Here is a 60,948-nt window from a genome sequence, read left to right as displayed (position 1 = left end):
GAGGTATCTGTTTACCTGTAGCCCAGCTGACGGGGACATTCACATCACATCTCCTTTCTTCTATCAGAACTTCCTCAGATGACGGCTTAGTGGGAAAAAGCAGAGGAGGGGAGGGGAGATCTCCCACGAGCCACTTCTCCTACCCCAGCAGTAAATTCTTTCAGGGTGACTGAGGAGCCAACAGTCAGGGCCCCTCACTTATCTAAAGGAGGAAGGACAGGCTCATTCATTCCCGTCAGGCGGTCCTCCTCTTCCAAGTCGCTTCAGGTGTGTTAAACACAACAAGGGATTAGCGCAAACTTCCTGCGAGCCGAAAGTGGCGGCAATGTTTTCCATTTCTTATTAACAGTGTTTTTCCTAGACCCCCCACCCCCCACCCCCCACCCAACCTCCCAGTCCCCAAACTCATCTTCACGTTATTGTTTCATAAACTGCACTAAAAGTTTTTAAAAAAGAAGGAATCTCTTGAATTATCGCTTATGGCGTAACCGAGAGGGAGGATCAAATGATATCATTCCACCTGTACAGGTCAAGATTTCACCACTCTTTCCAGTGTACAGTGGTCAATTCATGAAAGACTTGATGAAGATAAGAAGAAACAATGTCTACAAATCTGTAATTATTAACCTTGTTGGAGCCTTGGCCTTTGGAATCGAGCCAACCTATACTGCTAGCTCATTTGTGGTTGCTGCAATGGAGATGGCAGCATGATAACGATGAAGACAAGGAGTTATTGCCTTTCAAAATGATATTGTTGTAATTTACAGTTACCTCTTTTAGACATGTGGGACAAATATTGCCCCGTCAAAGATAAGGGTCTGCGGTATCACCCGTTCACTTCTCCACAGCACTCACAGAGGGGGGGGGGGGGGGAATCAAATGGGAATCAAATGGGAAAAAACACCGCCGGCAGGCAACAGGATGCACATGGCCCTGAGAAGGATGGCTGGCTGGATCCAGGAAATGGGGAGAGAAGGAGCGGAAGGAGAGATTTTGGATCACAGCTGTGGTCGAACTGTTGGGAATAAATCCTGTTTTTGAAAAACAGGGAGAGGCATTTTGTTGTTCTTTCCCCGGATCATAGAGGGGCTGAAGAACACCGTTTGCCACAGCAAGGGTGATGTGGGGTAGTGGTGGTGACTGCCGTTCCATCAGCATTTCAGCCAGCACCAGTCCCACCAGTTGTTTTCAAGCTGAGAGACCTTAAAGGTGGAACAAAAAATCAAATCGAATCAGGTTCTGTCCATAACTCATCTCGTCATAACTCAGCGCTGTGCACAACTCTGACTTTGATTTCCAGTCACTCCAGGCCAGACTTGTGAATCACGTTGTTGGAGCGCATCCGAGAAAGGCAGTCGCAATAACCTTCCTTGGAATAGTAGTGTAGAAGTGGAAGAGTAGGATAAATAAGTAATCTATCGACCATCAAATGACACACACATCACACAATGGCTGCGAAGGGGCTTGTAAACCTGGTGAGATTAAAGCTTATCAACACCAGGACCTCTGGCTGACATGTGATACTGATTCCTAACCAGTAGTTTAGTAAATCAGTATGATACAATTAGTAATTTATGATGTTCCCTGCTATTATTAGAGATCAATCCACTTCCTCAATTGTGCAATAGAGAACTGAGTTGCACTTCAATCTAAACCTTTTGTTCTTTTTCTGTAGAAGATCTTCATTCTCAGCTTCAGTATTCATCTTTTTATTTATAACTATATTATATGTATACTTTATATATCAGTTCAGTTATTAAAAGAAGAACACACACAAAAAAAGTGCCCAGCCTTCCTCCTCATCCACACTTCATCACTCCTCGCTCCACATTACCTGCCCTCCTCCTCTGTGCCTGTCATGGTAACTGCGGTTGCCACAGTGGTCTCCTAGCAATCACACAGAACTTGGAGAGCAGAAGAGCCAAGCACAGGGATACACCGTGTTGCAGTATGCATTGCGAAGAAAGTAGTAGTTCTTTTCTGTAGTGAATCTGTTGAAGTTTAAGTCTTTATAATAATGTAACAAAATTGGAAATCGGACTTTAACAGATTGGTTCTTAGAGTCTCAAAGGGCTTTTGAAAAGTTCCCCCTTCATTTTTGTGTGTTTGTTGGTGGGTTTCTCACACGTGAACATCTCTGTTCAGATGTTCACCGATGCACGGTGATGGGAAATGAGTACTTTCTATTCTCTGCAAATAGAATGTGAAATGCATATCGAAAGCAACCAGAGGTCGTGCCCAGTGTCCTCTGGGTAATTGGACCCAAAACTCATATTGTGCATCCTCAAAGAAAAGCGTTCAAAACAATTCACGACTGCGCAATTTCTTTATCCGTCTTTTGCGCACAGTACCGTGTCCTTCTTCCGTTGTGGAATTAGACTCGTGTGCGTTGGCGCTGTCTCCAAGATAAAGAAGAAGAACGAAAACGGACAATAGATGGAGTATATCCCCCATTTATGGAGGTTGTGAGCAGAGCCTATACTGGCGGACTGCTGCCTCCCTGTTCATTCACACGTCCCCGTCCTGCGTGTTAGGGTGTGTGTGTGTGTGTGTGCGCGCGCGGAGCTTTTAAAAGCGGATCTCAGCGTGGGAGTGTGGTCATTGCTCAGCTGCGCACATCTCCGCGCACATCTGCATCTGCGCCAGGCGGAGACTCTGCGCTCACCGCACTTTGGGCAACAGGACCCTTTCGATGCAGAGGATTACTTTGACCATTTTGTCCAAGGGCCGAGGACACGTACAGTGAAGTCATTCCACTTTTCTGGTCTCGGACACTATTCATTACTCACTGCCTCAAAGCCCTCGCGGGTCGTCGGCAGTGTGAGAGAAAAATGTAAGTAGCATCTTCTTGCGCCACGAGGCGCATCTGACGGTTTCGCATCCTCTTCTTTGTGTTTGAGTGGCGGACGACTTACGATCTGAGTGGAGGTCGCGTCACCTGCTTAACTTGAGAAAAGTGCTTTGAGTGATTCCTTGCAAACTGTGGGAGCAGACTGTCCAAATACCTCCAAAAAGAAAGAACAAAACGGCCGAAGGGATAACCGCAAAGAATATGCGCATTGGACTGATACGGATTTTCAGCCAAACATTCGAAATTGGTGTTGAAGTTGCAGCCACCTATTTTATTATATGTATATGTGTGTGTGTATGTGTATGTGTGTGTGTGTGTGTGTGTGTGTATATATATATATATGCTATTTCTATTAATTATTATTTATTATTAGGCTATATGAAGTTTCGAAAGCTGCTCTACCTTTGTTCTAAGATGTGTGCAGTCAATTTATCAGATTTAAGGCCTGGTTTGTGGTTATTGAGGGGGGGGGGGGTCCTTCAAAGGTAGAGGGGCCCAGCCCCCTCGCGAGTGTCTCCGGGGTTGTGAATGAAACGAGCCCTGGCATGACATGATGGAAACGTGAGAGCCTGGAGTGCAATGCAAAGGCATTTACCTCACGGTCCAAGTGCATTCCACACCTCATTCCATAAGTGACAGTGGTTAAATAAAAAGTGACAAGTGACATTTCATGGGTGAAGATATTTCTTCCCGATCTGGCTGACGTCCGTGATCTTTGTCCTCACGCAGGTTTTACAACAGAGATCGCTGGAGGGTGTACAAGAAGGCAGTTGTCGTGTTCTTCCTGGCTGCGGTGGCGCTGACCGCCGTCCAGAGAGGGAGCGTCAGTATGGGGGCTACCTTCGAACTCGAGAGGCAGGCTCGCACGGATACCTCTGAGGGAGTGGAGCCTGACGGCGCGCAGGAAGGGAAGTCTGACTCGCACCTGTCGATGAAAGGCTTCTGGAGAGATAGAAAACCCCGGCCTCAGCCCAAAGCTCGGGCCGCCAAGTACGAGCCCAGGATCCCCGAAAACAGCAGCCCCGGGACCTGGGATGTGACCAGCACCAACTGCAGCGCCAACCTCAACCTCTCCAGCCAGGACTGGTTCAGGAACATGGACGACCACTTCAAGCAGTTCATACTTTATCGACACTGCCGCTACTTCCCCATGCTCCTCAACCACCCAGAGACGTGTACGGGGGAGATCTTTTTGCTCATGGTGATTAAATCAGTGGCCACCCAGCATGACCGCAGGGAGGTCATTCGGAAGACCTGGGGCGAAGAGAAGGTGGTGGATGGCAAGAGGATAAAGACGCTCTTCCTTCTGGGTAAACCCTCCAACGAGGCAGAGAAGGCCAATCACCAGAAGCTTGTGGAGTACGAGAACTACATCTATGGGGATATCCTCCAGTGGGATTTCTTGGACAGCTTCTTCAACCTGACACTGAAAGAGACTCACTTCCTCAAGTGGTTCCACACTTACTGTCCCCGTGTGCGCTACATCTTTAAAGGGGATGATGATGTGTTTGTCAGCATGGAGAACATCGTCGAGTTCCTCGACAGCACCAGCCACGACAGGAACCTGTTTGTCGGGGACGTGATTTTCAAGGCCAGGCCCATTCGTAGAAAAGATAGCAAGTACTACGTACCCGAAAGTCTGTATAATAAGACACTGTACCCTCCGTATGCAGGGGGAGGGGGTTTTCTGATGGACGGAGACTTGGCGAGGAGGCTTAAATGGGCCGCGGACACCCTGGAGCACTTCCCGATTGATGATGTCTTCTTGGGCATGTGTCTGGAGGTGCTTCGGGTCACTCCCGTCCAACACAATGCCTTCAAGACGTTTGGCTTGGTGAGAAATAAGAACAGCAAAATGAACCACGAACCTTGCTTCTTTAAGAGCATGATTGTGGTGCACAAGCTGCTCCCACGAGACCTCATGCGCATGTGGAATCTGATTAACAGTGACCTGGTCTGTGCACAGAAAGTGAAGAACCTATAGCTGAACGGGAACACCGGGTGAAGGCAGCACTGACACCGCTGAGCTACACCTCGGTGGATCACAAACCGAAGTACAGTGCAGTGCACGAGAGTCGAAGGCAAAACCTGCCAGTAAATCCTCCATTACTGTACGTGGAGAGGGTCCAGGACAATATTTGAAGTTCCTGTGTCTGTGCCGTAATGTAATATTGGGATGTTCTTCCTCCAAAGTAAAGTAAATTATAGAGAGTTTTTGTCCCCAAGACTGACATAGAATTGTGTATTTATATTGGCATCTTGAAGAACTCTCTCTGTTGGCACGCGGATTCAGACAACTCTCCCTACCTCTGTGATTTAGTCAAATTAAATAAACCAGGGTAACATTATCTGCATTTACAGTACACATTGTAAAATATGTGTTTTAATCACTTTTTGTATCACAGAGGTCCTTGCACTCATTTGTTTTGAATGTGACTGACTTGATTTGGACTTCTACCACTCCCGTAGGAGTTTTTTAAAATTGTGTAAACTTGTTACACGTACGCTTTCCGTTGATTTGAATGTGCTGATATACTTGACATGTATTGGTTAGGGTTTTTTGCAATGACACTGTGAACTAAAACTATTGCTGGTACGCGCATATGACATGTTAATTTAATCGCCCTCAGTAAATAAGGGGGCACACGCTGGAGTTCCTCTGTTTAATTTAAGCATATTAATTGTTGTGGGTGTAGTGGGTGGTGATTATGCCTTGGTGATGTAAATATATGTAAAAAAAAAAAATCTAAATGTACATAGAATTTCATTTGTAAATAGACACGTTCACAAAAGAGTTGTCTTTGAAAATCTACCTTGGATTGGCTGTTTTTGTGTTTGGCCTTATCAGCATCGACCATCTCTATGTGAAAATCCATACCAGGTTACCCAACAATAGTGCCTATTGTTAACATATGGGTATCAGCTAACAGCAAGGAAAACATACATGTACAAGCACCATGTAATATGGTGCTCTCATAACAATAGACTGCATAACTTGTACAACAACTTAACCTTAGAGGATGGTCTGTTTTCTATACATCGGTGGTGCAATATCAATATATTGTATGTTTGAATAAAAAATACTTCAGCATTATAGCTTACAGAACATTTATGGTAAGCCAAACCTGGAAACAATCTCAAAAAGAAACAAGATACAACTTCCTCTTTTTTTTTTTTTTGGTATGGGAAATATATATATATATATATTATTTTTTATTTTTTTAAATTTAATTTAATTTATTGGTTTGACATTTCACACTGTTTATGTTAAGTGTACCTGTCAAAAAATGGGCAACTTTTCACTGGGCAGGACTGTTGAGACTGATACTACCAGGTAACAGTGAAGATATTGTTTGGAGCTTGAAGTCGGCCCAAAAAGACAAAGAGGGCATCGCAAAACAAAAACCCCATCCGTTGTTCTTCACAATCTCTTTCCGGACAAAGACAAGAAAGCCGCACAGAAACGGGATTCTTGTCGGTATTGTGTTTCATGAGGGGTGCACTCGCCAGATACAGAGGCATGGCTTAAGGAGGTTTATCTCTTTCAACAGTCGTCTTTGTTAAACACAATGTACAGTGATATGAAATCACAGCCATCATGAACATGAGCTGAATCATCCTTAGTTCTGCACACCGACCAATGTGGTTCGTGCAACGTGACCTGACGTCGAACATACACAGCACATGCGACAAACATGTCGTGCCACATGCAACAAAAAAAAGAACAAGTGAACACGGTTCTAACAGGGTTCTTCACGGTGGCCATTTGGACATCAAATAGTAGGTGAACACACGTGCGACCCACTTCAGGGGTCACGACCTTCACAGGACTCGGCCCACGAATGTGTGGTCTAGACCGAGAAGTTCCCACCTGGTCTTCAGAGGATTTCCTATTTGTTTCCCCAGCTTGTGCTGCCTTTACCGTTGCACAGTTTCTTTTGCACTCACTGCAGCTCGGCCGCCCGCATTGCCAACTTCGTCAGAGATTTGCGCAAAGCCCTTGAAATGAGACAGCCAAGTCGCAGTGCTGTGACGCCATCAGTCTTCAAATGCAGCCTCGAACCGTCAAATGTGCTAAGGAAGGTTTCTTAAATCTTGAAGTCACCCGGAAGTATTTCATCGGCAACCATGATAAGAGCTGTTCGGATTCTCTAAATGCATAGGAAAGGTGCTTCAATGCTTCCTTTCCTATCTCCTTTTTCATAGGGCACACTGGACTTTCCTAGGCGAGAGAAACGGAGAAATAAGACGCGCCCACAATTTATTTAACGTGAAGCGCCATGCACAAATACAAACGATTAAATCCAAAGTAGAAGAATATGAATACGACCCCGAAGAGACTCACGTCTTCATGTAAGTTACTGTTACACATGAATCATTTACACCTGATGTCACACGGACACGGTGGTAAAACACTCTGAAACATGCTGACAGACGCTGCGTTTTTTTGTCGTCCATCTTCGGAAATTTGTAGTTCCACCGCGGCAGACGCACGTCGATCACACCCGCCGTCGCATAATGACGTGGTATAGCGAGAGTGGAGTCGCTTTCTCTGAGCACCGCTGTCGGCTTTTTCCTCAGTCCAATAAAACCATCGTTTACACCTTTCCTTGATCGGACGTTTTCCATTGAGCTCAAGGACTGGGAAAAGACGATAGGAAGGACAACCCGAGCCCACCCCCTGTGTTGGAGCACAGTTAACAATTAAAGCTCCTCCTAAACAGAGCAGAACCATCGTTGGTGTTGTAAACCCTTTGTTTACCTACTATTTCACTTCCAAATGACTGCTGTGTAAGAAAAAAAAGGCCAATTTCCTGTTTTGTGGCTTTCAAGGGGTGGAGGTGCGACACGGAGGTGTGAATTTGGGTGACAAGTAAGTTATTGGTAGTATAGTCTTCTCCGATAGTTCTACATTCAAAGCAACAAGCCACGCGAGGATTTTCCCCGTGAGAAATAGTGTTGTATTTTGGACGCCCAGACCCTGTTGTGTACTTCAAATGTTAGTCAACAGTGAGTGCATTGCCACTGAGCTGTTGCGAAGTGCGTGGCAGAGGAAGCGGTGAGGGCGTCCAACCACAGCAGACAGGCCTTATCCGAAATCTGTTGTCGGGTAAGTCCAAAAAAAAGGAGACTTAAATTGTAAGTTCTTCAACAAATGCCCGTTCCCCACGTGAAATCATCGTGGTTCAGACTCTTATTCGGCACTTCTCAGAGGAACTACAGACTTGTAGTGGCATGAAGCTTTGTCCGTAAAGTCTCAATTTTTTTTTTAAATTGACAAGATAAAATCATGGGTACAAGATGAAATTTTAGTAATGCCAAAATGAATGACCCATCAGCCCCTGAGGTAATTTGCATTTGAACACACATTGTCATTGTGAGCACGGTATTGGTGTAACTCGTATTGCGGGGCCATAACGTCAGCCAATACATTTCAGTGTGTGTGTGTGCGTCAGTTCCTTGGAAATGTACTTTATGGTATGAAGTCATAGGTTTAATGGCCATTGCTCAAATGTGTATGTGGTGAAAAAAAGGGTAGATGCCGGTAATGTGCCATAAACGATGAAGATAAGGAATCGCAATTCATGTGCTACCTTTGCGTAACGCGATCTTTGAACACTTGGTGCTGCATTTTTCCAGTAAATGAAACACAAAAAGAGAGAGAGAGAACTGACCTATCGACCACCGGTCACACTTTACCATTATTTAGTCTAAATGTCCCACTTCGGTGATGATATTTGTATGCGAGTACACACCGAGCTTCCAAGCCTGCCCGCAGACCAGGAGCTGTGTATTTGTTGACACTAATTGGAGGAAGCTTTTGATGTCGGCCTGGTCAGTGGATCAGCTGGAAGGGACTGCAAGGTTTCACACCAGCCCTTGACTTTCTTCAAAGGTAAAGGTTAGTGTTCCATATCACACGGATGTGATATCAAATAAACACAGAGTAGTTCAATGGATGATTACCCAAGTTTGAAAAAAATCAACCTGTGTCCTCCACAGATTAACAAAAAACGTCAAAAGGACAGAAAAAAAACAACAGAAAAGTGCACGGGCACAAACACCTAGACAAAGGACCTAAATAATCGCCATAACCATCAGCAAAGACAATTTGAATGGAGGACGAAGAGAAGCGGAGATTGTTCATTACAAATGAATCAAAAACAATGGAAACAATGATCTTATCACTGCCGTCGACATAATGCATATACAAATATGATAATCAATATATTAGTCCACATAGTTTACCTCGTGATGCAAATAAAAGGGCTCAAGCGAAATTCTAATTCTCTTTTGCTATTGGATAATAATGCCAAACAATAAGGCTTATTAAAGGTCAATCTTTTGATATCAGTTCAACTCATCTGATTTGAGACTGCAAGTGGCCAGAGTCATGCCGCAGCAATGAAGAATTATGCATAAGTTGTTCTTACAGAAATGAGCCATCAAAGCACGTGTTTTATATAACTAACCTCCAGGAAAGGTAAGGGAAATTATTTGTGTACATACTCATTAGATAAAGACAGCGCAGTCCCCCAGCTCCCCCCCGGCATTTCACTGGAGAACGGACTGAGGCAATGTGACTTCATAGCACGTCCGTGCCATAGGACACCACGTACTCAACAAAGATCCATTGTGGAGAGTTTCCTGAGCATTATGCTCCTGTTTATAGAGTGGCCCTTTTAAGACCAAACCACTTCACAAATCAGAGGCCTTTGTCTTCTCCTCTTCACAATGTTCGACTGAAAAATAAAATACGAGGGGAAAAGGTTAAGCACCCTCATCTTAGCGTCTAGCATGGCTTTTTATTATTGTACTGAAGAACATATAGATTTTTCATCAAGCTTCCTTATTTGATTGTTCCGGATTAAAAGACATCTGCTGGTCACCGGTTGCATCTGGATTTCGTTCAGCTATAAGCTCTGTCTTCTGCTTCCCCATATGGATATGACCGTTTGAAAAAAGGTCATATCGAAAGATAAAAACATGAAGCAGAACACAGACGAAAGGAGAAGCACGCGGGCCATTCTAGAAGGCTGACAGAACGCCTAAGAGAAAATCAAGCATGACCTCGGTCACTGCAGCACATCTCTAAATAGAGGTATTCAGTGGGTGCCATCGTCAGTGCCTCCCACCCAGGCACCTTCAGGGACAAAGGTCCCTGTTGAGAAAGCAGAGCCACGGGATAACAGCGCTCTGCTGTCCGTGTGTGTGGTGGTGTCACCGACATGGGACACCTGCTCAGCAGCTCAGGCCCAGTTAGAAATCAGTGTGTTCAAGTACAGCTACAGCTACTGGACACAGGTCAAGTTTCTTCAATGTTCAAGCACAACAATTCTGAAAACATTTTTTTTTTTATTGACTAGTGGGTGGGCCAGTTGCACAGCCTGTTATTGTTTCACGAGGTTAAATTTGGCAGTCGACTACTTTTGGAGACAATAGCTGAAGCACTGGGAGTACTTTCTGTATCAAGCAGCAAAAAAAGTTTCTAAAGGTTTGATATTTACTTTTGGTTTCGCCACAAGGTCCATGTCACGCTCAACTACATGATTTTCATTAGAATTAAGACCTTGTATACGCTTGCTGATTTCATCGTGGCACAAATTTACATTTTAGGACGCCATCGTCTGCACACACTCGCACTCCATGGCTATGACACTGGAACTGGCAGAGTTCCACCAACTGCCCATAAACCACGTGAGTAGCTTCAGCCTTTAGAGCGAAAAAAGGTGCAACTTTGTCAAAGTAATATGACAAAAATTGGCCCAGGTCCAAGGGGTAGCACACAAAAAGCCTACCAGATAGACACTGCCACCTAGTGGAGAAAGTTCACCATCCATCTGTTAATCCTGTGACAGTGATGCAACAAATTAACGAATCACAGAGGTTAGCTATGGCTTCATTTCGCTCCCCGTTACTTGTGGACCAATTTATTTGCTTAGGTTTATATCCCATTCCAGTCTTCTCGTCAAGTTGGACACCATTATAAACTACCATAACAATTTATATGGCATCATTAATTAAACCTCCAGATGTGTTTGTGCCGACTCAACAGACCATAGGCACAAATTGATTTCAAGGATGATGTATTCCATGGCAGATACACAATGGCTGATTGATGAGTGCAATGACATTTAAAAATCACCACCTACAAGGTTTTATTCAATAACATGAAAATCTTCAGATTCTCAGATGGGAAAAATTAGTCAACGCACTACAAATATTTTATGTTACATAGATACGGTAATTTTTCCGCTGACTCAGACACTGGTTGTGCCCCACCAAACAAACATGAACATCTTTGCCATTTTCTTTAAACACCCATGTCTCAAAACTATCAAAATATGCTTTGCACATTACAGTAAAACGTAGCGTCTAAAGCAAACTAAAATGAATAAGAAATAAAAACAAAACATATTGATACAGGTGTATGGTTGTTGTTTTTTTTTTTACAAAAGGTAAAATTAAATCATACAAACTGTTTAAATTTACACAATGTATCTGACAAAGACGCACATTTTCACAGCAAACTCATTTGCCAGACCCATTCCATTTTACTCCTTCGGTAAAGTAAGCTAGTAAGGGCGAGAGCTGCAGTTTGCAATTGGGACATTCAGTACTCGCAAGCAGTACTCGAGTTGAAAAGGTCAGAAGTACCATTCTGGCACACAAGGGTGGGGAAGGTTGAAGGATCTAAATAAAGGGCTAAAATGCCCATTAAACAGTTAAATATTTATCAATGACGCTTTCTGGAATGTCCAAAAGCTCTGAAAATAGATGAAACCAGAGTCCATTCAAAAAGTAAAATAGACTAATGACTTAGTCATCAAACTTGATTTTCTTCCCCTGGGGTTTGGCTCCGAATCCACCACCACCTCTTCCACCTAAAACATAAACAAAGACCACTCCGTTAAACAGATAGAAACAGTGCATGTAAGTTATATCTAAGTCTGATGCCATGAAAATACTGTGACATTAGTTCCCATCAGCCCCTGAGGTATTGATGGTTACTCTGATCATTTATTTTCTAATACAACATTGGAGTTAACATATTGCCTACAGATCCAACCTGGAATTTGGGCAACACTGCTTTGCAGTCAAATCAAATCTGTGCTCTTTCCTCCCTCAAATCCAACAATTTCCTTTACCTCCAAAGCCGCCGCGTCCTCCTCTTCCACCACCGCCGCGGCCACCGAATCCACCACGACCTCTGCCCCCACCGCGGCCTCCGAATCCACCGCCGAATCCGCCACGACCTCTGCCGCCACCGCGACCTCCAAATCCTCCGCCGCCGAATCCACCGCCACCTCTGCCTCCGCGGAAGCCACCTTCACCCTTGGGCTTGGCATAGTCCAAAGTCACCTTGGTGCCATCAATCTCTCCATTGTCCATGGCCTCCTTGGCGGCCTTGCAGTCGTCCTCGTTGTCGAAATCTACAAAGCCAAAGCTGCGGGGGAAAGACAGATGGCGTGTTACTATCTACATCAGACATGGACAACTTCCACTTGGGTAGCTGCCTGTTTTAGCTGCGAGTTGGCTCTACTTCTCACGCGAATCCATTCCCCGTGACTCGTGTACAGAGTGGCGCTCACGAGAAGCTCGAGGATTCGGAGGGAATGTTTACGCCTCTTCAGACTTACCCTTTAGATGATCCAGTGTCTCTGTCTGTGACTATCCTGGCAGCGTGAGCGCCCTCAAATGCATCTTTAAGGGTCTGATCTGTCGTGTCCTCAGAGAGACCTTTGACGAAGAGGGTTTTTGTTGGACCTGGACACAAAAAGCAATAATTTAATCTACAGCTTTTTTGGCTCAATATGATTCTATCCAACGCAAAAAAAATTTGACAAATACAAATGCTTCAAATAGATTCTGTTGAATGTACAGACCAGGTCAGGACTTGACAATCTTTGAATCATCAGAGAGTTTCAGGATGTCAAGCACTAATCACATCTGGCCAAGTCAGTTTGGGATAATATCCCAACATGAAGGTCCAGTTTGAAGACCTACCAGAGTTTCCTCTTCCCCCGTCTCTGCCACCACTGTTCTGGCTGTACTCCAGTCTGATGGTCCGGCCTTCAATTTCTGAGTTGTTGAGGTTTTCCAGGGCGTCCTTGGCATCATCTGCGCTCTCAAACTCTACAAATGCAAAACTAAAATAATGGAAGTATGTATTAGCTAAGAGTGAACATCTTTTATCCATCAAAAACCAGTGCAATGTGCCTAACTGAATTTTATTGTCAAATATTTCATCAATTATACATTTCTAGTTGTAGCACAGCAAACATACGCAACAGCCACTTGGGACTGTGGCTAGTCTGTTCTAACTGTGCAGTGGCTCTGCTTCTCGTGCGAATCCATGCAGAATCATGAGTTAGATTAAGAGGAGCTCATGAGAAGGTTTAGACTGAATGCCAGACACAAGGATGGAAATCCAATACATTTCTAAACCCCATAGGATGATTCGTGTACATTTGACCAGATCCTTACCCTTTGGGTCTGCCATCTCTCTGTGGAATCCTTATGGACACAGCCTTCTCAAATGTGGATTGTAAGACTTCCTCTGTGGCACTGAAGGAAAGATTGTTCACTACCAGCGTTTTACTGGCTCCTCCTCCTCCTCCTGTCACTGAGGACGCAAGACGCAACCGGTGAGACAAAGATGAAGAACAAGCTCCCTCTCTCATCCCATTTTAAACCAATGAACCTTGCATAGCTGTGCAAAATGTCTAGAGGCTTTACCTGCCACCTTTGCCCCCTTCTGACTCTTTTCTCCGACATAGTCAACCATGATGGACCTTCCCTGGACGTCAGCTCCCTGGGCCTCCTCCAGCATTTTCTCTGCTTCGGCCTCAGATTTAAACTCAACGTAGGCAATGCTGTCAATGGAGAAGAGAAGATCACTCATCTAGACACCACACATTGACATAGTAAACTTGAAGTGCAAGACTTCATCTTAGAGAACATTTTTCAAAAGTAAGACCTCTTTAGATCCCATCAAAGGCCACAACAGGCAAAAATGTCACAGCGATTGAGGATAGAACCGGCAGACGATAACACACACCGGTACCGAAGACATAGCACTGCATTCACTGTTCCTCCGTACATTCCACACATGAGTACTTAACAACCACATGTATGCCAAGAAATGGAGGTTATGTGGACATTGGTATTGGGACGAACTACCTGCGACTTATCTTTTTAAACTAAACTAACTGGTGGAGTTTTCTTGTATTTCATTGTAAACCTTCCTAGTGGTGTGATCTGGACCAAAAAGGTTAATTAGAAGTTATATGCTGGCTTCTTCTTACCCCCTGTTTGAACCGTTCTGGCCTTGGGGTAACCTGACATCAACGGCATCTTCAAAGATTTCCTTCAGGTCATCGGGCGTCGCAGAGAAAGGAAGGTTTTTTATAAACAGAGTCCGTGCATCCCTCTCTGTGGAACACAAATGTCGATGTCAGCATTCTGACTCATCTAGATATACACATTGAAATTGTAAACTTAAAGTGCAAGACATCATCGTATAGAAAACATTTCAGAAGTAAAACCTCTTTAGACCCCACCAAAGGCCACAACAGGCAAAAATGTCACAGCGATTGAGGATAGAACCGGCAGACGATAACACACACCGGTACCGAAGACATAGCACTGCATTCACTATTCCTCCGAACATTACACACATGAGTACTTAATAACCACATGTATGCCAAGAAATGGAGGGTGTGGACATTGGTATTGGGAGGAATTACCTTAGCTAACCATATGTGCAAAAACACTGATGGGTCATTTACCTTTCTTTCCCTCCTGTGAGGTGTCTTTGCTCCGGGCCCTGTCCAACTTCAGCTCCTGGCCCATGAGCTTTTTGCCATTGAGCTCCATTGCCTTCTGCATGTCCTCCTCAGATTCAAACTCGACATAGCCAAATTTCCTGTTGAGGCAAGTCATGAACAATTAAGCATTTTTGCTTGAAAAGTAAAACTTTTTTAAAATAAAATATTTAAAAAGATTTGAACATCTAAACTAGATGACTGGATTTCCGCCCATAGATGTATGTTCACAGTAAAGCTTAAATATAGGTGCTATTTATCGATTACTTACTTGGATCCTCCCAACCGGACATCGGCAACCTCAAGGCTGTTCTTGGAGAAGAACTTCCGCAGGGATGATTTGATCTCATCAAAGTCTTTGTTGGAGTTCAAGTTTCCAACAAACAGACAGAAACCTGGCGAATGGAAGATTGAAGTTCCGTTGAGTTTTATCCGTGTCTAAAATTACATCAATTTAATCAATTGTGCGAGATTCAGAATGATAAGGTGACATCACACATCAGTATTAAGTCCCTTGTTGATCATCATTATGTCAACATTTGATTGATAGGTCCATGTGTTTATTCTTACCTTCGCCTTCTGCCTTTGCCTTTTTGGCAGGCGGTGTGTCCTTTTTGGAGTCTGCCTTCCGCTTTCCAGGGGTCACTGGGGTTTCTGTCAAGACACGAGGGTTGCATAATTGAAATATTGACGGAGTTAAAACTGTGGGAGACCTTCATGATTGTGGTCCATGTGTCAGGCATCATTAATATGACTTTAGAACGCAACGTCTAACATATGCACACATGCTGAAGACAGATAACAAATTAGAAGGAAACATGAAAAATTAGTGGAAAAAAGAAATATGTCATGTCTAGGAAATGAATTCAATGGTTAGCTTAATTTAGAATTTAATGGGAGGTGACCCAGAATTATTTTTCCATTATCGAAACTTACCATCATCGTCATCTTCCTCCTCCTCCTCATCATCTTCATCATCATCCTCCTCCTCCTCTTCTGACTCCTCCTTGGCCTTGACCATGCCTGCCTTCTTTGCCTTGGAGGCGGGTTGAGCAGGAGTGGTGTCCATGTCCTCTTCAGAGTCTGAGAAGCAGCAGACACGATGTTAAAATATCTTTCAGATCGCTCGTTTTAACAAATTCAAACCCATGACAGACGGAATCAGACAAATAACGAGGTGACATCACACATTATCAGTATTAAGTCCCTTGTTGATCATCATATAGGGTTGACTGGTTTCCAGGCCAGCAGTTTCACACCAACTTAGCATCACTTATATAGATGCTCGACCTATTTTCATTTCATTATTAAAAATACAAGAAATTAAAGCCTTGGCGCTGACCATCTTCCCCGTCGTCGTCTTCATCATCGTCGTCATCTTTAGCAGGCTTGGCCTTTGCGGCCTTGGCAGCCGGTTTAGCTGGAGTAGCCTTCTTGGGAGGTGGGGCCTCTTCTTCTGAATCATCGTCTTCGTCATCTTCATCGTCAGAGGGCTCCTTTGCCGGTTTGGCCTTCACTGGGGGCTTTGCAGCACCTTTGGCAGGCTTGGCTGCTTTTTTGGGTGGTGGGGCCTCTTCTTCTGACTCTTCGTCTAGACAACACACGTTGAAATTGTTGACTTAAAGCATAAAGTGCAAGATATCATATGAGAGAAATATTTTCAGACGTAAAACCCCCTGGACTCAACCAAAAGCCACCAGAGGCAAGAATGTCACAGCGATTGAGGATAGAACCGGCAGACGATAACACACACCGGTACCGAAGACATAGCACTGCATTCATTATTCCTCCAAACATACACACACGAGTACTTAACAACCACATGCATGCCAAGAAATGGAGGTTACGTGGACTAATATCAAGAAATGCTGTATACAGAACCAGTTTTGTAAAAAGATAATTCACTGGTCAAAACTATCCTGCAGCACTTACCATCCTCATCGTCGTCGTCATCTGACTCCTCAGCCTTGGCGGGGGCTGGTGCGGGTTTAGCTGGTGTTGATTTTGCAGGGGTCTTCTTTGGTGGAGGGGCCTCCTCTTCGGACTCCTCTGTGGGATGAATGACAATGGACAAGACTTAGTCGCCTGATTTTATAGTCAAGATGATGGCATGAAATAAATCCACACTTAATGTATGGGATTTATCACCTGTCACAGAATATATCAAAATAGCATATAAGTATATGTAAAAAATTAGCATGCTAGCTGCATTGGTGGATTATATCTAGAGAGTGCATATTTAACTCACAGGACTTAATATTGCATTTACATTCAAATATGGAATGTAAAAAAACTGTATATCATGTGCATCAATGTCTAACCAACACATGAATTACACGATATAAAATAATTTGCCACTGACGGCATGCAGCTGGGCAGACACTCAATTTGACAAAACTATACAGATGTTCAACTCAGACAGATCCCCCCTATGCAATAGACGAAGGGAATTGAATTTCATTTCTCACCAGAATCGTCATCTTCACTTTCTGCCTTTTTGGCAGCAGTACCATTTTTAACTGCTTTGGCGGGCGTAGCTTTCTTCACCGCTTTAGCTGGAGGAGCCTAATTGAAGAAAAAAAAGGGAAAAAACACATGCACCGTTGATTATAAGTTACATTAGCAGAAACCCCCACAATTTAAAACTGCCAGACTCTACTACGATGTACCTCTTCCTCCTCACTGCTCTCCTCTTCGCTGGATTCCTCCTCCACTTCCTTGGGGGGCGGAGGGGCCTTTTTCTTCTGAGCTGATTGCTTGCTCGCTGCCTGCAAAAAAAAAAATTGGCAAAATGTACAAAAAATGAACAGAAAATCAAAGAATTATGCTTCCACGGGTTTTGCTATCCAGTAAAGATCCAGGGGTGATGCACTCCAGGTGAGCGGCTTCCGCGTGTTTGCACACATGGGGGTGGAGAGTACACCATGTGGCACTTCAAAGATAACACCGCGACCACCCACTTCGATGATTAAAAAAAAAATTGAGATGTTAATAATATATATATTTGTTCTTTATTGATTGTACGTGCTGTGAATGGACCGCGTTGAGCAGGGGCTGTACACATGGAGGGCGGCGGGGGTTTGCTTCTTCGCCTCGTGTGTCACTCGGAGCAGGCGCACAACCCACGTGGAGGCTCAGGAGGTGGAGATGCTAACACGCTGGGCCAATTCTGCGATTAGCGGACGAGCCTCGACGCGCACGACGGCGACCCACCAAAAAAAAAAAAAGGCTCCACTTCCCACATTAGTGTCGACGATTTAAAAAAAAAAAAAGGGGAGACGCCGTGAAACAATCTGCATGACGACACGTCGACGGAGATGAGCGTGTAGCTCCGCGTTGGGAGCGTTGACCGGAAGAAAAAAAATGCTAATGCTAACATCGTATCAACAACGTGTTGAGCTAATTCTCTGAACCTCAAAGGCCCCGCGGTGATCGCGCTGCCTTACTGGATGATATCCATCCGCTAGATTCATTCTCTATTCTCCGCATCTGAAAGCCCGCGGTGATTAAGTCGAGAGCGCGCATTTGAATGCCGTCGTGTGTCGAGGGTTAGCAGGCCGGAGAACCGCCGTCTGCACGGCACCAAACATGGCTGCTCACGGCCGAGAGCGAGCGATCGAGCAGGACGGTGCAATCCCCCCCGTTCGGCGTTCACAAAAGAAAATTCTGCCGGCCGAGGAGTGAGTTCATTAAAAACAGAAAATACACGCTGCAAAGACACGAGGGGGCACATCTTTCCCCCTACCGACGTTTGTTTCGTTTTCCTGCAACACGCAGTAACTTCTCCATCGAGGCCTCGCGCGGAAACACGGGGGGCCACATTTCTATCGCGGACACACGCTGCTACGATTGTAAAAAGAGACAAAAGACGACATCTCCCTCTTACCTTTGCTAACTTCACCATGGTGTTGTCGTGTGTTTCCGCGAAAACACGAGGAACTGGACGTCTGTAGACAAGTAACGGAGCGGCTGACGCATGCACGTGGTTCGACCGACTCACTGGTACATGGGGCAGGAAAGACAGACCAGGCGGAGGCGCGCTGCTTACTCTCCTACCCTGCGCGCTCACGCCGACCCGCCCACATGACCGCGGTGTCCAATCACAGGCCGGAACGATTTTTGCAAGCGTGCCCGCGCCTCGCCTACTCAGACATGCGACATGGGGTTTTTATTACTGCACACAAACAAACGAGTTGTGTTCATCTAAGATTACAAATAAAATATAAAAAAAATAAAGACAGATATGTATATACATAAATTTGAAAAATGAAGTAATTCATCAATGTAAAAAAAAAAACCTCATATGTAACTGTGGTTTCTGCCGAGAAAAACAAAAATCAAACTTCATTTCAAAATAAAGACAAAGCCTGAATTTATTCCCCCAGAGTAGTCATGTAATTTAACCTTGAATAATTAGAATTTAAAAATGAGTTAATTCTATCATTTTATTTGGGGTACGATCACACAGCACGTCACGTCTACGTGTTCCATGCAGCTGTTTATATGAACCACGTGGTCTGGGCCAGTTACCATCAGCCCTCGCACCCATGTGTTTCCCTACCACGCGGAGCACTGCACAACCATCTGTGTATTACGCAATAGCAGTGTTATAGGTACATTCGATAAATTACTTTGTTTGCCAGGCTCTGTGCTGTTATATATATATATTTCTACTTCTAGAGGAAAACACTGAACTTATTATTGTTGTAATATAGTTGCCATAAAGTTACTTTGCAGGTAATATGACACACTGTTAATGCTTAGCAAAAAAAAATTATAACCAAAAATGTAAGTAAGATAGATCCTCCTCAACTTGGCTCAACAATAAAATATATGCTTTTACATTAATACACCAGTAATGGTGCTGCAATAATATAAGAATGTAACACTGTGATGAGCCTGTGCTCATATGATTTGATGTCCATTTTTCTAATAGTAGACTGCAGCTGTACTTAAGCTTAAGTAAAATAAAATAAAACGATTTTATTTTATATTCTTATTACTTTTACATGATATGTTTTTCCGCCGTAAATGGAAATAAACTAAACAACGATAAAACAAGGAAAACCTTTTCATGAGTACTTGTCATCTAGAGGATGTTGGCTTAAATTTCCAACTGGAAACAGCAGTTGAACCTCTCAGCACAACATCCATTTTAGTACATATACTGGAGGTTTTGATCCTATATTGCACAGTCTTCCTTTAAAAGCAACATCATAATGAATTCTGTGTCACATTTATGCGCCAAATAAAAATAGGAAATGGTTTGGAAAGGTGACCATGATTGTCAGTTGTCTGATGAGGTGTAAAATATGGGAGCCAGCTGACTCCCAGGGGATATGAACAGCACATTGAGTAATTAACCCTCAACACCACACAGAGGCAGCATTGCGTTTTACATCGCTCACTTATTTCACAAAGCGCTGGGTAGAGAAATATATTCCGTCTCAACCACCATGGCATCTCTTTCATTACTGGAGTCTCAAAGTGAGTTAAGCCTGTCAACAATTCCTAATGCAGGATGCTGATGATGAATTATAAGTGTAGCACATAAGTATTTTGTGCCATCCGAACGTGGTATTATGCATCTTTTTTTATTGATGTTGCGTGCTGGGACATTAAATGGCTCATCAATGTGATTAGTTACATCTGTGTTTAATGGCAAGTCAAATTGTCTGCTGTGAATAAAGGTCTGTCCAACCTGCTGTCCATATGCTTCTCATGCGTATACAGGCAAGAAGATTTTTTACTCACATGTGTTCTCTCATAAAGTCAACATTTTTCTTGTTTTTATCTTGATATTTTGTCCGTTTCAATGCAAATCATTTTTTTCCGGCAAGTAGGTTATATTTTCACCTGTGTTTTTTTTGTTGGTTTGTTGGTTTATTCATTAACAGTGTTACACAAACACCATCTGATTCCATCCCAACTTGGTGGAGGGATGGGGCCTGGGCATGTGATGAAACCCTTTAATCTTGGTGCAGATGCGGATTAAGAGGTGGATCAAGCATTTGATCCAGAATGACACACACTAACACCCCAAAGTAAACAATAAGGATCCATTGTCCAAAGCAGTTTCATTCTGTCTCCTAGACTTTGAGATACAGGGACATTTTTTATGCAAAAAATGAGATGTAGTTCTCTGAGTTGTAGAGGAAATTGAACTATCTCATCTAACCTTCTATTAGGGTTCAAACAGAGCACTCAGAGAGTGTCATGTCTCTCAGTGATGAAAAAATCCTTCAATCCTCCATTGAAAACTTTCATGCAAATCAGTCCTGCTAAAATACCAACATCAAATATTTATAAGACCCATTTTACATAAATTCAGCCCCAAATGCTTTATATATGGTTAGAGATGCTCCAGTTTCAGCTGCATGGTCATAACACCGCCAGTGTTTGCTGAAGCTGAGTTGTTCAGTTTTCTCCTGGTGTTGTTGTGCAGCTTTTGAACGGTCTTTGACCGGGTTGGGGGGCGGGTTATTCATCTTTGTACGCTGGCCGTTAAAGACCTTTGATACAAACCTTTAATTAACACATTTCAGCTTAACAACAATATGGAACAGTGGTGCTGATTTTGTTCTACGGGATACGTTTTAGCAGCTTTCCGTGTTGGTTCGCTTCAACTTGCAGGAAGCTTTTATCCATGTTTGAAAGGTGTCATCACGGTTGCCCACATTGCCTTCTTTCTTTTCTCACCTTTTTGTGACCATGTGTTCAATTCACCAATTGCAGGAGGTGTGTTTGTGTCACCTTTTCAGTGTACAGTAAATGTAGCCTCTATATTGTCACAAGTCTGTAATGATCGAATCCAAGTGTTACCTTTTGTTCCCTTCCATTACTAGAGCACATTGTGCGCTTGTGTGTGTGTTTAAGAACATTTCTTGTCTAATTTGCCAGTGACAAGGAAGAAATATATCATGATGAATTGCATTTTTATTCATAAAAACTTGTGGATAGAATCTCACCGCTGTTAATATTATGAAGCTCTTTCTTTTGTGTCCTTCAACACAAAGGAAAAATTAATTAGTTGTGAAAATAATCATCAACTGAATCACTCAACCTTTGCAAATGTCATATCTGGTGGTGTTTCATGTTATACCAACTGCTATGCAAATAAAGGAAACTTAATGCTGTGTGCCTGGTGGCTTGACTTGGAGCCATGTTTTAAGATTCACTGCCACAAAACCTGAAATAACCCTCATCATCTATTCTGCTCCATCTTGTGGAGCAAAATAACACCATGGACGTGTCTACGTTTGAGACTCTGGCCCACTGACTTCCTAGCTATTGCGTGACTGGTGATTTGAAAATTAAACTTTTACGTTGTTGCTCTCATGTTAAGTCTATCAATTATGATGTGCAATGTTATATCTCAATTTTTCTTTGAGTTATTCATTTGTGAATACCAGAGTTAGTTATTAATTCTCAAAGTGGCTCAACACTTGGTTTTTGGTATAGCTCATGTTGAACTGCAGAGTGTGATGCCCTTCATACAGCACCTACTCTCAGAGGTCCAGGTCAAATGCAGAGAAAACTATTGAACTATCCAACTTGCCGTCACAGAATAATTTAATATGATTTTGGTGCATATCCACAAGGGTGTTGAATCAGGAGAAACTGGACCTGGTTGCAGGTTTGTGAGGACGTTTCCCTTCTCATCCAAGAAGCTTCTTCTCCAGTTGCTCCTGATTCAACACACTTGTAGATAACTATGACCTGGATAAATGTGAATCTCCACAGACATGGTGTTTGGACACTATTCCATATACTAGATGCCACTCCATAGGTTGCCAGTTTTACTGTTACTGTTATTGGTGTAGAAACTCTCTAAGAAAATATTTTCAAAAATCTGCTCTAAGTTTTAAGATGGTCAAGCTGAAAAAAAGGCTCAACTTTTCGAGCCAGGTACCGTGCAGAAAACGTTCAATTGGTATAATTCACCAGTGTCACTGAAACATAAAACCCCGAGAGGATACATGTAAGTGCACATGGAATGTTCTTTTTATCATTTTTGAAAACATTTACAACTATTTGAGACAAAAAGAAAAAGTTACAAACAGAATTGACCTGCAGCTTGCGTCCATTTTCAAAATGTTACATAAATAAAACTCATATTTATAAATATCTCTTTTTTATAAACATATAAATAGTTTTTAAAACATAAATACATTTATGCAGGGGAAGATGAAGTACATGAATGTACAGCAGCAGCAACAATATACAGCTTTGCAGTTTGACGTTTTTACACCTTTGTCCGTCATCTTGTCGTATGCATCTGCGTTTTTTATCTGTTGACGATTCTGTATGGTATACATACATGTATATATGTATATATACTGAATATTTATTATATATATATTTATATGAGGGTTTTGTAGCATTGCCATCTCAGTCTTTGTTTATGCTGGTCGTATTGACTTTCGTACCGAAAATCTGTCTCTTGGTGAGTTTTTTCTGTTTTTTTCCCCGTCAGTTGAGAACAAACTGAACCAAAACTGTCGTCCAGAGATCTGGAGAGGAAACAGAGGGAGAAAGGAGAGGTGACATTAGAAAAACACAATAAACACAAATGAATTCACTCTGTCATTTCACATTTTTTTATATAATGTCTGCTCATCTGTCACTCATCCCTCTGGGAATCTCCACATTTATTTTCCAGTGCGCAAAAATGCTTCGTAACCGAACCATTTCACCCTCTGACAAACACATTGGAGATACACTGTGGCCCGTTGGGGAGGAAAGATGGGTGTCAACTTATGAAAAACACACACACACACGCACACACACACACACACACGCACACACACTTGTAAACGTTAGTCACAATATCACACTCCCCCATCAGGACTTCCCAGTTGGCCTCAGACACAAAACGGCCTCCAGCATCAGGACTAACTGTGCGTCACCTGTAGCTTCCTCATTACTGTATTCACCCCCACGGCCCCTTTGTAGTGTTTGTTAAAATCACATGGGTAAAGAGAATAAGTTTCCCGGAAGGGTCCCGGCCACCACAGGATGCTGTATTTTTTTTCCAAGTGTGCGTATAAATGTGTGAAGGGCCGGATCCGTCTGCATCCCCACTTCCTCCATCTCTCCCTCACCTCTTTTTTTCTTCTTCAACATGATATATTCCTGCAATTTCCTAGATGGAGCACATGGGATCATTCATGATGATGTGTATTAACACAAGAGTGGACTTCCTCAGTACCCACTGGATTGTTTCCCATACGTCAGTTTACATCAGACTGAGTGGACTTCCCAGCCGTCTTAAAGGGGGTTTGACCCCGACTGACAGAACACCACCATGGTCATCACTCTCCACTTGCTGTACTAAGACATGATGTTTATTCTAAACTGCCCTTAACTTTGGGTCCTGAGACAACATCAAGAAAAATCTTTGATCTCACCTGAACATCTTTTGTCTGATAGTTTTTGTTTCCTTCTTTTTTGTTTCGTTTCTTACCCTACATTCCTCGCTCTCGTACATCTCTCGGTCCTTTTTCTGCATCTATACACTAGACGCATGACGGACCATTGAGACAGCGTCAGAAATCATTTTTCTTTTCCCACTTTCACTCTCTGTTCTTCGTCTTTGTTTTTTTTTTTCTTTTTCCATTCGACATTTCAGGCTATAAGTCTGTTGGGTGACTCTTAGTGACAAAAACAGAAAATGTAAGTTGGATCCATTCTCCATCCTATGTTCCTTCTTGGTTTCCTCCATTCATTCTTTCCTTTGCCCTTCAGAATCTTTGCTCTTTGATTTTTTTTTTTAAATGTTCTCCTCCTTCCCACCTTCCCACCATCCATTCTTCTATTTCACATTGTCTTAATTCACGGAACCTTACTTCATACATCAGTTAGACAGGTTACAGAGAACCTATCAAAGGCTGAAGTGGGACAGTGATGTGAACTCACCATCACAGTGCTGCTCTGGCTCTAGCAGCCCATGCCGCTGATGGTTCCTATCCTGTCCATCTTGTGTCCGAAGCAGCCACTCCGCGACGTGGAGCCCCCTTTCTTGTTCCCCGATTTGTGTCTTCTCGGCGGGGGCTGGTCGTTAAGGAGGCGAGCCCACATCCCCCTTGCACGGGTGTCCATGCGCACATCTCGCAGTAACCGTATCCGAGAGCGCACAGCATCTAGTCGCCTCTCCCGCTCCTCTGACTCCAGAAACTCCGCCAGCTCCTCGCCCAGCAAACTTCTAAGAGACTAGAGAGAAGATTGGATAAAAAAAGAGTTGTAAAATATACAAAACGATGTATCTCTTGGATAAATACGCTGCGCAAAGATGTTTGCTTTTGTTCACATTGAAATATACGTGTGGTGCTTGTTTGAGCAGAGCAGTTCGCATGACGTTTGCTTTTGAAAAAAACTAAACTAAAGAAAACCTCGACCTGGTGCATATTTCAGCGCTTACAAACATTGTGTGCATTGACCAAAAGGAAAAAAGTGTAATACATTTTCACCATTTTCTTTACGCACGGCGCTATTGGAGTATCTGATGTATCGTGGCCAAAAACGAACCCTAGACAAGATGCTGCTGTTTTTTCCCATGAATATTTTGAACTTTTCATTTTTAGAGTTTTTTGAGACTTCAGACACTGAAGTCTCAAAAAATCACAGTCTGTAAGACAGGTGCCTGTAAACCCACTCCTCTGGTCTAAAGAGTGTGGCATCAACTTGCAGTCATCTAAAATTGTACTAATGCCTAAAAGTCTCATTTCAAAATACTCATTTCGGAAGTCTCAGTATTATTCCATAGATTACGCACAAAACTTTTACCTTGATTATTTGCTTTTGAAGAACAATTCAGTCCAGGTTAGTTCCATCTCGTAAAGTCGGTTACTTATGTTGCTTAAAGCTTGTTTAAAAATGGATTTACGCAAAAAAATGTGAATTTCGTTTTTCTTTGGACAGCTTGTCACATTACTTTATTGCGCGCCGAAATGCGAAATCTGACAAATGAAGCTGGAGAGCAAAAGTAAGGCGGTGATGGTGTCTGTCAGGCTAAGAAATCATCGATAAATGCTCTTTGGAAAGTAAAGTAAAAGAAAAAGAAAGAAACATGACGCGTAAAACTAACATTCTGACGCAACACATTCAGCTCCCACCAACTCATAGTATTAAGAATATAACTTCTCCTTACCTTCTGCTGCGCCTGAGATAAAGGTTTTGCCCCCATCCTTACTGAAAGCAGGGTGACCATAAGTCCACACGCCACCAAGTACGACAAGTTCATTCTGACAGGTCTGGTATTGAGATTCCTCCGCGCTGAAGTTCAGAGAGAGGGACGGTAGCAGCAGCCAGTCAGCTGTTCAACATAAGAGGCTTCAGTCCGTCCTTTACTCCAAGGCTCCTCAAGTGCTCTTCTAACTCTGTGTATTAGCCCTCACCGCTTTATAGCCAGCCCATGGTGATGTCATGACAACCTGCGTAATGGTCCTCCTTCCTCGCCAACCGCCTGTTTTCTCTACCTGCCTCTGAGCACGTCATGCCAAGGATTAATTAAATGATACAAGCTCCGGTCATCGGGGCTTTGGAGGAAACAAGATAGGCTATGAGCGATCAAAATGCACTGTCTTCTTCTCTCTCTCTCTCTCTCTCTCTCTCTCTCCCTCTCTCTCTCTCTCCCTCCAACTTTGAGACCTCTGGCTGAGCAGCAGCAGCTGTAATCGAAGGTGGTTTCAAAGGCTGCGCGTAAAGAGGCTGAAGAGCGACTTTGGCAGAGAAAGGACTTCAAACATGCCAAGCCGCCTGCCCTGCGAAACATCTGAACAAGTCACACGTCCGACTGCGGGAGTGAGGGTGACATGTTGTCTTTTGATAGTGACAATTCAAGTAGTGACGCCGGAATGAAATGAACGAGCTTCCAGAAATCCACTATATGATCAAATGCAGTTTCAAGCTCAATCCAAACACTTTCTCAAATAGCCAACTCAGAAAAGCACCAGATCCATTGAACACAGCATCTGGTGGTTTAAACCACAGACGTGATTCACAGTAAGGGCAAAGAAGTCTCACCGTAAAGGAATTATTAACGCGTCCTGATGGCGATGAGATGAGTCCAACTGTGATTTTTATGGTTTTGTGGATGTTGCTGATTTCTTTTTAGTTTTGTTTTTGGAAACCACAGGCACCAAATAGAGGCACAGCTCCGAGGCACAGCCTCACAGTGATGGCTGTTTTCGCCTTAGATGTGTGTGTGTGTGTGTGTGTGTGTGCCTCTGTCCAGACAGACACCTGCCCACACACAAAAAGGTTCAGACTAAAAGAAGTTATATTAGGTAATAGTGTTATAGATCTACGCAGAGACAGACATTCAACCCTAAATATTTACTCCCACGGTGTTGATACAGAATTGCATCAATTCCCTGAACAGAGTCCAGTTAAAGTGATGTAAAAAATCATATCTTGGAATATTTTGGTGCAAAGAGAAGTATCTGAGAATTCTTGTTGTCTGTTTCAACAATAGCAGCACATAGGGTTCTTGGGACTCAGTTTTTCATTTCAGGTATGATAAAACTTTTCAGGAATCTTCGAAGAAGAAGATCAATGCAGTAGAGCCAACATCTGATACAGTGCGGAAACTCACATTGATTCTCACTTACCTGGCGACAGGAATGTGTTAATCTGAGGTATCAATGCAATAGTTTCATCTAATGTTAGAAGACATAACATGTCCTATAAAATACTATGTATGGTTATGTGTATTAAATTGGCATCATTCCACATAAATGCACCATTTATAGCTTCACCAGCAGGATTGTTCTAGAAACGTGTTCAAATAAGTTGCGCATTAATAAACCGGTGTCATGAGCTCGACGCCTTAGCGTAGAGCCTCGACGTGAAACCACACTGAGAGACCCATGCCCTTTTCTTCAGGAAAATGATGCACACACCCTGAGGTGAAGTCTTCTTGCAGCGGTCATTTTTTTGCAGCGTGGAGTGATTGTGGAGCAGCAGTCTGGGTCCTGCAGAGCGGAGCTGCAATCTCCAGGCAGCACCATCTGATTTGGGACACAGAGTGGCAGTATTTGCTGTGCTGAGAAGTGAATACCCCTCAGATAGTCGCATGTTTCCTGGATCAATTCCATCCTGTGAAAATAAGTCATTGTTCACAGCAAATCTCGAGCCTATGAAGATCCCCAAATGAGGCTGCGTGAGAGGAGATTAGGCATCTGCAATGCGATGACAGAAAAAAAGTCAATCAATCCCAAATTTTCTCATAAAGTATCATATTTATGTTGCGTTTAACCAGTATTTCAATTTCACTCTAGAAAATGTTTTGCCTGTTTCTCACTTTGAAACAAAGGTGATGCTCGCATGACGATGACATTTATTTGGAAAAGGAAATGCAAGGGCACTTGATTGGGCACCCAATTAAAACCCAACCCGCCAACAATGTACATCGAAGATCCCGTCCTCTTGCCCGCAGTGCCACAAAATCATCTATCAGCAAAAGCACGTTCTTCTTCTGTTTAGTGCTCCTGCACTGCACCACCAAGTCATTTCCGGTTATAAACTGTGTCATGCTGTGCGTGGCGCTGATTAAGTTTTAGTCTTTTCTTTCTTGCGATTATCATTATCCAGCTGTTCTCCTCGTTCCTGTAGGCACCGGGATAAATCAAAGATTTGCTGGGCCGAATCTTCCCAGCGCAGAGCAACCAGACACTACAACAACAGACCGAGAACCTCTCGTGAACCGGGAAACACTATTGTGTTATGTCAATCAGCGACAGTGTGTACCCAAGCAGTCTGATATGAAAATATTGCAATTTTTACTGTACTATAAATGATTGCGTGGGGGGGGGGGGAAACGGCATGTAAGTGTTTGTTCACTAACTGGGTCTGTGAGGACAAAAGAGGTTCACGTCAAACAGTAGATTACAGGTGCGTTTATTAATTCAGAGAATGTTGACTGAACATGCTCACTTTTTCTTTTTCAACCCAATGCTTTGCCCTCTTTAGCGCAACAGAGCCACAGTTTGACACATTTCCCTGCTCACTGAAAGCAGTCGTCCGCCTCCAGACGCTCCACTGGGAGATTTAAAAGGCTAGTGTGCTTTGTTAAGGGCACTTTCTCCCTCAATGATCTGGCATTTTGACTAGATGCAATATTTTCTTTCTTTTACAGCTGAAATTTTCTGAAAAAACAAACCGAAAACAAATCAAAATGAATTCTGCTGGAGCAAAGTAAAATAAAACCTTACTTACGGGGACATACAGCTACTTCTACTTGCCCACGACCATTCGCAGGCGACACTCATGAAACATTTTGGATGGATCTGAAGCTCTTATTCGGTTTTATCTGAAATAGATGAGAACAATTTCACCAGTCACACAACTCGTGACATCTCTGTCACCGTCTCCCACAGTGCACAGCATCTGTATGCAGAGGCTTGTTTCCCTTTTGCGCGAGAATATGCAGTGAAAGTGGACATTCTGTGCGTCCCTGTACATTTAAGGTGACTCACTGACACGCACACCGTATGTTTGGGGGCGAGCTGGGAAAGTTAGATGCAAAAGGCCATGAAAAGATATGTTCATGTGCAATTTTCCAGACCTGGGTTTGCCCTGTCATCAAGATTTTGTCCAAAAATGACAGAACCCATGCTCTTTCGCAGCTTTTCTGTGGCAGTGGAGTGCGGCGATGCCAGCTATCGTCAGGAGAGATGCTTTCGTTTCCCAAACTTAAGAGGAATGGAAGCCTCATTGACCTCTTTCTATGAACTAATTGAGGGTTTGTCCCTTTCAGCCACTGCAACTGGAAAATCCCACTCACACACTGAGGTACCTGTTGTGAGAGCGAGTGGAGGAGGCTGAGTCCAATGGGAACAGCTTCGTATCTCAACTAATCTGCAGACGACCTCGCTTTGACGGCGACAACAATGTGAAACTGGTGAACCCCGCTGACCTCGTGTCCGTGACGCCTCTTTTTTCGTTGCAGAACATTTCTTTTCCCCCTGATTGCTAATTCCTTTATTTTGTTTTTTTAACGAGTGACACATTCTTCCTCAGTGCCGCAAGCGTTGTGTCACAAGTTTGTCTTTTTTTTGTTTTTTGTACAGTTTAACAATGTTACACGCTTTTCCCGATGACATCACACGGGTTACTGAGAGCACCTATTTCACTCTGTCCTTCCGTTCCCTCCCTTCCTCGATCTGCCTTCGCCGCAACGCCTTATCCGCTTAATTTTCAATAACTGTTTTTTGTAGCTTTCATGTGGCTGAGAAAAATAAAATGAAGCATCTTGACTGGTTCGCATCAGGAAGCCATACAAACCAGTGGAGTGGCCATGTGTTGCAGTAGCCTTCGCAGTGAGTGTCTATGGGAGGATTAAGTGTCTCGGTTCCCTCTCTGGGGTTTGTGTAAGACAAACTACAAGGCTGTTATGGTCCTATAAATAACGATTTTATTGCGTGGGGAATTTTAATGCTTTTTACACAAGTGCTCTGAAGGCTTACGCATGTGCCAACTATGGACTTGCTTTCAGTGGTGAGGGACAGCTACTTAAGACTCATGTATACACACAGACCACGGTCAGGAATGAACCTTTTTTTTCTGAGGGTTTTGCCCTCTTGATTATTTTGTTTTGTTTTGTTTTTTGCGCGGACAATTTAACAAACAAAGAAATGTTCAATTCGTTATCTTAAACCTGTGTATAGGATGATCCTTAACTTAGAAATATGTTTGTACCACTCTGTAGATTCAAACCTGCGCACGGACACAGATACTACAACACAATTTTCTTTGGAAAGTGGTGAAAAATTGCATCAAAATGTTATTCTCAAACGGACACCGCTGTGTTTCACAAACACAAGACATGTGCTGTGAGTCACATATCTTGTTTTGTGTATTTGTCAGTGGATGGATACAAACCCTGCTGTTCCTATAAACAATCAGCGAGCAGTGACATTTAACCATTGACTGTTCCAACTGTGTGATTTTACACAGAACATGTGAATTTCATTTTAATAAACCTTATAAAAGTCCTGTGACTTACATTTACACAATTTTTGCTCTATACTTTTACGTATTGACATATTTCTTTCTCTTCTCACTATTGTGAGATATGATTTATGATACACTGCATGAAAAGGGCCAGAATCTCTGTGATTCTCTGAAGAATCCGGACCGTTTCTGATACATGTTCAGTGTGCTGTTGATATGCACCATATTAGGTCAAATATGGGCTAAATACACATCTTGTAGACATATATTATACAAAGATACCTGATAGTTTTTATTTTGATCATTTATGTAGTCCAAAAACAACTTGTCGTCATGTCTGGAAATATTCAAGCTCAATGTTTTTTTAGAATACGGATGTTGAATATAACACAGTCTAAACCTCCTCTTCTTGCCCAAATGTCTTTGGTGTCATCATTATCCGCTGCAAATAGTTTTTAGGTCAGAATGTCTTTTCCTCTCAACTGGGATAATAAATTGGAAGGAGATAAAAGTCACTATCACAGCAAATTGCCGGGGACCCCCATCCATCACACAAGGACGCCTGGACCTCCTCGGGCCCTAATTTAAGAATGACTGTACTTTGAATAACAGAGGAGCGTTATAAAACCACAATTCCATATATCTTCTTTCTCAGACGCAGGTGTGACAGTCCAGTGGGTGAGTTTTCATCAGAGCGGTGGAACCCCTCCATAATATTGTTCAGTGTTGTCCATGCATGAAGCCAAATACAATGGACAAAGAAGCCACAAGTGGAATACAGTCATATGAACAATAGAGTTTTATTGCCCATTCCAAAACATGCGCTTGTGTTTTCACTTTATTGTAATTCCATCACCAAAATGTACTGATGAGGATTTTTGAGCAGACACTGAGGTGATTAAAAAGCAGAAAAGGTTCAGTCATCCGCGAAATGTTCAAATCTGTGAGATTTAACATCTCATGTTGGCAAGTAAACACCAACATTTTTCTGCCTATTCCGTGAAGATTTTAATTTAGAAAATGCTGCTGTCCATGTAACGGCATTACTATTTACTGACTATTTAGCATGCAGTTCATATATTTAAATCGTATTTACACTACCGATTGTTTCCTGTGAGTCATGTTTTGCTCTCGTCATCTTGGCTTAGTTGGAAAAACATTCCAATCTGGAGGCATGAGGGAAGAATATATGAAAGACGCTCTTAGGTCAGGAGCTATTCTTGTACATATTTTGTTTTGTGGACCACAAGAGATGCTGTCTGGCTCTTATTTTACTGGGTTTGTCTTTAGCAGATGAAATGACTGCAATGTCACATACACGTATCGCAAACATCGCTAAATACGAGACTGTCCTTCACCAAAAAAACGACCACATAGGTGGTTTGTTCGTTATGTTCACGGCCACTAGAGGTCAAAGGTAGACGTACCGTAGACCTGATAAGTCTGTCAAGTATGTGTAATTCAATGGATTTGCTTATATTCTGTAAAGTAATTGTGCTGATTATCTGCCATGTAACCCGAACCATAACTCTTACCTTTACAAGCTCATCCACCATGCGTTTGTAAATCAAATAAAACCCCACAATGCTCTGGGGCGAAAAGTATTTGTGGCGTATCTCCTGTCACCGGTAGAGGCGCTTATTCAGGGAACTGTCAATTTGGTCATATAAGAGTGCATGAAACACATGCAACATAGTTGGTCGTATGAGTTGGAGGACTTGTTGCTAAATACTGAGCCAATGATGACAGTGTGGCAGCCTATTTTCTCCTGATTTTTTTTAAACAAATAGCTTCATCATCATAATAATTATTTCAAGTTTAAAATCCCCCGTTATTATTACACCGCCACTGTTACCATTACCAATAAAATTATTAAAGTCACTAATATACAGACTTTTATGAAGGGCCTTTATTCCAGTGATCACAGCACTACCACACATACTTGGTGGCAGAGTCTTTTCTCTAAGCCACTCTAACGCTGGTGTGTCACTTGTGTTTTTCAAACCATGTGGAAAAAAGCATGTTTGGGGTTTGGGTGGCACAAGCCTCGACAAAACCACATGGAAACAGGACATTTCATCGCAGATATATAATCTTGGATCAAGGTTTTCAAATAATTTGCTCGACTGTGAGTGAGGTGTCCTTTTTGCTAGTGCAACGCCGCCACGCATACACAGTACAACACAGTGTTTCCCTAATTATATTTTTATAGGAGAACAGTATTTCACCATTATCTAATTTATGAGTAATTTTAATTTAAAACTTGCTGTGAGTCACGAGGATGTAAAATATGTCATTTATGGTTTTGCAAGTATTAAAAGCCATTTCATGAGCTCAACAGAATCCTTTCTGCTGCTGTGCTCAGCTGCTCACCATTCCATTCTGAAACACAATCCTATAATCAGTGGTATGGTGCAAGGTACAAACAAGTACACTCATAGACTGCTGTGTGTTACAGCCTTACTATAAGTTCATGGAGAACGTAAGCAGACGCCAATTTCTGTGGTAAACACGTAGGTTGATTCACTTCTCGAGCACCACTGGAATCCATTAGTCCTGTTCAATGCAGCAGTATTTCAGGAGAAAACAAATGGAGCCAGCCGAGGCGTGGAGGTGTAATATCAACCTACGACCGAAAAACAGCTTCCTACCCCGTGACGAACAATTTCAAAATCATTCCTGTTGTAACGTCTGCGGACAAAACTGCATGCAGGATGTGATGTAGCCCCGAAATCAGCTGAACTTAAAATCCAGAGCTGCAGATGCTTCACGTGAGGTCACTACTTTTACTCCCACTTGAGAACAACAAGGAATGTGTGTCAGGAAGACCACAAAGGAGATTCAAAGGCTTGGTGAAGGGTTTTAGGGCATCAAGCTTATGTTCCAAACCAAGTGCTGCTTAAAATGAGTCAACAAGCAAAGACTCTTGGACAGGGCAATTTACCAGTGTTTTTATTGAGTAATGAAAAACAGGTATTAAAAGTCACTCTTGTGAAGTGATTTAAAAATAAAAATTAAACCTGAATATATGGAGCTGGGTATTATGACCGAAAACAACAATGGGTAAAAAAACAACAACCATAAAACATATTGCAGAGTAATCTAGAGGAATGCAAGTGTGTACATAATAATTATTAACATTTCTTATTAAAATTAACAAGGGGGCTTTTGTCAGTTTTAAACTGAGGTCTTAATATTTCATGTACTCGTAAAATGACCTTAAAAGACCACCATTAACTCTTCACATGAAATCCCATTTACTGCTCAGCACATATATCTCACATTTTAGTACAAGTATCAAATATATTACAACAGACCACTTATTGTGTTTTAGTTTTTCCTTATATATATTTTCTGTATTCTGGACTCATCATGGATTACTTTTGTGATTACTTGCATATGCACGAGGGTCTGCAGCCAGTAAATTATTATATTTTATTAAGGAATAATCAGAGGATTATTTTGTAATTAATAACTGTTATTAATTGAGTGATTAACTATACATTCCAAGGTGGGGACTTCAAATTCCTTGTTTATATCACACCATCACTTCAAAACCCTTAACTATGAAGCTGGAAATCTTCACATGTCAAAAGCTGATTCTTTTGTATTTTTGGTTGAAAAATGACTGAAATAATGAAATTGCTTGTCAAAATATTGGCCATAATTTTCTGTTGATCGACCACACAATAATTCACTTACCACTTCTGCTCTAATTGCAAGTGCAATATATTTTCCGTGTATCTCTTAAACTGGAAAATAAAACATAAAATGATATATAACATATCAAAAGGTCACTGAAGCCCTTTGTCTGAGCTTTTTTTTTTTTTTTACCTAAAACTGACATGGTCCATCAGTTTGCCAGTAACCAAGAGGCTGCAGGTTTAGTGCCAATTCCAATTGCAATATCTTGAAACAAAGATACTGAGTTTTGTACTTGCTAATGAAGAGCTTCAAATGGAGATTCCTGTGCCCTTACTTCTTACACAAAAAAGCATAGCAAGTGTTGGCCAGTCTATGTGGATTCCTGATTTAAACCCTGGACAGAAATGAATACATCAGTGTCAGTAATTGATTGAAAAACACTTTCCTTCCTCAGGGATGGCAGATAACATGCTTGTGAGCACATATTATCCTATCATGAGTTACTTAGAGCAGATGAGCAGTATTAGGCAATGCCATACCTTCAATGAAGAACACCTCAATAAAACTTTTCTAGTTTAATATGCTGTGGAATTCAATGTGCACAAAATGTTCCTTGTATGGTCTCAATTTCTGATAACATATTCGCTGTGCTGCCATGTTATAGTCAGACAGTGAGAAGAGGGGATTTCTGTTGTTGTTGATAATACCGGTGAGGCATTTTTCCTCATGTCACCGTAACCTACATTGCCAGATGCCAGATTACTACAGCCTCTTTGTGCATAAAACTCTGTTGGAAAAGAAAAAAAATGTTCTCCCTGACTGGAAATGAGGTGCCATTATGGCTTTGCCATTCACTGAAACCTGCATTTAGGAGTCTAGCTGGCATGGGAAGCTGTGATAGCCACTTGCACACAAGAGCAATCTCAAACCAGTGGCGTGGTGACCATGTGAGGTCTAACCCAAATCAGACAAACCAGGCCAGTCTGGCAATGGGGTTTTCAAAATAACCCTCACTCCTCACTTCCATGTGCCTCCTATTTAGTGGGTGATCTATGACGTCAAGTTAGGTAGACCTGCGCAAAGGCCACACAGGTCTATAATGAGCAAGTTAGCGCAGAGCAAAATACAGACTCTTTTTATTTACAGCATGGGGGTGATTTGCATATTCTGTAATTTGTGTGCAAGCATTTGTGTCAGAGAATATGACACATTCAAAATGTTTAGGAGTCTGGAATTTGGTGTTGATATTGTATGATCTTGGAGATGCAATATTGTTTAATCTTGATTCAATTGTATGATTTACCTAAATTGAGCGCCTCATTTACCTTTGTGTGACTGCACACAAAAGCACCGCACGGTGACAAGGCAGAGGTCTGGGTTCCCTACCCATCAACATAAACCTGCTGGCCAAAGACCTGAGAGAAAAAAGTTTTTTGCTTGATGGCCATTAACTTTACAGTCAGGAGCTAATTCAATAAAGATCTTTTTTCACCCAGTATGCCTCTAGAGGTGAGCCTAAAATGAGGGAGGATGGGAGACAGTAACCCAAGCGCTGTGAAAGGGCGTTTGATTTGCTACATTAAAGGAAAACTCAGGCTGCCGTCAAGCAGCGTTAAGCACCGCTCTCATAAACTCCTGTCACATGCCATATACTGACTGTGAATGAACTTCACCACAACCTTTAGATGACCTCTTGGTCTGTACTCCTACTCAGAGGTCAAAGACAGAGAGGTCATTGTTCTTTCACAGACATTATATGTTATTTTATCTGACTGGCACATACTGAATCACAAATGTTCCCCCACCCAAATTAATTGTAACCATTATATAGACTAATAACCACAAACGTGTCCATCCAATGCTCAGTGAGCTCATCTAGGATTACAGTTAAGGCAAAGTTGGAGGTTTGGATGTAAGCGGCTCATTGAACAACTAGGCAGAAAACTTAAAAGTCACACTCACAGCAGTAGAGGACATTCAGTAGTTAAGAGATGGGCATAATAAAATCAGAAATATCCATAACCAGGAAAGCCATACTCTCTGGCGTTCGACCAGCTGTCATATTATAAAGTATTTATGTGCTGATGTCCTGAAAATGCACGGCGATCTTCAATGCATTGTGGCAAAGGTTTATGTGTAAGTGTGAGGAACAAAATAATATTTGATTAAGTTGTAAGTCAGAGCTTAAATTATTTATATTGTCTTACTCTTTGCACATTATGAGGACAAGCTTGCAAAATGTTGCGGATGCCTGTGTTGATTCAATGGCTTCTTGAGTCCAATTGAAATCTATATTTGGGAAAATAATGTCAGTATCTCTGCAATAAATATATAAAGCGGTTACCTGAAAAAAACAGAGATCCATCATTAATGGAATAATATGTCTGCTATATAGTGAAGGCAGGTATATTTAGTGAAGGCAGGGGCTGGAAAGTCATGAGAAATAGATTAAAAAGATAACATCTTTTTAGATATGATATTTTGTCTGTAAGGTTGGAGAGCATTCTATGTCTGAAACGTCGATTGATGTTCAAACTGTTGTAGTCACAGATATTTTTTTTTCTTTTTGCAGGTAGCCAGATAAACAAGTAGCACTGTAAACGAACCAATGGCAGCACGTGAAAAGGTAAGCACCACTTACTTCATTGTCAGAATAGGTTACATTACACGTTGCTTACCCAGATACAGTATATTGCAATAAACTCCACCTTTATTCCGATTGAGGAAGCTGAACAAACATTAATAAGGACTGTTGAGACACCAGAATTGCTTTGTGGCCCATTAGGGTCCTAGCATTAGCACTGGAATGAAAGTATTTCCCACAGCTTTGCAATCAGGTTGAAGGTGTAGCGTATCGCCAGGGAGTTGCAGAGGACTTTGTCTTCCTAGCCAGGCCTGACGCCTTAACCAGGCTTTTACAGTAGGAAGGAGTGAAGCACACCGAGGTTTACCACCATGCTGGGATCACCAGTTTAATGGAGGCTCGCCCTAGCCCACATTCAAACCCTGCATTTCTTGGCTCCCTTCCGGCAGCTGGGGTATACTGGGGAACGTTCCCATGGAAAAGCTGTTAAACTGGCCATGGTAGTGAGGCTGAGGAACAAGTTTCCATCATACTCTAACTAGCTACTAAAGAGACACACATATTGCACTACCGTATTCAAATTCTCTACTATGAGATAGTCCTATTAATTGTGATGTAGTGGGTTTTTAGAGGGTAGTTAGGGGGTTTGTCTGCACTTCTTCCTTCCTTTTTCCATCAGGTGTATGCATGGTCAGGTCTTTTCCTCCCGATGTTTCAGCTGACCTATGAGGGGTCTGAGCGAGCTTGTTTTTGCATTGTCTCCATGTTGCTAAGCAGAACGACTTTTCCGTTGGCTGGGTTTTACCAGTCATCCTTAAAGACAAGCCTGGTCTGATTGTTCCGGATCATAAGGCCGAATCAAATTAGGCACTGGTAATGGCCATAAAGTCCATGTCGGAGGCATTATACTCAAGGGTGTGGGCCCACCTCACATTTCCCATCTGCATTTCCTTTAGTCCCCCTTTCTGAGCGGGTTTGTCAGCTTCTTTTCATTACCAACTAATCTGGAGGATTTGTAACTAAAACAACAAACACATAAGAAAGCACAAATCAGTGTGGGGAGAGTGATGTTCCACGAATCAACTGAATGTTTGTAATTGGCCAACTCATACATCATGCTTCTTCTTCCATGAGTGGGCCCCATGCTTTGCTGTTGTTTGTAAAATCGAATAATGTCCTACATCACAGTGATTCAGAGTTCGTCCCACACTGTTCTGTGTGTGTATAGGAATCCCACAGTGTTTACCCCTTTCAAAGTATTTGTAATACCAAATTCCAATGTTTTTTCTAACCTTTTATTATTCAGGTTAGTTTGACTGACAAGCAACCTCTCTTTTACAGCAATGTCCTGATTACATTCATACAGTTACACACATTCACAACTGGAACCTGCCCAGTACAACCACAGTCAAATCTGTAGGCCATTGGGTCAGCCGGGGTTAACAGCCTTGCTCAATTGGGCACAACAGTAATGTTGATGAGGTTTGGATAAGAGCTGCTCTATCACCTTTCAAATTCAGATTGAATCCTACCACTCTGCAGTCGATTTAATAATTAAAAAAATAATGGCAAACGCAATTAATTTTTCCTGTCTATAATAACTGAAGGGACTGTGCAGATGATCTCCATTACCATATGGGAGCATTTGAAACTACTCAAACATTAGCCACTATACAATAACTAATTACGAACTGCTATTTTTTGGTTAGTTTTATCCTCACATACCCTCTCACTGAGGCATGTGAACACTAAATTATTGTTTGCTTGAAATATCAATTATTAAAAAGAGCCAGCAACCAATTTGAAATGTTTCCAGATTCCTACTTATGAAACATTGAATGCTCTCTTGTAATCATTGCCTTTTTTCCCTCTGAAAGACCCCTAGGCTTTGAAATTACATTGTGGCATTTTTCTGGCGCAGTGATAACAGGTAGATATTAATCTAGCATTTCTAAAAATGTACGCCACACTCCTTTGCTTGGCTTTTGGTGCGTAAGATGAGCACTATAATGATTACTTTGTTGCTCAACATCTGTCAGTCTAGTTTAGGTTCTCACATATTCTGACTTGCACAAATGTTCTGTTTAGTTTTCTGTAGCAGCTGAGACTTTGTCTCGGCTGTGATTGCTTAGTTTACTTGTCTACCTCAAGGCGTTACAGCAGCAACAAAGTGCCAATACTTATGCTGCAGTCAAACGTTCATTTTCCCAGATCCTCCTAGGACATTACACTTACATCATGTGCAATAAGTGATTCACACACAAAAGAATGGCAAATCTTTCAACTTCATAGGGATTTATGGGGTCTTGACTGATATCTTCTAAAGAGCTAAATGTTTATGTGTGGATTTTCTCATAGCACATTTTTGGTTTTGTTTTCCCCCATAGTCTGAAAATACAGAGAAGATATAAAATTGAAAGAAATAGACAATCTATTAAGTGAGGTTCTGGTCTAATACAGTATAACACCAAGGTTTTGCGCTGAGCTAAGAGCAAGAAGAATCTGCATGACTGTACCTCGGGCCTGTAATGTATATATAAATATTTTTCTCCTTCATCAATCAATAGTATATATCAGACCCTAAGTAAATGGTGCTTCAGTTCTGTACATAACCAGTACATAGTGCTGTACATTACAGTAAAAGTAATGTAGGGATGACAATATTGATTTGATTACATCAATATTGTATAAAAATGGTTTTACCCTGTGCTCTCTGAGGTAAGTTTAATTTTGCCTGCATACAAATTTACATTAAGTATAAGGCAAGACCATGTCTGCTTTCATTTTAATTATTATTCCACCTTGACATTGAGCTATGTGACATATTATAAAGACATTATCTAATTCCATCCAAACTCATGCTTACCTTGTTTTTCTTATCCCTTCACCTAGTTCACTGCGGAACTCCAGTTCCTCAAAGTATGTCTTTCTCATCACTGTGATGTGGTATTAATATTTGGTAACCGCATGCGTTGCGATAAATTCTTTTTGCGTGTTTATCTGCTCCATGAGTCACAATGTTTCTTTAAGACCTGACGTTTTAGATTTAATATGAAAATTTCAAAAACACTCCACTTAATTCAGAGCATGTTAACATGTGGCGAGCAGTCGTATCCAGAGTGACTTCCAGAAACTAAGTGAGTGGTTTCAGCATCTTGCAGAGGGGCTTTTGGCCAGGACGTACGGCTGTTACTGCAATTGAACCCTTGTCCTCTACATGATGGGACGGTCACTGTGACCACGAGGCCCCCCTGCCAGCCTGAATAATCGTTATTAGGTTCGCCAAATAAGCAATATACTTGTGGAACGGAAGGGAAACCTTTCGGTGGACGTTGAGTGGGTGGCTGTAAAAGCAAGACTTATTCAAGACCTGAAGCTGGCCTCACATCTGGGAGGAGCTTTTTCCTCAATTATTGCCATCATTTGTCGCTGCACAACCAGCTCCAAGTGGACATTTGTTTCCTAAAACAATACAGCACCGGACGGTTGTGTCAAACACTGGAGCGGTCAGGTTCCTTTGGCATGTAATTAGCCATGAAGCAGTTTGGTGACAGCATTGCTCCTCTGTCACTGTGCGCTAATATTAGCTTACCTTGCCTCACTGGCAAACTCACTATGTCACCTTCTCCTGAGCTCATGCTAACATAATGCTAGTCTGTGGCCACCATTGTGTCCTGTGATGTTATCCTATTAATAGGACCCTGATCCACCACCTGCTCACTCAATGCTGTGGACAATATAGTCATCCTCTTCTGTTGTTCCACTGTAAAGTCTCTTTTTCCAAGCTTTATTGTCTAATCTGACAGAACCTGAGTAGTGATCAGTCTTGCCATCGTAACCCAACCTCCAAAACTCAGAAACTGAATCAGTCAAGCTTGTTTCATACAACTCATCCTTGTTGGAATGGACACAGCTAAGGTCAGCCCATGTCATGAACTACATAGAGAATGTGATTACATACATACATACATATGCCAACAAACAGTTATCATAAAGTAATAGGTTAATTTGGATCACACCATTTCCCACGCATTTTCTGGTTTAGGATAGTCTTACGTATAGGTAGTATCTAGGATAGCATTAATGCCCATGGAATTAATATCAAAAAAGTTACGCTAATCAATGAGCAATTCAAAATATTACATGTAAGGACATTGCTTACCTTTCTATTTTACGCAGCATTACTTTTTGCTCCTCAACATTTTTAAAATTTTGAAATTCATTTTTAGGAGATGCAGAAGTTCTTCATTGGAGTCCCTTTAAATGTAACAACTATGAATAGCCACTTGCAGCAGAGGAATTATTACTGTCATCACAAACATCCCCCGTTACTTAGCTTTACAAACAATAACAGCGTAAAACTGTCATGCTTTGTTTTCCACACACCAAACTGTTTATCTTCTCTTGTCAGGCTCAATAAAGCGGTCTACCTTCAAATGTAATAGTTTTTCTTGTTGTGCCCATAACTCCACTGAAAGAAAAAGTCACATCTCAACTAATTTTCAAAACATGCTTTTCGAGTTTTAACGGGCACTCATGCTTTACACTACAGATCACAATTGCACACGCATTCCTACAGCATTTCTATAATTCTCTATATAGAGACACACCAATCAGGGGCAGTTTGGGGTTCTGTGTCTTGCACAATGACAAACCACCAACCTTTCAATAAAGGGGACGACCTGCTCTACTTCTGCAACTCTCCATGTCCACAGCTGTCTATTATTCCAATAGAAAATGCACCCTATAGTATGTAAGTACTTTACTTCATACTCAATATGCATGGTTTCACTAATGAGTGAGGCTTTCAGTTTCCTCAACTCTTTTTTGTAGGGACATGTTGGGGTCAGTAGTATTAGAGACAGGGTAAGGTTTAGAGATTGGAGATTTAATGCAGTCCATAAAAATCCAGATAAAAACACGTGTTTTGGTGCTCACTGTGTTTTTGTGCGGTCCGTCTAATACACTTTGTTCTGGCATGGCTTTAGTATACATGGCAGCATGCCATGTGTTTGCAAGGTGCTTTAAAAGCTTAATATAGACCCTACAATTGTGCACATATTTTGTAAAGGAATTGTCATGTCTTGACAGCATGTGATCTTGATGTGTGTGCAATGTTTACGTACACAGGGAGAGCTTGTTTCAGTGCAAAGCTCTGTAAGTCTTAACCAAAGACAGCTTGTGTGGCCGTTTCAGTGAAGTGCTGTGTCAGCCGAGGTCCGCCAAACTACTCTTGGCAGTCGGCCATTTGCTTCGAGTGTTTCTGCTGCTTTTGCCATGTTGTCTCCTGCTCTGCCGTATCCTCCCTGAGGGAGATTCTCCTGCCTCCTCCCCATTCCTTCCTCTCTCTCTGCATCTGACTGACAGACCCTTGCGGCTGCAGATTTCTGCATCAAGGTGGTTCAGATACAAGTTGTAGCCATTCGATACACACATTTTTAAATAAGCCCATAGGCTGAATCAAACCTCAGTCGCCAAGCCAAATAAACTCCAATTTTCTGGTTAAGTTACGTCCAACTGGCATTAACGGACAAATCCACAAGGGAGAAGAAGAGGTAGCAAGCACAATGCTTCAGGTTGCAGTTAAAAAATACAATGTATAAGTTGCCTGGATAGCCCATGAATATTTCATTAATGCGTGATAAAAGAAGTCAATTTCAATTTCAATTTTCTGCTATGACTAGATGAGTCATAGCAGAATGTGATGCCTTGTCTGCTGTGGTGTTTGAGGTTTGATTCAACCAGGGCGATTTGCTTCAGAGAAATGTTGGTTTAAGTAAAACCAACTTTCCTTGTTCCCATCAAAGCCCATGAACAGTTCCCATAAACAGATAAAAGATAACGCTACTACTACTATTACAACTGCTAATAAATCATAATTTAGGGTTTAAATGGGCCATGTAGTCACTTTGCATTTTCTGGAGCCCACCACAGAACTGTTATTTCATTTATTTTCTCTCATTTTAAGTTGAAGTCATTTGGTCAGCTGACAGGAAACGCAGCAAAGAAAAACATGAAAACGTCTGATTTGTCTTTGATCTGCTGAAACACTTGACAAGGGGAGGCTCCTCGGAGGGCTATCAAAGGTTATAGGAAACACGGTTGGAGACGTGGGCTCATCCTGTGTGATCTGTTTTGAGAGTCATCCGAGGTAGACCATTTGTTCTGGGTGGGAACGTTGATTTGAACTAAATAAAGGGCTGGAAACCCAATAGTGGGGCCTCAAGTAGGAAGAAACACCCGGAAGGCGTCTGCCTTGTGCAATTTGGCACAGAATGAATGATTCAGTGTCATTAAAAGCAGACTATTTGTTTAGATAATGTAAATCGCGACTGGTCTGTGTAGACATCAATTTGAAGGGCAGTGTTTCAGAGGAAATTATCACTGCCAGAGTCTGGATTGATTTCAGTGCAGACTGAGAGAAAAAAGTTTTGTTCTCAGTTAGTATCTGTTGTGGTGTCCTATCATAAATGAATAGATGATTCATCAACTGGCCACGTAATTTCACTTGTAACATCTTTTGCAAGACATGTAGATTGGCAGCTTTAATGCTAGGCCAGTTATTAATAACGTTAATGATCAGTTTACTTGCTTATACAAAAAAATTGAAAAAAGACAAAAGAAGGACAGTCAATGTGAAAGTGGAACTTTGATCACCATCACTTTCCACAGAAACCAAATTAAACAAATAGGCTATGTAGAGGGAGTCTGAGGGCATGGTGGCTTTGTTTTGCAACTGAGGAGTCAGAACATGAGTCAACAAGAACAATTAAGTCTACAGAGCATCAAAACAAAACTTTCTGTTTTGCCAGTCTAAACTGTTTAGAAGTTTGTGGCCGGGAGCTGACAGATAGGTTTGGATACGGGAATCACACCATCACTCCAAATAATAACCAAACAACTTCACTCTCTGTGGTTTGTTTTGTATTGTAGATTTAAATAACTTAATTCTTCCTTGCCCTTTCCATTACTTTATTCTTTAAGGGGGGAATGCATGAGGTGTATTTTACATAAAATTCCCTAACAAAACTGTAAGGAGTCAGGTAATGAAGTTACCTGTTGAGTTGTGGATGCAGCCTTTAGTTTGGCACTCAGCTCCCGCTGTTTTAAAATAAACCACAGTAAATCTACTTGTCTTTAATGAGGGTGACACATTTTCCTGTTTGTATGATACACTCTTCCGCTGTCTCCGTTATATGGTAATTTGGTAAATTTCCACACTCGAGTGAGGAGAAACAGCAACAGTTATTGTTAAGAGACATCATCAAACAACATAGTATCAGACGTTTAATAATCAAAGTATGTAGGATGATGATGTTGATCATCCATTCATTATCTATGCCGCTTTATCATTTAAGGATACAAAAATATCTTTACCGCTTTATCCAATATATACAATGTTATCCCAGCTGACATTGGGCGAGAGGCGGGGCACACCTTGGACAGGTCGCCAGTGTATCGCAGGGCCAACATTCAGAGACACACAACCATTCACACTAACTCCTCTGGTCAATCTACAGTCCCCATCCTGCATGTTTTTGACTGTGGGAGAAAACCCATGCAGGCATGGGGAGAACAAGTTCAATTCCGCACAGAAAGGCCCTGGTGGTTGGGAACTTGGATTCGAACCAAGAACCTCCTTGCTGTGAGACAAGAGTGCTAACCACCACACCACCGTGCCGCCCACTGATGTTGAGCCATGGAGTTGAAATCAATACACTTCAACCATACCAGCTCAACAAATAACTAACCCCGCAAACAATACATTTCAGTGGATAAAAAACAAACACAGATATTACAAGGTTAGAAATTATTATTATTATTACTACACAATTTTGGTTTTTATTTCCATTTAAAGGAAAATGATGATGGAAAACTGTAAATTCAAATCCAGTTATACAAAATTTCCTTACCTATGTTAATCATCCTCACATAGGTAAGATAAGGTATCACAATGTTGTTGTTTTTTTTGTGATATTTAATGTCGTTACTTTTCCTCAGTTTATAGCAATGGTTCCCAACCTTTTTTGGCAAAAGACCCATGGAAGCAAAGTCATGTCTACTTGTCCCAGACTGCATACGCTCATGAGTTACAACCAGTCTGACCAAAACAGATGTTTAGAATTTCATCAGTCGAACATGTGTTTTTCTAATGTCTTATTCTATCTTGTTAATCATTGCAACCCTTAAGCTTTATTCAGTGACTCCTTGGGGCATTGAACCCCAGACACCGCTGGTCTATGGTCTATATAACCAATAAATCAAACAGTTTTGAGAGACAGCTAAGCTGGATCTGTAGGGTAGTGGCTTCTCTGAATAAAACTTTTTGAAAAATTTGGTTTAATTTTTCTTTTAAATCTCAGTTTCACAAAACCTGCCTGCAGCAGCAATGATCAACGGTTTCCTTACCTCAGATATACTAGCATTTTAATTTTAGATTTGCATTCAACTTCTACGGTGGTGCAGTTAGTGAATATCAACATTTTTGACGGTCATCCCTTTGCTGGCGCTTGGTAAAATTGATTGGAAAAGAGAGACCATAAATTTCTTCTGAAAGAGGCTATTTCAGGAGAGGAAATGTTAGTGTGCCTCTGCAAATCAGCACGTATCCAGCCACCGCACTCTTGGATGAATATGCCAGCCTGCATCACTTCACTTGACTCAGTGCCTGTCGCAAAGAAATCGAACTCTCTGGTCCCGCCCTCGTTGGTGAACCACAACTTTTAGACAGGAAAACGGACAGCAGGAAAAAGCTCATCAAACTGCTCTTAACATCTTTGGAAACTGTTACTCAGACAATGATATTCGACTAATCCGACTTCACCGTCATCCAGCACGTAACCATACAGCTTACCAGACGGTTTGAGCACTCGTTCTGTGAAGACATGGCTGTGTCAGGTTCAAATCATCTTCTGTTACACTAACCATACTTGGCACTATGACTTCTGTGAAACTGGTGCGACTACCATGAGGTCTGGCCACAAGAGGCTAGCCCGACTGGCATGAGCTTAATCGCAACCATGTGTGTAATCACAAAATGTGTAGTTTCACTCTGGTTTCATGACCATATGGTTATGGCAGCAATGATGATATAACATGCTGAAAGAAATGTACTTCATTTGGTTTTTGTGTCTGTTTGTGCTCATCTGGTTAAAAGTTCAAGTGGTAATCCACAAGATCCTTATTTTGTCATCCTGGCAGCATCTTTGGTGTGAAGCGTTCATTGCTGTGGTGTTTCTGTGCCGTACTTCCCAGAGTTCACTTGTCAATCAGAAAATGTGGCTTTTTGCTGTGTTGTCTTTTCCTTGGAATTTCTGTTGATGCCAGGGTAACTTCTATAGGTGGCTATAGATCTGTAGAGCTGTGGGTCTCTTTTTATTTTTCTATATTCATCCGTTTACTTAAAAGAAACCACTGCTGCCAGAAACATGAATATTACTTCCACTGCACCACTTTAAACACCTACCACACACAGATTTTTAAGAAGAACAAATCAAAAGGTTTTAATGACCCTGGCTGAATCACTAAGGCACTATATCAAATGGGAGCAGAGCGTAGCCAAATGGAAATTTAGGTATATTAAGGTGTTTGGCAACTGCAATAATATTGTGAAGGCATTCAGTGTTCGGAACTGAATGCAAAAATATCTGACTGAAGATAGCCTTTTAATTACTGTAGAGCCACAAAGTCGACATAGAGGCAACATTGTCTTCTTTAAACTATGACCACAATTATTTCCTAATCTTGATTTAGTTACTATTATTAAAAGAGAGAGTTATGGTATTTTTTATTTTACTGTGGCATTACTTCATTCACTGGGCAAGCTGTTTGAAAGTTATCATTCAGCTACGCTATACTGTTGTGCAGCAACCACATGGTCATTTGTTGACACCGAGGACCTGCTGATCACACTGAAGATGGCCAGCATGGTGACCAGAACAAGAGACATGCCCTAAGAAAACAGCAGGAGAACACACAGAGGACACAGAGGATGATTAATGGAAGAGAAATGGGTCCAGGCAACAGAGACTGAAGGAGAAAAGGTTATTAGTTGTTATTAGGGGACCTATTGTTGAGTCTGAATTTGTGTGAGCCATTACTTGTTTGGAAGCGGTTGTTATTTAACATGTAGTCCTAGAGCCATCCCACTGAGGTTATCATAACAGTTATAGTGTTGGTTACTATAGGAGCAGTTAACAAACTAAATATTGCTATTGGAAAATTTTCTGCAATTTTACTGTCTCTGGTACATGGGAATGACGTCCCCATGATTTCTAAATCGCACACAAACTGCAAACGTTCATCCACTTCTGTTCATACAGCATTCATTTTCTGCATACATTAAGGTGTTCACACATTTGTTGCGCTGCCGAATGCCCAGCCACACAGATGATAAACAATTCCATTGTGCTGACTCTCACAGCCTTGCAGTTGCAGCTTACAAAGACCATGAACACAAGTTTAAAAAAAACAACTGAGATGTGGGCAGGGATTCAGATCTGTTGAACAATGCTAGACTGAAGGCTGAATTAAAACTGACAAAGCATTGCTGGAAGCTTGGAGCCCTTTATGTAATCATAGTGGAGTCATTGATACTGATCTGTAACCAGGTAGCCCTAATTGCTTACAATTGCCCCACGTCTGAAAGATGAAGCCTAATTTAATGATGATGTGCACCATTTTCTCTTCCTACATGATTATCACTATTAAAGCAAATCCATCTTCCTTTTAACTGCTGACACAAACAGTCAACCCAAGCTGATTTACATGGCGACACTAAGCACAGCCTTCAAGGCAAAGAAAACTAAAAGAACAGTCTATCACCATTATTCATGTCTTGTCATCAAAACTGCAGAGTCAAGATGTATCTTTTGTTTGTCCTAGTAGCATGCTATAACAGTCTCTCAGTGTAACAACACAGAAATCCCATAGCAAACTGGCAGAAAATCAACTTTGTTCCAACTCTATTCTCTGGGTCAGTTATGTGGTGGTCCATACGCACGGACGGAGACACCCCTCCCGCCCGGCGCCCCTCCATGTTGTTCTGTTCAGACGTTTCTGTTTTCTGTCAGCTTGGTTTTCCATATTCCTGTTTTTGTGCAGCTGTGTTGCCCTCTGTGGAACCTGGTACACTGTGGGCTCTGTGCTAATGTGCTTCAGAGAACTGTACTCAAGTCCAATTATGCTTGTGTTCAGCCCCCTGCACGCACACACACACACACACACACACACACACACACACACAGTGGTGGTAGTAATGGTAGGCGATGGTATGATGGGAAGCATGGAGTGTGTGTGTGTGTGTGTGTGTGTGTGTGTGTGTATGAGTTTCTTGAGAAAGATTATGCCAGGACAAGGCATCCAAACAAAATCTTTGGAGAATTAATTTCTCACTCTAATGGTAATTTTGGATTAGCACAGAAATTGCAATGATTAGTGAAGAGCTGCAAGATAATAAGGAGTCTAATCCTTATTTAATGTTACTTTTTACCCCATTTAAGGCGTTTTCAAATCAATGGCGATGCAAATTAACAGCGAATAATTCAGAATTATTATTCCTCGAGCACTATTTTTTCACATTAAGCACAACGTGATTATTCAGAAATCTCTGATAGTCTGAATAATTATTAAATCAATAACCAGAACAGTGGAACTACCTAAGATGGTTGTAAAATAAAATTTGATATATATAAAAAACCTTTTTGTCTTGGTTTAATTAATCAATTAGGTAAGCATGATGTGAATCTTTAATAACTGATCGCAGGAATGTGGTTCTCTTGATTGAAAGTGGGTATTTTTAACAGTCAAACAAGGAGAAAATACCCACAAATGCAAAAGTAAGTCAGACAGGCAAATAATTAACTGTAAACACTGGAAATATTCATAAAGCTGGTTGAACTGTTTGAGTGAAATGAGCACTACTATCTCTAGCCAAGCCACAGCGCTCATAACAATTCACTTTAATATCAATCTAATTTACATTTGCTGAGTATTACACAGTTTTGGGAAACAATAAATCATAAAAAGTATTTTGATGCAGATGCAAATAACAATGGCATTACTTTTCTTTCATCTAATCACATTGTAATAGACTGGGGGGAAATTACACCATGGTCTTTCCTCACATATTCTCAGAAAAAAGTTATTAGATAAACATTTGACTCAAAGATAAGTGGGTGCTTTCTCACTGGGAGTGGTTAGGAGTTGATACTAGAAACAAAAACCATGACATGACACATGTTCCGGTTAAATCTTAGAGGAAGCCGTAGTAGTAGGAAATGTCAGCATGAGCAGCTTCCTGCAAACTAATCCCTACCTATAAATATTCTATCATACTCAATTCAAGGATTTGATTGTTTGGTTTCAGAGGAAACAGCTGTGTTTATCTATTAAGGTCAAATATTTTAAATTAAATGTGAATTTCCAGTTAGCTTCATACTTTATAAATACCAGTCTCATTTACTGTCTTAGAATCAGCAAACAATGTTGTTGTTAGTGTGTAAACCTAATTTAGAATTCAGCTTGTCTAGAAACCAAGGCCCTCCGATATTTTTGGACATTGAAGTTACAAAGGGTGCTTCTGGGGTCCCAGTTAGAGGCCGTTGGTCATAGTCTGTTGTTTTATGCCTGAGTATGAGGAAATCTGTGTGGTTTCCCTTCTTAAAAGATAGAGAACAGGAAAAACTCCACCAAATCCTTACACATCAGGAACCTTAACAATGCTGAGGAGGTGGGAACTCTGGACCTCTTTGATAACCCCACCTCAAAGAAAAGTCCTTTTCCTCAGCCTGTCCCACCTTGTAAAGTCTTTACCTCCTAAGATAATAGATTGACAAGCACCATTGACATATGTCAAATTGTTTAAAACTACATTTTGTTCTCCACTAAATAGAAAACCAATCTTTCTTTGGATCATTTTTACACCAAAAGTTTTCTATCTGTTGAATACAGTCTAGATATGTCTACAACCTAGGTTACTTTACTAGTTTTGCCAAAACTATCTAATCTGAAATTTCGACACATTCACACTTCCAGAAAAAAATTAAAACATATAAGACGACAGCTGAAACCAAACCCCATAAAGCTCAGGTTGCAATTAGTAACAACGACCACCAGTGACAACCTTTACTTCAAATTTTCTTTTTTCTTCTTTTCTTTGCCTTGTCGGGTCGGCGTCTGGATTAAGTGTCAATTTGATCAAAATAAAGCTTTCAGAGTTCTCTAAATTCTACAGCACCTGCAGCAGTGTAGGTATGACTGGTCCAGTCATTCCAGATGAGGGTTTAATTGTCTCAAAAACCACCACCCCACGTGCAGTATACATATTGTGCCATTTTTGGGCTTGTCCACATGTTTACATGTCAAATCACTGAAAACAGTTATACAAATTGTCATATACACATACCATAAAATCCACATCATCTCCATTACAGAATATTGTACAGAGAAATGAAGCTCAGTGCTGTTAAATTGAAAAACCTTGAGGGGGGGAAGCATGCATCCAAAGTATTAAACATTATTACAGGATATAACAAAAGTTCTATAGGCTTCAAAATGCAACCAAACCATAAAGACAAAGCACGTGTCGTTAAAAGCAATGGCCTGCACAGATATAGTCCATAAAAATCTGAATACTAATTTTATTGGACACAGGAAATTCAACCCATGGGTTTCGGTTGTAATAGACGAATGCTATTACTCGTCCAGTTGCTACATGTGGAAAGGGGTGCAGGCATTGGAATAACAGACTGGGCTATTCAAGATAGAATCTGTCTAAGAGATGAGATATTTTAATGGAATCAGAGGGAGGGCTGCAGCTCTAACTAACCTGCCTGTGGTGATTTTTGACTCCATGAGATAAGCCAAGGAGACATAATGTTTTTCCTCCTCTTCCTATGAATGCAGCATAATAGCCAGTATTCACTTGGAGTCCAATCTACTTCTGTGGCTTGACAGTGAATATTGGAAAAACAATGAAATGGAGAGTTAGCAAATCACATCATAATGGTCATTATTTGATCTCAGTTGCAGATGCTGCAACTTCCTTTTTTTTGCCTTTAAATATTATTGTAACGTAATGTGTAATCTGTCACTTGACCTATTTAATGAACCTTGCAGGCACTATTGCACGTTTTATAACAACTCCTGCACTGTATGATTCATGACATTGACTGTGCTATGACACCGTATATGGGATTCTGCTATTTTTAGACATCAAGTATAGCAAAAAAATTGCGCGTGATCCAACTTCACCCACAGTCGTAGGCTGTTTAAGATGTGGTCCAAAAACACTTTTGGTGTAAATCCAATGCAGTGTTAAAAGCAAAAAATGTTCTATGTCACAAGCCACATGGGGCTTATTTGACAGCTTATGACCAGAAAGGCAGATGAACACTGAGTAAGGAAGCGAACACTGGCCTGGAAAAATAAAATGGTTTCATGCCTCAAAATGTCAGACTTCAAAAGCATACATTTGTTACCTCCAGGTTGCAAGATCCAGAATTACGAACAAGATGACTTCTTATGTCCACATGACGTATTTGTCCCATAATTAAGGATGCAAATGATCTGACCTGTCAAAATACTCTTTTAGCCCTTTAGGCTTATATCAGTCACAACTGTTCTACGGCATCGAAATATTATATTAAAAACATTATTTTCATCCTTTACAAAGAAGAGTTTAAAATGGGGTTGGATGGGGTCTCAACAGACTGTTGAATTAGCTGGAAATTTCTATTGCTTTCTTTGGCCGAGGACCATTTCCTCTAGCAGTGTGTGTGCTGTGTCCCAGGTGTGCTGTTCTCGACCTCAGAGCTCCATATTAAACACATGCGGCAGACCACATTGGGCAACATTCACCAGCCACTTAAAACTTAACTCAGACTCATTGCCTTTTAGTTTTTCCCTTCTCTGATTGTGTTCACAGGGAATATCTTCCATCAGTTAGTTGGTATTGTAATTAATATAAAAACTGCACTGATTATTGTTTGTTGTTGCTTCTGTTTTGCAGTTAATGTTTCTTTCATAAGTGAAAAAAATATCTTAATTAAATCATGTGTGCTCTTAGTCTGTCTTATCAACTTGAATGATTTAAATCTCCAGCTTTAGATTTTTATATACATTATTCTAGCTCAACATATCTCTAGTGCACCTGTTACAATATCATTCATGAATATTAATTCGGGTGTTGAGACATTGGTACTACTGGTTTCTTCCACTGGTGAACCCTGAAATGCACAAGTATTTTTTTCCAAATTATGTACGTAGCTAAATATGTGGATACGGGCTAAAGCTAAAGCCCCAGATACTGTACATCCTAGATATGTACATGTATTTAGGTGATTTCAATTTCGATATGCCTCAGCAAGTTAATCTATAAATAAAAACTCCCAGTATGATTTAATGCTTATTATGCAACCAATCAAAGTTGAGGGTCTGATCAGATTTCCCCTTTTGGAAGGCATGTGCTTTGGCTCTAGATGTTTGTCCTCTTGAGTTGGAGACGTAGACGCAGGTTTTTTTGTCGCCAATGGACACTCCCCTTGTAATCTTGAATCCAGATTTCAGTTTCATATTGGGGAAGTTATTTGGCATTAACCCTGTATGCTTAAAATAATAACCAATAATCTATGCAATATTAATCTTGCACAATCTTAACACAAGTTATTAAACTTTTGCAATGTTATCAAATCATGTATTTAAGAAAATAACAATGTCACCAGCAGATTAAATTAATTTTCTATATGTGGATTGCTCATGTGCTTTGCAATGTTGCAGTGAATGGCTGTTTTCCATGTTTAGTCTTTAAAAAGCCCTATGTGGCAACATTTTGTAAGGATTACAATATGACAAAAAATGTTTTCCAGTATTATCACTGCCACTGTTTGATGCTTACAAAAATGGCAAACTTGTCTAAACTGTTCATTCAAATAAGAATTGTGTACAGTTATCAATGAAGGAACACAATGCATCAACTCAACCCAAGCGCGCCTCTGTTTATGGTTACCATTTCTGCCATTTACTGAGTAACTAATGACTCACCAATGTGGCTCGAAATGCGGTGTACTTCTACAGCAAATGTAAACCTATGAGATAATCAAAACTCTGGCTCACCATGGAACCAGCAGAGGAGTGGCTTTGGGTAGACCCACTTTGTTTTCGAATCACAAATCATTAATTTTCTCATCTTCCCTTGGCAGTCTTTTTTTCAACTTCAAAAACAAAGAAGACATTCGTAATGTAAAACAGACCAAGGCGAACCTTCCAGGAATTTCCCTTGAAGCTTCCGATCCTGTCAGTTGTTGTTGATGAGATGGGTAGAGGAGAAATGGCCAGCTGCCTGGGTACCAAACGCAAGCAATGGTCCATCTTATGAAGTGCTTTGGTTTTTGCATTAGGCAGAAGCAATAAAGTCAAGTTCGGGCTGCTTAGAGTTCTTATCTTGGGGTTTTAGCTCTGCTGTGGGCCCAGCCAACAGGAAGGGAATGGTGACACAAATTCCCTGTTCATACTCCCATGACGACAGTCTCTGTGCTTGCCATTAGGTGAACACTGCCCGTTTCCTTCCCCACAAAACTGGAAGAAAGGTTGAAGTGCTATTTTTACTCAAAACCTGAGTGGAGCTTGACACTAAAAGGGCCACATCTTTCCGTCACCCACAGCCATTAGAGAAGGAAGTTTGTGTGTGTGGTTGAGGACTTTATCAAAGCTGATTCAGTGGTATGCATGATGACCACTAAGCCAAGCCCTCAAACTGTGAGGGCATTCAGCATTTGATGACAGAATAACCTCAGATGTCTCTAAAAGTGAGTCAAGCTGATGGCCACCGTCTTATGGTGTAACCATCCTGTTGGCTGCATTATAATATGCGCACCTGCTATATTATTAGCAAGGTATTTATTTAATAAACTGTCTAATTAGAGTGTGAGATCAGTTTGCTGGAATTATTGGACTACTGTGAAGCTACCCTCTAACTCTGCTTTATAAAGCTTACAAGTTAGAGGAGCAGTTGCAGGAATACCACTTATATTACTGTGAGAAAAAACAGCCTCTGTGTGCTCTAACGGGCCCAGCTCAGTGTTGTAATCACTTCCAATGTGTCAATGTGTTGAATTTCTGCAGGGATTCCAAAACAATTTGTTAAGGTTAGCACTGCTTTTATATCCATATACAGTACAGGCAAGTGAATGGAAATCCTACCATGTGGACCTCATAAAACCACCCTTGATACTGGGGTCACTCCAACCTGGTAAACGTTAAAAGGTGATTTTGAAAAAAAGCTATTCCCATGTTGTGTTTAAAGCATGGAAAGTAATAAAATTGATTTGTAATTCAATAAAAAAGATTGTTTTCTTGTTATGGCCTGATTATGTGGCTAGAAAGTATTTAATTAATTAATTAATTTACCCAAACTAAACCTTTGCCATCAACCTAAGTGAGTCAGATCTGAATATGTGACATCAGATTAACTGTTTAATGATCAGGTACATTTGTCCCCTTTACAATCCACATCATTTGCATGTACTGTTAATATTCCAGATCCCCCTTCCCATGGAAGTTGAAAAATATATGATGCCTCTTTTCATGGCATTACAAAGTCACTGAGTCAAATCGTTTGACACAGATCCTTAAACATGTGTCTGAAATATCAGTGTGCACCTTTAACATTATTGGCGCAGTACTTTTTGTTTTTTAATTGTGGGTTATGTGGCCACAGATTCTTCTTTGCTGTGACTGATTTGGAGAACTTCAAAGCACACATAGTTACAAATTGTTTTCCCCCACATGGTAGTTGATTGGGTCCTATCAGAACCTGATCAAATTCTTTTTCAAAAGTGTTGTTGGTACCCAAACACCTTTGACAATATACTGGTGATCTACTTTGCAGTTGTGTTGTAGGATCTGTAGTTTTATATCTTAGACAGAGCTGGTGAACCCAGTCAAGATGTCTTTCTGCCTCCTGGCTAGCCCATGGATCTCCTGAATCACCAGAGGGATCGGCCAGACAAATGTGGACATGGGAGTGTGTGGGAGATGTTTGCGAAGGTCCATGAGTACGACTTCCAGTTGGCCCCAAAGACATTCTGGCAAACTGTCAGAATACTTAGGAAAGGCTGGCCTTGCCCAGGCTTCTCAGTAAGGCAGAAGAACTGCAGACCTCAGCAGATGATATACTGTTGTCAAACAGTGGAAGGAAACTCAAGAGAAACTCCTGTACCTTATTTATACATTTTGTGTCCCTTGGACCAAAGTAACTGACAGAATTGCAGTGTCAAAGTCAAAGGGCTTGATAAGATTCACCCTAAGATGCTCAAGGTATAATCAGTCTGTGATTTACACAGGGGTTTGCAGTCATTGGTTAATTAGTTGAGATGCATCACTTCAGTCTTAGGCCATGGTACCATAAATTGGTGGAGAACTCTCTTTGTGTTGGAAGCGATGTAAAGCCCAGAGTAATTGTCTGAACCCGTCAGTCAATTGCTTTGGACTATACGTCCTCCTGATGTGGGCTGTTGTAGTGAAGGGGGAGCTGAGCCTAAAAGCAAAGTGTTCAAAACCAAAAGCTCAGAGTTAGATTGAGACAATAGTGTTCAAAATGAGCTTCCTTTCTGGGCTCAACAGGGTGAGGCTAAGATATCAGTGTGCAATCCCTTTCTCCTTAACACTGAAGAAGCCAGTTGAGTTAGCTCAGACATCCAATGGCGATGCCCCCCAATACACTTCCCAGAACAGCAGTGCAATCACTTCCAAAAGGATCAAATTCAGTATTTTACAGCTTTATGTCTAGGTCATATTCTAATGTCTTTTGCCAGAGAATGAGAGTCCATTGGGCTTGCAAAATTTATCTGTGTGGATTTAAAAAACACAGTGGAATGAAGGGCAGACACTAAACTTCACACACAAAATTCAGTCTGCCGCACGGTTTCTTTTCCTGTGTTCTCATTGATTTACTTGTCATATCTAACAATATGATTCCAGAATGAAAGAGCGCTGAATTTCCAACATAAGGATGCATCTTGGTTGGCAGGACCAAAAGGAAAACCCCAAAATTCATTACAAGAACAACAAATCATGCCAGAGCTAACTGGAACAAACAAATTGAAATACACTCTAAAGGTCAGAGCTGATTGAAGGATCCCAGAAAAAGGAACATTTGTAAGTCTTAGTTTAGGATATGATGCCAAGCACACAGTCCATTTGAAAAAATTAAAAGAAATAATAATAATAAAAGAAAAATCCTATGTGAATGTGCAAATGGAGTTAAAGTAGAGCAATACTGGAAAAAAGCAAATATTCTCAGCCATCTGATGAATAAACTTAATGAGAAATAGACTGAGTAAAACTTAAAAGCAATAACAATCTTAACCCCCTGACTTCTTAATGATAAAGCCTTGCATAAGTATTGTGATAGGGTGATGGGGTACTTTGAAATGAAAAAAGGGCTCAATAATTACTTCCATACCTGTTCCTTTTTTCACTGTTGTCAGTAGGCAAGCAACACTCTATAAAATTAATGGTTCAGTGAGCCTTATTCAAAGAGAACCTAGAAAGAACCAGTGACTTCTATATCAAACATATACAATATAAAGATCTTCGAAGACAGTCCCTCTCCTTCCAAAGACGCTCTCCCATCATTGCTCTGGAGCCACTTTGTAATGTCAATCTGAAGAACTCTTATTCCAGTTTCCTTGATTTTCTCCACAGATTTGTTTAAGAGTGTAGTGACCTGTGCTCTCAAGTACCAAGAGTTCAGAGTAAATTACAGGCCTGATAAAAAAAGGAGAAAAGAGGGAAAGTCTGGCTGGGGTCTTTTCTCACTATATTATGATAACAAGACCTCCTGGCACTGTACTCGCAAGTCCCTTTAGATTGAAGGATGATTGTGAGTAAAACTGCGCTCTCATGATGATTAGTTAAAACACCCATCCTAAGTTGGCGGCAGGCCCGGTATTGTTTTCCCTCGTTGTGCGCTTTGATATCTATGCAAGTACAGTATGAGAGACTTCTTCAGGCTCGTTCAAAAGACTTGATTTTATTTTTGTTTTGCCCCTGACTCTGTGCTTCTCAGGCAATTAGTGTTTAACAGAGGAGAGGACTGCAGGAGAGCCGCGCAGCATTGTATATGTGAGAGTGCAGGGCTGCTCTTGAAACATAATATTCATGTGGTGTTTTTATTTTCATCTCTAAATGTGACAAATGAATAGGGATGAGAAGTAACCCTAGAGATTAAGAACTGTTTAAGAAAAAAACATCTTCTGTCTCCTTTGTCCATTCCTCTTCTAGAAGCAGGGAAATGGAGGTCACCAATTTACACAAAATTAAAAAAGGCGTATATTACCACTCGCCACAACGCATGAAATGAATAGTTTGCTGTTGCCACAATTAATAGAAAATACAGCAAATAATACTTTCCAAACCCACTACACATCCCCTCACAAATGGCTTCCCCAGTGACATCAAGGCTGATGTCACCAATAGTATAAATACATGAAGTGCTCAAGCACCGCCCCCTTTTGTTCCTGGAGCACATGGTGGGAAAGGTGAGTACCAAAAACCTGAACCAATGAACACTTATACTTAACGTATACTTAACTGTATACCTGACCGTTTTCATCTAATGAAGATGCTATACGTGAAATATAAAGATAAAGCAAAACACAAACAAACCCAGGATTGTGTGTGCCTGCAAGCTACAGGCTATTTATCAATTGAAATGGCCAATGGATGGCAACAAATCTGTTTATCTATATTAACAATCATTCTTTCCAATATTTGTCACAGTGACATTTGAAAAAATACAATACATCCACTATTGGTGCCATTGTCATCCTGGCAGAGGTATTTTAAAACCATGAGCACCAAAGTCTGTTGAACAGCTGGAACGCTTCCATTTGTTGGCTTAAACACCGAAGTTGGAGGCTCAGTAAGTAGCTCTATCTTCCTTTAAAGAGTGTTTGTAAGTAATATCATTAGGCTAAATGACAGCAGGTAATTAGGTACAATGTGGCTAATTGCTGTAATTACCTGATTTTACAAATTAATGTCTCAAAGGGACATGTGAGTCTCTGGATTTGGAACGAGACACAGCTGTCGGCGACTGTTGCTTTATACGAGATAGGCCTAATTACAGAGCAATTCACACAAATTACTGTCTGTCTAATGCACATGCAGCTGTGAGAGGAAAGGAAATTTGGAAAAGCAGGGGGATGACGTGTGAGGATTCAACCATCTAAATACAGAAAAAAAAAAACATCCCAACAGGGGATAAAGGGGAACATCAAAAAATTTCTTCTAGCCTTAATTTACCTGTGCCATGCAGATACAGGTAATCCCCTCTGAGAGCCGTCCATGTTTTTTTTGCTGTTGATGACAAGGAAGTGCCTAATTTTTCACTCAGATTTTCCCGTATAGGATTAGGCTCAATTACCTCTCTGCTCAATTTAATATTGGTCAGTTTGACAAATTTATACAGTAGGGTTTTATGACATTGCATATTCCAGGGACTCCAAAATCCCTATTTCGGATTCATTCATATTCCATGCAGAGGAATTAAAAGTAGTGGAATTTTTTTCTCCAGTTTAACATCTTTCAAAATATAAAATATAAGGATAAAAAAAAAAAAAATCTACCGGAAAACTTGTTTTTACAAGTGTTTTTACTTGTTTTTACTGATTTTAAGACATGATCAAGGAAAAACATCCTTCATGACATCAGATAATTTGGAAGTGATCCTAGTGAACTGTATGTAATCTTTATGATTGAAGATGTATATGCCTTTCAAATGGTTGTGATTCCATGTTGCTACTGGCAAATTTCACAAACACTGTTACACCTGCAGCCTGAAAAAAACTTTTTAAAAAACAAAATGATACTTTGTGCCACTTTGTCACAAGCTTGTTAGTATGCCTATGGCCAAGTGAGATCAATGCATTTAAATGTGGAGTTGGCGGCAGGGGCCTGCCTTTAATTCCTTTAAGGATATGACCTCAGACACCAAAACACTGGAGGCATGTTGAGCCACTTACCACTAGGGAACTTCAGTAAGACCGAACTGTAAGTGGTGAGCACGTTATTAGTGCTGATAGGAAAATTAGTGCTGATTCACTGAGATTTCCCAATGGACTTGTGCAATGATGACTCACTCAAAACCGACTGCCTCTGTTTGTGTGATCCGTATGTGTGCGTTTGTGTGACGAGATGGTGTGTGTGCTTCACGTTTGTGTTTAGTTGGTGTAGAGGGAACATGCAGGCCACTCAGTCCGTCATGCTTGTCTGCATCATGTGTGTGATCCAAGAACCTCATCAGGCCGAGTCTTAGAATATCTGAAGGATCTGCAGGCATTACAGGACGCAGTAATTTGTTCCATACAACCTTCGAAGTAGGAAATTTCTCGTCAGGCTTCCAATCTGCCTTCACTTAATTCTCAGGTAGTGCTCCCTGTGGCTGCTATCCACTTGAACGCAAACAGGCTTTAAACAGGTCTGATAGGTGTGTGTTTGTGTGTAGGTGTGCGTGCGTGCGTGTGTGTAAATCGAGAAGCACAAGGGGATGATTTATAGTCAAATCTAGCAATTAAACTTTTTAATTCTTTAAACATACTGACATTTTCTGTAGCTTTAATAGTGTTATAAAGAAACATGTAATCATAGATGTATATTAACAGGTATACTTATATTTAGATAGGACATAAACTTAGGCTTAGTTTTTTTTTATCAAGATATATTCCCATTTAAGTATTTTCATTTAATGACATTTTCCACAACATATTACGTATTGAAGATATTTTATCAATACTACATTTTTATGTTATGGCCATCACTGTTGAGAAGAAATATTTTTCCCTTTCAGTATTGTGGTAGGCTAAAGTGAAGGTGACAGCGACAATGGGTGGATGACCCATATGAGCCTCGGTTGCCATTGCTCTGGAGAAGACAGTCTGACGGGCAAATCACGGCTTAAATATTCTGAATTCCTTTGTCACTGCAATACGGATGAAACGCCCCACACCTTAGTTGCTCAAATCTTCTAAAATGAATCCAGAATCTGAAAGGGAACTGGTTTAAACTGCTGGATTTATTGTCAGGTTTCTACACAACAGAAGATGACAGTGATATTTCTTTGCACAAAGCTCTATAGAAGTAGGTGGCTTCTTTAGCTCCACAGAGCTACAGTTTTCCTGATAATTAAAACTTCATGACCATCCATGATGTGGTAGTAAGCTACAAAATAATCACCCAATACCGCCATGCAAAAACTTAACGTGACTTCTACTGAGCCCCTGGACACTAGCAACAATCACTCCCACATAGTTCTTGATGGTACAACCTGCATGTCCATATTAAGAAACCTGCACATGTAGCACTTACTGTCACTGTTCTTACTCTTGAGTCCTGCTGGGCTGCAGGACATTAGCATTGTGTTTGCTAATGCATGTTTTTTTTGACATTGTGCATTTGCAGTGACGCTGATATTGTCCCAGGGTCTTCATACCACCAGGACCGATCAAATACAAGTTGAAAAAGGTAAGTACATTTTGAATGTGAACATTGAATTATGTCACATTATTAAATATTAATAGTGGATGCTTCTACCACAAATTAAAATAAGCTGCCAATGTAAAATCAAACCTGTCAGCTTCCACTAGCTACTCTCTGTTTGTATGTCATGCTGCGGTACTTTGACAAGGGTGATTACATACATTTCCTTGGACTCCGAGGTAGATTTTCAAAGTGAAATATATTATACTAAAATGGCACGTGTGAAATCTTTTTCCTCACATATGGACTCAACCTATTTCTCAATATGCATTTCATGCACTCTCAGGTAACGGGGTCTATTTTAAGGCTCAGTCATAATCACACCCAGGCTTTCCTTGCATTACCTGCCCTCTCTGCCATTCAGCTCTTTATCATGTGAAAATATTACCCAACTCACCAGGCAGAAACGGTGACAAAGGAAATTATACCAAATGTGTACTTTAGATATGGATACTAACAGGAGATGACATGTCTAGGTGATGTCTACATATTGGGTTCCTGCTGTGGCAAGATGTAGGAGTCAACCAACAAGCTTGGCAGTATGTAGG

At 41.2% G+C, this 60,948-nt stretch overlaps 3 protein-coding genes and 4 non-coding genes across 7 annotated transcripts; 1 reads left to right on the top strand and 6 right to left on the bottom strand.

Annotated features, from left to right (window-relative positions):
• Positions 1 to 2,441: 2,441 nt before the first annotated feature.
• Positions 2,442 to 5,942, top strand: b3gnt7 (UDP-GlcNAc:betaGal beta-1,3-N-acetylglucosaminyltransferase 7). Its single transcript, XM_035648251.2, has 2 exons — positions 2,442 to 2,833; positions 3,581 to 5,942. Coding segments are annotated over exons 1-2 (1,257 nt in total). The 5' UTR covers positions 2,442 to 2,831; the 3' UTR covers positions 4,836 to 5,942.
• Positions 5,943 to 10,985: 5,043 nt separating this feature from the next.
• Positions 10,986 to 18,723, bottom strand: ncl (nucleolin). The gene is made up of 16 exons (XM_035647938.2): positions 18,566 to 18,723; positions 17,349 to 17,447; positions 17,148 to 17,244; positions 16,612 to 16,728; positions 16,022 to 16,270; positions 15,616 to 15,762; positions 15,250 to 15,333; positions 14,951 to 15,074; positions 14,644 to 14,780; positions 14,161 to 14,287; positions 13,592 to 13,728; positions 13,340 to 13,478; positions 12,860 to 13,002; positions 12,493 to 12,619; positions 12,001 to 12,299; positions 10,986 to 11,736 (listed from the first exon to the last, which is right to left on the bottom strand). Exons 1-16 carry the CDS (start codon positions 18,581 to 18,583, stop codon positions 11,672 to 11,674), a joined length of 2,109 nt encoding a protein of 702 aa, XP_035503831.2. The 5' UTR covers positions 18,584 to 18,723; the 3' UTR covers positions 10,986 to 11,671.
• On the bottom strand, positions 13,867 to 14,004 carry LOC118318885. The gene has a single exon (XR_004795848.1). It is a non-coding gene; the product is annotated as a small nucleolar RNA SNORA57 (small nucleolar RNA).
• On the bottom strand, positions 14,435 to 14,572 carry LOC118318883. Its single transcript, XR_004795847.1, has one exon. It is a non-coding gene; the product is annotated as a small nucleolar RNA SNORA57 (small nucleolar RNA).
• Positions 15,148 to 15,214, bottom strand: LOC118318882. The gene has a single exon (XR_004795846.1). It is a non-coding gene; the product is annotated as a small nucleolar RNA SNORD82 (small nucleolar RNA).
• LOC118318886 lies at positions 16,386 to 16,522 on the bottom strand. The gene has a single exon (XR_004795849.1). It is a non-coding gene; the product is annotated as a small nucleolar RNA SNORA57 (small nucleolar RNA).
• Positions 18,724 to 22,661: 3,938 nt separating the features above from the next.
• Positions 22,662 to 26,168, bottom strand: nppc (natriuretic peptide C). The gene is made up of 3 exons (XM_035648825.2): positions 25,829 to 26,168; positions 24,598 to 24,891; positions 22,662 to 23,192 (listed from the first exon to the last, which is right to left on the bottom strand). Exons 1-2 carry the CDS (start codon positions 25,919 to 25,921, stop codon positions 24,619 to 24,621), a joined length of 366 nt encoding a protein of 121 aa, XP_035504718.1. The 5' UTR covers positions 25,922 to 26,168; the 3' UTR covers positions 22,662 to 23,192; positions 24,598 to 24,618.
• Positions 26,169 to 60,948: the final 34,780 nt, after the last annotated feature.

Source organism: Scophthalmus maximus, chromosome 13 (genome assembly GCF_022379125.1).
Source record: "Scophthalmus maximus strain ysfricsl-2021 chromosome 13, ASM2237912v1, whole genome shotgun sequence".
Classification (NCBI taxonomy): Eukaryota; Metazoa; Chordata; class Actinopteri; order Pleuronectiformes; family Scophthalmidae; genus Scophthalmus; species Scophthalmus maximus.
This window is presented reverse-complemented; position numbering and strand designations above follow the sequence as displayed.

Excerpts from the sequence above, each read along its gene's own strand:
- ncl (XM_035647938.2), bottom strand. Across the intron at positions 16,729-17,147 it reads AAGTGAAGATGACGATTCTG|AGGAGTCCGAAGAGGAGGCC; the intron begins GTGAGAAATGAA and ends TTCATCCCACAG. Across the intron at positions 13,003-13,339 it reads AGAGATGGCAGACCCAAAGG|TTTTGCATTTGTAGAGTTTG; the intron begins GTAAGGATCTGG and ends CCATTATTTTAG.
- nppc (XM_035648825.2), bottom strand. The coding sequence starts at position 25,921 with ATGAACTTGTCGTACTTGGTGGCGTGTGGACTTATGGTCACCCTGCTT. Across the intron at positions 24,892-25,828 it reads TATCTCAGGCGCAGCAGAAG|TCTCTTAGAAGTTTGCTGGG; the intron begins GTAAGGAGAAGT and ends TCTTCTCTCTAG.